The following is a 68,252-nucleotide window of genomic DNA, read 5'->3' as shown; positions in this document are numbered from 1 at the left end:
GAGGACAGTATTCGACATCGAACTGACTAAGCTCAATTGCCCACTGCACCATTCGTCCCGCTGCTTCGGGTTTGTTCATGGCTTTCTTGATGGGTTGGTCCGTCATTACTTTGATTGGATTGGCCTGGAAGTAGGGACGAAGTTTTCTCAAGGCCACTGTTAGGGCGAAGGTGATCTTCTCAATTCGTGGATAACGAGCCTCGGCTCCCTGGAAGGCCTGACTGACATAATACACAGGGAGTTGTCTCTTATCTTCTTCCCTGATTAGAGCTGCACTTACGGCCGTAGCGGATACTGCCAGGTATAGGAAGAAATCTTTACCTTCTTTGGATGGACTTAATAGTGGGGGATTACTCAAGTATTGCTTCAAGTCTTAGAACGCTGCCTCGCATTCCTCCGTCCAGGCAAACGCCTTCTTCAGGGTTTTGAAGAAAGGGAGGCACTTATCCGTTGCCCTAGAGATGAACCTGTTGAGGGCTGCTACTCGGCCCGTGAGTGATTGCACTTCTTTAATCGTCCTTGGTGAAGACATTTCGAGAATGGCTTTTACTTTTTCCAGATTTGCTTCAATTCATCTTCGCGAAACCATAAACCCAAGGAACTTCCCTGATGAAACTCCGAAAGCACATTTGGAGGGATTCAACTTCATGCAGTATTGTCTGAGCGTGTTGAATGTTTCCCTGAGGTCGTCTAGGTGACCGTCCTCCTCTTTGCTCTTGACGAGCATATCGTCAACGTATACTTATACATTTCTCCCGATCTGTTCTCTGAACATCTGATTTACCAACCTCTGGTACGTGGCACCTGCATTCTTCAAGCCAAAAGGCATAACTTTGTAGCAATAAAGCCCTTGGCTGGTGACAAAGGCAGTTTTTTCTTGATCTTCCTTGGCCATCTGTATCTGGTTGTATCCTGAAAATGCGTCCATGAACGTCGGGAGCTTGTGCCCAGCAGTAAAGTCAACTAACTGATCAATTCTGGGTAGGAGGAAGCTATCCTTTGGACTGGCTTGGTTTAGATCGGTGAAATCAACGCACATCCTCCATTTTCCGTTTACCTTCTTGACCATGACGACATTGGCTAACCGTTCCGGATAATAAACTTCTCGAATGAAGTTAGCAGCGAGTAACTTGTTTACTTCGTCCGTCACTGCCTTGTTTCTTTCGGGAGCAAAAACCCTCCGCTTCTGTTGGACGGGCTTCTTTTCTAGGTTTATGTTTAGGCGGTGCTGGATGATATTTGCAGGAATCCCTGGCATATCTTCATGGCTCCATGCGAATACATCGAGGTTGTTTTTCAAGAAACGAATGATTAATTCCTTAATTTTTGGGCTTAGATTCGTCCCTACTTGAGTCGTCTTCGATGGATCTTCTTCGACCAATTTTACTGTTTCTAACTTCTCCATGATCTCAGGTGATTTATCCTCAATCACCCACGTATGATTTTCTCTGAATGCCAGGACCGCTTGATAACACTCCTTTGCCCGGACTTGATCCCCTCTTATTTCTCCAACCCCCTGTTCTGTCGGAAACTTTACCTTCAGGCAATATGTGGAAGTAGCAGCTTTCCACTGGTTAAGCGTAGGTCGTCCAATGATTACATTGTAAGACGAAGGGGAATCCACGACCAAAAAATTGTGCCTGTTGGTTACCTATAAGGGATACGAACCAGTGGTTACAGTCAATGTCACAATACCCCGGGAGTACACCTTATCCCTGTTGAAGCTGACGAGGGGTGATTCGAAGGGTCGAAGTCTGTTTGGGTCTACCTTCAATTGCTGAAAGGCAGATAGGTAAATGATATCTGCTGAACTCCCATTGTCTACCAAAACTCTCCTTGTGTTGAAACCTTCGATCATGATCATGATAACCAGTGGATCGTCATGAGGCTGCTTGATTCCCCTGGCATCTTCCTTCGAAAAACACATATCTTGATTCGTTCGTCGCTGCTTAGAGGGGGGTGAGCTGTGAACGCTGTTTACCTGCCTTTGATATGATTTTCTGAGGGACCTGGACGACCCTCCTATGGACGGTCCCCCCGCAATGGTCTTTATTTCTCCCCTTGCAGTCTGGGGATGAGGTGGTTGACCTTCGCTTCGTCAGAAATCCCCTTGTTGTTCTTTCTTACCATATCTGCTGGCTTCCCCCCTTTTTGCATATTTTTGAAGTTTCCCTTTCTGGATAAGTTCTTCTATCTGCTCTTTCAGATCTCGACAATCTTCCGTGTAATGCCCGTGATCTTTGTGAAAACGAAAATACTTTCTCTTATTGCGCACACTAGGTGGCGATTGGAGTGGCCTAGGCCATCTAAGGCTCTGCTCGTCCCTTATCAGTGGTGTGAACTTCATTTGTCGAGAATTTTTATCGTCCCTTCGCCTATTCCCGTCGTCATTACGTCGATCTGTTCGATCCCTTTTCTGCCCCCTTCTATCGTCTTCTTTCTCTTTCTTCTTCTCATTTGTTTTTTCTGTCCCATCTATGGCTGCTAGCGCATCCTCGGCGTTCATGTATTTTTGTGCTTTCAATAGCGCTTTTGACATCGATTTGGGAGGGTTTTTCGCCAGAGAAGCCACAAAGTCTCTGGATTTTAACCCGGCTTTGAAGGTCGTGAGTTGCACCTTATCGTCTGATTCGTCCACTTCTAGCATTCCTCGTGTAAAGCGCGTCACATAGGACCTTAAAGTTTCTTTTTCCCCTTATTTGATTGTGAGCAAGTGATCGGCTGTCCTTTTTGGTCGTTGTCCACCCACGAAGTGACGAATAAAAGAACTGCTTAGTTGCTCGAAGTTGTCAATGGTTGACGTAGGCAGTTTGGCGAACCACTCCCGGGCTGCCCCTTTAAGGGTAGTGGGGAATGATCGACATAGGATTTCATCAGGGGGCTGTTGAAGACCCAAAGTTGGCTTGAAGGTATTGAGATGATCCAACGGATCCTTCAGCCCGTTAAAGGGTTCGAGCTGGGGTAGGCGAAACTTGGAGGGCACTGGGCACTTTTGGACAGTGGCAGTGAAGGGCGAGTCAGACTGCCTGACGATTTTGTCTAGTCCTAGATCCGTCTTTCCCTTAATTGCGTTTCGTAACTCGTCCATCTTTTTCCTCATCTCCTTGAGGAAACTTGAATTTGGTTCGTCAGGAGTGCTGGCGTGTCTCCTATGACTGTCTTTGTCTTCATCTTTGTTGACCTCCGTGTGGCTATCTCTCTATTACAATCGCTGTCTCATTTCTTGATTTTGCTTGGTGAGTTCTTCCACCGTGGCTGCAAGTGCTTGGATCTGTTGGGCCAATGCAGCAGGATCTGGATTAGAGCTGGACTCCATCTCGTTGTAAGAGAACAACGTCCCTGAACTGATCGTTCAAAAATGTTCCCACAGACGGCGCCAAACTGATGATGTTGAAATCGTCAGTCAAGATGTTCATCCAGATAAAGATCGTCCACTGCTGGTATCAGCCCTGGGATACAACAAAAGAGAAAGAATCGTCGGTGGGGTGCTACCCACAACGCCTCCGATGATAAAGTTAGAGAAGCTTAGCAAGCGGAGTAAAGTAGAAAAAACTAAAATGAGAGTAGAGTTGTGTGATTTTTCTTACCCCCTCTGGATCTTGTTTATGGGTATATATAGGTTATTTCAGTGTCCTTCTAGCCGTTGGCTCCGTCATTATGGGAGCATTATTGCTTGAGTCTGTAACGCTTGTGTCAGGTGTTAAGTTGACCGGCGCACCTGCAACGGTATTGGTGTTTATTGTAGCTAGTCGTAACGGCCGTCCTTGGTTGGGTTGATCAGGCGGCCCCCTTCGTATTGTGATGGTAATGAGATCGTCCTTATACATCGTTCTTCTTGGATGGACGATTTTACTCATTTCTTGGACCTATCAATTGACATTTTGCTGGACAAACCTCTACGGCGGTGGGCTTCAGTGGTTAGTCCTGAGGGTGATAGGACATGGGTTGCTTTCAAGTATGAGCAGATAGTAGGGTTACGCTTCTCATGTGGAAGACTCGAGCATGAGTTGAAGGGCTGTCCTTATCGATGTTCGTCATAAAACCTAACAGATAGTAAGGATACTTCATACGTCGACTGGATGAAGGCTGGTGGTTGACGAGGCATGGAGGGACCACGAGCCCATGAACATAACACATCGCAACAGCAGCACGAGGGTGGCGGCAGCGCATGTAGTAGGGATTTGTCTCCCTTTGCACACACTGAGTTGTTGACTAGGACTGAGACCACGGGTTGGGCACGTGCAGCGGAATCCTTGGAGGGGAATAATTGCATGAACTCACAAATAGGTGGGCCCAAGATGCAATTAATGGGCGCTAATTTGACCCATTTTAATGATCCAGAGAGTATTGCCAAGGAAATAAACAATACTTATGGGATCAAACCCGTGACTTAAGACCAATGCCATATGGGATAGTTGACAAACATGAACTCATGGGTGGAGAGCATGATATTGGTGACGACAGCGAGACATGCATAGTAAGCCATGTGAGCAAGAAAACTCACTCCCAACACATGCAACCTAGGTGGAAGCGAATAGAACGAATACAAGAAAAGGATGAGATGTTTGATAAAGTGGGAGACAAGAGATTGCATTAAAGTTATTCGGTGGAGCTTGAACCCAATGTTACTAAGGGACCTTACTTATATGGATGCATCAACGGTGGAGGCTGCGGTGTAGCCCCGCCAAGCACAATGATCATTATAAGCTGGAACTGTCAGGGGCTTGGGAACCAACGTGTAGTGGACGTTCTCACTGTGTTAGTGAGAAAAAAGGGACCTACCGTTCTGTTTCTTATGGAGACAAAGCGGTCTATAGCAGTGATATGAAGACTATGTTTTGACTTGAACTTCCAATCAGTGCTGGCTGTTCCAAGTGACGGATGTAGTGGAGGGTTGGGTATGTTTTGGAAGTCAGATTGTAACCTGCATTTTAGACCTTCTCGTTAAACCATATTGATGCACATATATTACCTGCTAACCAACAACCATGGAGGATTACTAGTTTCTATGGCAGACCAGAAGGACACCGTAAGCATGAGTCGTTGCAACTCCTTAGACGCTTACATGCAAGATCCTCACTGCCATGGGTCTGCATGGGTGACTTTAATGAAGTACTTCACTCTTCAAAGAAGCACGATGGTCTTCCTAAACAGCTGACACCAATGCTAGCATTCAAGGAGATGCTTTTTCATTGTGAGTTGATGGACCTCGGATTCCCTGGTTATCTATTTACTTGGTGGAATGGTCGATCGAGTACAGCATTTGTGGAACTACGTTTGGATAGTGCCAACACGGTTTTGGCAAGCTTTGTTCCCTACAACTAAGGTGTTCCACCAGCAGGTAACATACCTTGATCATGATCCTATACTAATAAACACCCAATATTCGGTCCAGCAGGTTCAGCCATGGCATAAGCAACTTCCAAATTTGAGGAAAGATAGGCGACTCATGAAGGATGTGAGGAAAAAATCAGGGAAGTATGGTCCCAACACATGCCTAATGGCAGCCCTATGTTTAGGCTGTTTGAGAAGATTAAGTTTTGTTGAATGTAGCTGGTTGCTTGAAGCCGAGAGGTCTTTGGAAACACAAGACATTAGTTGGACGAAAAATAGAAGGTACTAGAGGAGTTGATCAACATAGGCTATGGCGACAACCTAGACCGGATCAGCCAAGTGTGAGATGACATTAATGACTTGTTACACCATGAGGAGGTGTTTTGGATGCAAAGATCAAGAGCCATATGGCTCCCAACAGGGACAAAAATACCAAGTTTTTCACAGGCGAGCAAGCCAAAGAGGATGGAAAAATCAGATTGAGAGCTTAATGGATGAAAATGGGAGTTGATTGTCACAAATATTTGGATTGTTACCACAAATAACTAGATTGTTCCCAAACCTTGGAGCTGGGGGACTTTTAGGGGCAAATGGGCAGTGTTTGTTATCTCTTGTAGACATAGCAGGGTGTCTTACTCAAGTTTTTGGTTCACTTGTCAACGGCCAATTTAGCATTATTGGCTCCTCTTGTTGTAAAGCCATCTCGAAGATTGAGGGAAATTGCTTGTCTAATTTGTTCCCCTCCAATCCCATCTTTGCTCCTTTGCTCAATAACTCTTGTAGTCAACCATCTAAAAGGAAATGAAGAGGTTTCCGGAATCACCGCAAGTAAGGCCGCTTTACTAGGGATTTAACTGGGGAATCAAGACATACAAGAATGCTAGTCATCTCTTTTAGGCGTACCAGGGTGTCTTACAGATGTTATGAATTTACTTTTTAATGGCAGAGTTAACTTCTTTGGCCCTACTTGTTGTAAAGCCATCACTTTGGTCAGTGACCATTGCTTGCCTAAATTGTTCCCTTTTAACCTAGCTTTTCATTCAACACTTAAAACGTTTGTTTAACTGGCTCTGGAGCTAGAGGACCTACACCTTCACTACGAGGAGTAGATTAGATCACTGTGAGCAAGCTATATTTGCCAGTGAAATTACCTTTCCTAGGACTATTAGACAGGAATTGGGAAAAAGACATTGCAAAATGCTGGTCATCACTTTCAAGCATTAATCGGTATGCTAAAGAGATTTATGGAACATTTTCTAGAGGCGAATTTAGTGTTGTCAGTCTTGCTTGTTGCAAATCCATCACTGTTATTAATCACAAGTGTTGGCCTAAGATGTTCCCACTCAACCCATTGTTCCCTCCGTTGCTGAAGAGTAAATGTGCACGTAGTGCTTCTAGTTTGCATTTAGGCCATTGCATGTCGTTCTTGGCATGAAGTTAGTTCAAGTTGCATTTATTTAAGTGATTTACTCTCTTTTAGAATGTGTTACGCAAAAAGAATTGTGGCTAAAAATATTAGGATAAGTTCATTTTTTGGAATTTTTAATTTCATCTAATTTATGCTACAATGTTGCGATCATCTAGTCACAAAAAATATAAACGGTGATCCAAAAGTTTATACTGAAATTAAGACGGTACCACAATATTTGATTTCAATAAAAAAATTTGAAATGATCATGAGAAAAGAATTGGTAACTTTGGTTTTCTCTTGATTTTCAACTGTTGAATTTTTGAAAGTTAAATACAATAAAAGAAAAGTCAACAAACAAATAATGTACAATTGGATGTGAGTTGGTAACCTAGTACTTATCAAGACCCAGTTATGAGTCTTTTGACTATACAAATAAAATTTTGAAATCAAGAAAATGTGTTTAAGCTATTTGAAAACTTTTCACATGGTTTCAGTTTATTGGATATTTCTCAAAATGATGCAGCTGTGCAAAATCAAAATAAAAAATAAATATAACAATACGTTTTGTTTATTTTCATTAATAAAGTCTTATATTGTTAAATAAGGGACTCGAGTTCAAATTATGCCTACACAAAAAAGAAATAAAGTAGTGTCTTGGCTTGACATTAAAAAACAGTCATTATGGATCATACACCACAAATTTTCAAATACTCTTATAACTATAAATATAACTATATATATATATAAAATAAATGTAAGATTAAAAAAATAAGAACGTGGAATATTGTGTCCAATGAATTGTGAGTTGAAATTATCTTGTAATACAATAGGCATACGAGCCACAAATTTTTAGCCAGGGCAAAACACCTGCCCTAAGCCATCACTTTGGTCAGTGACCATTGCTTGCCTAAATTGTTCCCTTTTAATCCAGCTTTTCATTAAACACTTAAAAATGTTTGTTTAACTAGCTCCGGAGTTGGAGGACCTGCACCTTCACCTCGAGGAGCAGATTAGATCACTGTGAGCAAGCTTTATTTGCTAGTGTAATTACCTTTCCTAGGACTATCATATGGGAATTGGGAAAAAGACGTTGCAAAATGCTGGTCATCACTTTCAAGCATTAATCGGTGTGTTGATGAGATTTATGGAACACTTTCCTAGGGTGAATTTGGTGTGGTCAGTCTTGCTTGCTGCAAATCCATCACTGTTATTAGTCACAAGTGTTGGCCAAGAAGTTCCCACTCAACCCATTGTTCCCTTCGTTGCTCAAGAGTAAATTTGAACGCAATTCTAGGGCAGCACCAAAACCTAGGAGAATTTGATCATGTCTATGAATTCAGATAGGCTCATCATTGGCTATTGCAATATTAATAATGTATTGGCTGGTGATTGTAGGCAAATGTGGTCATTTGTTTTGGAGTTTAATTGTGACCAGTGTTTCCTAGTGTGTTGTTTTTCTAATTTTCAATTCATCAATAAAATTCTTCTTGGCATTTAAGCCATTGCATGCATGTCATTCTTGGAATGAATTTAGTTCAAGTTGCATTTATTTAAGTGATTTACTCTCTTTTAGAATGAGTTATGCAAAAAGGAATTGTGGCTTAATATATATGCTTAAAATATCGTGATAAGTTCATTTTTTGGAATTTACATTTGCGTTCTAATTTATGCTACAATGTTGGGATCATCTAGTTATAGAAAAAAAAAAATTTGATGGTGATACGAAAATAGTATATTGAAATTAAAATGACAACACAATATTTCATTTAAAAAAAATTTAAAATTATCTTGAGAAAAGAATTGGTAACTTTGGTTTCCTCTTGATTTTCAATAGTGGAATTACTAAATGTTAAATACAACGAAAGAAAAGTGAACAAACAAATAATGTATAGTTGGATGTGAGTTGGGTTACCTTGTAATTTATCAAGACCTAGTTATGAGTCTTTTGACTATATAAATAAAATTTTCAAATCAAGAAAATGTGTTTATGCAATTTGGATACTTTTTTCATGGTATTAGTCTATTGGATATTTCACAAAATGTGGCTATATAGTATCAAAATAAAAAATAAATATAACATGTTTTGGTTATTTTCATTGATAATGTCTTGTGTTTTAAAATTATGGACTTGAGTTCGAATTATGCCTACCCATAAGTAGTGTCTTGGCTTGACATTAAAAAACAGTCATTATGGATTGTACATCACAAATTTTCAAATATTATTGTAATTATATATGTAAAAAAGAAATGTAGGATAAAAAAAAAAGATGAATATTGTGTCCCTTGAATTGTGAGTTGAAATTTTCTGGTAATACAATATGCATATGTAGTGACGAGCCACAAATTTTCTGCCAATGACCAAACACCCTCCTTTCCCTTAAAAAACAATAAGTATGTGTAATTTTTCTATAAAAACAAAACATAAGTATTAATAATTAAAAACAAAACTTTTGTGTATATATATAAATGTATGTTTTTATTGCAACATCAAATAAATTTATATTTCTATATATAAAGCTATATTTTTAAAGTATTTTATTTTTATTATAAATCTTAATGTTATTTTGATTCATTTAAAGAGGGTCACAATCCCTTCAGTAATAAGTAGTATATATATATTTTTTTGGGTGCTTCTGAAGTGCCCAAATGCTACTAATTAAAGATAAATTTAAAATATCAGTTATTACCATTATTATTGGCATAATTTGTCAAGTTACACCAAGTGTAGCTTTAAGTAATGATACAACAGTTGAAATGTTTTTTTTTTTTTTTTTGAATATGAATTTTACTAAATCTATTGATGAATTACATGTTCTCTATATAACCTTCATGCATAAAAAATTTCAAAATGATCAGAGATCAATAGCTCGTTAATCTATTAACTATTCAAAATTTAAGTCTAAATTTGTATATTAAAATTATACATTAAAAATGAGCTTTTGGACCAAATAGTAAATAACAATTGATCAGCATGAAATTTGACACTCGTATAAGAATATAGAAAAAATGTAATTCAATAGTGTGTACGATAGGTTAAAAAATGTAATTCATCAGTCAAAATTTTTTACACAAATTTGATTAATATATTTTGGGTAGTACGCATACAGTTTGGGTGAAAAGATTTATATATGATAATAATAGAAAAGGATCAAAACACTTATAATATATTTATTAAAATGTTTCTATTTTTCTCTTTTTGAGGATTATTTCTCAGATGAGTTTTATTTTAATTGATAAAATTCTCCGGTGAGTTATATATAGTATATACACAAAATCGTGGATATTGTAAATTAGAAGTTGATGACTCTTTTACGTTTGGTTAATGGGAAAAGTAGCAACAACCAAAGTAGTTTTATTTGAAATCCTTGATCTTTATACAGAAAAACCCCTTCAGTTTTATCATTATTAAGATTAAACTCATTATTTTCAAGAACATCTTTGGGACCCTTCAGTTTATCATTATTAAGATTAAATTCATTATTTTCAAGTGCATCTTTGGGAAAAATGACTAGCATCAATGAAGCATAACTTACCATGATCTTAACGAAACTTTTCTAGCATTGATGGTATTAATAGAACTGATTTTGAAGTATTAAACTAATGCATCAATGACACTTAAAAAAGTTTCAATTTTTATGTCATTGATAGGTACTATAAGTTCCCATTCTCTCGATTCCATTAACCTCAAGCATCCTCCAATACCATTGATAAACTAGTGCTCACACACACTACGAGTTTATCCAGTCTGATAAGTACCATGGCATATAAATCACAAAGGACTGCTCTCATATTGATATATGCATGTTTGGCAGTGTTGGTTCCTATAGGGCTAGCTCAGTTGCAACAAACACCTGGATTGCCTCAAATACCGGGATTGTCACAAATACCCGGATTCACAGAAATATCTGGATTGTTGCCACAAATAACTAGATTTTTCGCAAGCCTTGGAGTTGGGGGACTTTCAAGGGCAAATGGGAAGTGTTTGTCATCCCTTGTAGACATACCACGGTGTCTTACTCTAGTTTTTGGTTCACTTGTCAATGGCCAATTTAGCATTATAGGTTCTTCTTGTTGTAAAGCTATCTTAGAGATTGAGGGAAATTGATTGTCTAATTTGTTCCCCTCCAATCCCATCTTTGCTCCTTTGCTCAATGACTTTTGTGGTCAACCATCTAAAGGAAACAAACAGGTCTCCAAAATCACCGCCAATAAGGCCGCTTTACCAGTGATTTTATCGGGGAATCAAGACATACAGGAATACTGGTCATCTCTTTTAGGTGTACCAGGGTGTCTTACAGATGTTATGAATTCACTCTTTAATGGCAAAGTTAACTTCTTCGACCCTACTTTTTGTAAAGCCATCACTTTGGTCAGTGACCATTACTTGCCTAAATTGTTCCTTTTTAACCCCGCTTTTCATTCAACACTTAAAAATGTTTGTTTAATCGGCTTTGGAGTTGGAGGACCTGCACCTTCACCTTTAGGAGTAGATCAGATCATTGTGCAAGATCTATTTGCCAGTGAAATTACCTTTCCTAGGATTATCAAACGGGAATTGGGAAAAAGACGTTGCAAAATCCTGGTAATCACTTTCAAGCATTAATTGGTGTGTTGATGAGATTTATGGATCACTCTCCCGGGGTGTATTTAGTGTGGTTGGTCCTGCTTGCTGCAAATCCATCATTGTTATTAGTCACAAGTGTTGGTCCAAGATGTTCCCACTCAACCCATTGTTCTTTTTGTTCCTCAGGAGTAAATGTGAATGCAATTTTAGGGCTGCACCAAATCCTAGGAGAATTTGATCATGCCTATGAATTCACACAGGCTCATCATGGGCTACTACAATTTTTATAATGCATTGGGATTGGTGATTGTAGGAAAATGTGGTCATTTTTTTTTTTTGGAGTTTAATTGAGACTAGTGTTTCCTAGTGTTTTGTTTTTAGAACTTTCAATTCATCGATAATTTTATTTTTATTTTTATTTTTATTTATTTATTTATTTTTTTTGCATTTAAGCCATTGCATGCATGTCGTTCTTGGAATGAATTTAGTTCAAGTTGCATTTACTTAAGTGATTTGCTCTCTTTTAGAATGAGTTATGCAAAAAGGCATTGTGGCTAAATATATATGCTTAAAATATCGTGATAAGTTCATTTTTTGGAATTTACATTTGCATTCAAATTCATGCTACAATGTTGGGATCATCTAGTCCTAGAAAAAAAATTAATGGGGATATGAAAATAGTATATTGAAATTATAACGACAACACAATATTTCATTTTGAAAAAAATTGAAATTATCTTGAGAAAAGAATTGGTACCTTTGGTTTCTTCTTGATTTTTGACAGTTGAATTACTGAATGTTAAATACAACGAAAGAAAAGTGAACAAGCAAATAACAAATAGTTGGATGTGAGTTGGGTAAACTTGTAATTTATCAAGACCGAGTTATGAGCCTTTTGACTATATAAATAAAATTTTGAAATCAAGAAAATGTGTTTATGCAATTTGAATAATTTTTTCATGGTATCAGTCTATTGGATATTCCATAAAATGTGGTTGTACAGTGTCAAAATAAAAATAAATATAACAACATGTTTTGGTTATTTTCAATGAGATAGCTTCACCAGCCTTAGCCAGGGAGAATCCTACCACAGATGGTCCTGTAACTCCATTGGTACCTACTACAGATAGTCCTATGACTCCATTGGTGAGTAGTGGTTCTACTTTGTTGGAGGCTAGAAGGAGAAAGAGGAATCGATCAGCATTGAAGAAACCAATTGGACCTAAAAATGATTCTACCCCAATAGATGTAGAAAAAACTGTTAGCTCAAATAAACGAAGAAGAAAATCTTGGACTAGTTTGAAGGAAATCGCTGAGAGCACTGAGTATGTTGGCAGTCGAAACATCACTAATTTGGCAATCCCTTTGTTTATATAATTGGGACAATTTTTTTATTTTTAATTCAATTTTGTTATACTTAAGTAGATCAATACTTTTGGATGGAAATCACTGGTTCTTGGGTAAGAGTGAGGGAGAATTGTTTATGTTGTACTGAAACAAAAGGCAATGTTATCAAAGCAGCTACTACCTGACCAGTTAACCTAAATCGATCCCCATTGACCTCCTTAACAGTAATTTCTAAATTCACTTCCAAAGTTCCAATAATTCTTACTAGCCTTGAAAACCTGCATAGAGAATAACGAGTTTCAACGTATTTTGTTCTTTGCTCTTCTTTTGGAATTAGATGCACATTAGGTGGGAAGACGAAAAGAGAAGTGTTTCCCTCTCTCTCTCTCTCTTACAAAAAAAGAAAAGAAATGCAGAGTTCAAAATTAGAAGACACATGAAAGCTCTTATTCAATCTAGCAAAAATCAACAAATTTTCGGAACAATATGTACCGTACAGGCATGAAGTGATCAACAGGTGAAGTAGTCTAATCTCCTATATGTTGCATTCCACAGGGAATACCAAACAATTGTACATCCTCGTCATGTCATGACAATATATGTTTTATGAGAAAATTCAAAACATGGCTTTATATCACCTAGAGATTCCAGTTCTGCAAAGGAAAATTTAGATAACCAGCAAAAAGAAAAATAAAATTACACTGATGGTTATAGAATTAGTTTCTTCATCAATCGTTATGTTACTATATTGAAAATCACTATGGCAATAAATTATACGTTGATGAGCTACTGGGAGCTTCTTTTCCAATATAGAGATCTCTTCAATGGTATTCAAGCAGAAGGATTTAGCTTCTTCAGGTGAAGAAAAACTCTTGGTTGCACCTAGCCATTTCTGAAACATTGAAGGGTTACTCATTTATCTTATTCTCTCTCCCCTCACCCGCAATACTAAAGACTGCCTCACCTCTTCCTCGCCAGCTCCGTTGGCAAGACCTACACCAGCAGGCCTCCCATCACTAGCACACCTGCAGTCACCACCCATCACCGGTAATACTTCCCATTTACCCTTTTCCCTCACGTCACCATCAGTCAACCTCAGTCTCATGTCATCCTTATAACCCCAGTTCTTACCATTTCTTCTTAAACAGGGCGAAAATGATCTTGAAATTTCTAAGGAACTCTCAAATTATATAAGACAAATCCCAGTGCATTGTCACAAGTTGTGTGGTCTTCCCACAAATCAATTAAATTACAGAACTCCAGGTCCTGCTGAATGAGCTGCTGGACTTTGTGTCCTACTCTTTTGTATCTGTTCCTGAATAATTCTGAATTTCCATCGTCGCCAAATAATTGAAAAAACTCATGTTTGTCCTGTGGTTGTAAAACTACATAACATACACGCAAGATCTAAGCTCTTCTTGTTCTTCGAGTTCTTCAGTTCCCTCATCAAGCACGAAATCAATATCTGGAACATACCCATCCCGCTTCATCTCATTAATTAGCACACCAAGCTTCTCATATATATCTTTGCATCTAGGATGAGCCTTGTCACACACAAGAAAGGTGTGAACCTCATCTTTTACCTCAATCCAACTGCAACCCGGTTCCTTTTTCAACTTATTGTACTTCATTATTTTTCTCATCTCTGAAACTTCACCCCACATACCTGCATAAGCATAGATATTTGATAGAAGGATATAAGCAGAAGAGTCTTGAGGGTCTAATTGCAGGAGAGAATTGGCTGCTTTTTCTGCCACCTCTACATTCCCATGCATCATGCAAATACTAAGAAGATTTCTCCATATAATATCATCAGCTTCAAAAGGCATCTCTTGAATAAGCTTCAAAGCCTCATTAACTTTACCGGACCTGCCTAATATATCCACCATTCATGAATAATGCTCCAAATGAGGATCTAAACCATAGTCGCTTAGCATAGAATGGAAGTATCGCAACCCCTTCTCAACATGCCCAATGTGCCCACAGGCGCGGAGAACTGAAACAAAATTGGTATGGTTTGGTTTCACATTTTCAAGCTGCATATTCTCAAAAGTTGTTAGGGCCTCTTCTCCAAGACCATAGTAAGCATAGCCACAGATCATGGCATTCCATGTCACGGGATCTCGCCCAAGTGCTTTCATAAACATTAGTTGGGAGTCTTGCATGACTCCACATTTTGAGTACATATCAACAAGAGTGCTGGTTATATACACGTCTGATTGCAATTGCAGCTTAATAATTTGAGCATGGATTTGCTTCCCATGTCCAATGGTAGCCAAATTAGCACAAGTATCAATAACTGTTGCATAAGTGAAGTTATCAGGGTTTATACCCCTCTCTAACATCTGAGAGAAAAATCTCTGAGCATTCTCACTTTGATTTTGTAGAGAGAATCCAGAAATTATGGCATTCCATGAAACCATATTTGGCTCTTCTGTTCTGTCATGGATCTTTTCTGCCTCGTCAATCATACCACACTTGCAGTACATATCCACAAGGGCACTTGCAACAAACACATCCAACCCCATTCCAGATTTGATAATTCTGTTATGGATCTCCATGCCACAGTTTAAAGCTTGCTGACTGGCACAAGCTTTTAAAACACTGCCATAGGTGAAATCATCAGGTTCCATTCTTGATCGAAGCATCAAAAGAAATAGTGAAAGTGTTTCCTCTCTGTTTTCATTTTGCTCATGAGCTGCAATAATTGCATTCCAAGATACAGCATCTCTTCTTCCCATCTCATCAAACACAAAACAAGCTTCAAACAGAGATCTGCATTTACCATACATGTCCAACATGGCATTTGCCACACAAATATTTGACCTCAAACTACTCTTGACTGCTAATCCATGTAGTTGAAGTCCCTCCAAATGGCTTTTGATCACTGCACATGCCTTAAATGCACCAGATAGACTTATTTCATCAAAACTGAGGCCAGATTTATGTAAAAGCAGAAATAGCTCCAGAGCTCTAAAACCTTGATCACTTCGAGTATACCCAACAATAATGGCATTGTAAGATTGCAAACTACGGTTTGTCAATGTGTTAAATACCTTTTGAGCGTCAGGCATGCTGTCACATTTTGCATACATATCTAGAGTGGCAGTTCCCACAATGACATCAGATCCAAAGTTGGCCTTTAAAGCATGTCCATGCAACTGCATGCCTAACCTAAATGCAGATAAGCCTGCACAGGACCTGAAAACACTAGCATAAATAGATTGACTAACAATGGCTCCTGCCATCTGCATCTTCTTGAACAGTTCTAAGCCCTTAATGAACTGATCATTCTGAACACAACTCGCAATAACAGCACTCCAAGAAACCCAATTCTTTTCAGGCATTTCTTGGAAAACCCGAATAGAGTCAGCTAATTTCTTACATTTGGCATACATATCAACAAGAGCACTTCCTGTTACCACATCGTTATTGAAACCTCTCTGCACTGCATTTCCATGAATCTGAATACCCATGTCAACGTCTTCCATTAAAGAACATGCTTTTAAAACAACAGCCAACGTAGTATGATCAAACACTGTTCCCATTTTCTGCATTTTAACAAAAACATCAACAGCTTCACAATAATCATCGTTCTGCAAGTACCCTGAAATCAATGAATTCCATGACACCACATCCCTCTCAGGCATTGAGTCAAAAACTGACTGTGCAAACCCCATCTTCCCACATCCCACATACCCAAAAATCACAGTGTTCCAAGACACTATGTCTCGTTGACACATCCTATCAAACACATGGTGTGCATATTCCAAGTTACCACATTTCACATACATCTGCATTAAACAGTTGGTAACAAAGACAGTGGGCTGAAACCCAGTTACAATCATGCGAGCATGGGCTTGTTTGCCTGGACTCAGAGCTCGTTGGTGTGAGCATTGTTGGAAAATGTGGGAAAAGGTTTTCCACCTTGTGGGTGTTGTTTGGTTTGGAACAGCAGTACTAAATGGAGAAAAAGGTACAGTTTTATATAGAGGCGATGACAAGAAACAGAAGAGCCTCATTAACAGAAAGTGAAGAGGCTGTAACCATTCAAATGAATGATTGTTTTTTTCGGTTTTCTGAATGATTTTTTTTAAGTAAAATGTTTTTCTTTTATTTAAATAAGTCTTTAAGGTAGAACATCAGCACAAGACAACACCAAAAGCTTAAGGAAGATCTTCCAACTAAACCGAGACAACAGCATGAGTTTTAGCAGAAAACTATAAGCCACAGCATTATTGGACTTAAAAACATATATGAGATAATAACTACGAAAAATTGTCTACATAAAAACTTGATATTTTCCATTATGCTCTTTTCTTTTCTTTTATATGTATATATTATAAAAAGGGTATACATAAGTAAACCATTTTAAAAAATGTTTTATGGGAAACAGAAAAAGTTACTAAATTTTTTAATAGCTCTTTCAATTCCTATGTATTTAAAAATAAATGAGGTAGCATACGTGAACGAGACTGTATAAAAAATAAAGTGTATATAGTATCAATCGGGCAAACATTGAGTCTAATGCTTCAATGCATTGGATTTGTTAACATGATTGACATGTGTCCATTTTAGGTTATATTTTGCCATTTTTGGTCATAGTGCACTGAACTGAAGCAAAGTCCAATATCAATCAATCAAAGAGATTTAGAGCATACTCTCTCACTGTTCTTGCTGCCTATTTGATACTTTAGTTGAATGATGAAGGTGCATCATGCACTGTTTTTCTTATTTTCTTTATATAATAAATACATTATTGCGATGGTACTAAATTTTTTTATATATAAATAAATTGCAACATCACCAATTTTTAAGATTAATATATATATTTGCCTAATAAAAAAAAAAAAAAAAGAGATTTTAGATTTGAGAATCCAAAGACCTGATTTAAAGAGAGAGAAAGAGAAGACTGGCAACTTGACTCGATTTCTAAGAAAGGGTCCAAGATGGGTAGCCATGCCAGTCTATTGTTGAATTGACCACCGGTCGTCGTGTGTGGCTGCCTACTTGAACCCTTTCTTTAAAATTGGGTTGACCTATTGGTATTCTCTCTCTAATATGCTTTTTTCTCTCTATAAATTGGTTTTTGGGTTCTCAAATCTCTTTTGTTTTGCATTTGAGTAAATACAAATTTTAAGAGGGATTTCTGTATGTGGTGAAAGCATTTTTACGTGTGAAAAATAATGATGTTGCTAGATAGTGAAAAAAGTGGTTTTTACACAATCTCCTTATTAAATTTTTTATATTGTCAAAAATAATAAAATTTTGTTTCTCATATAATAGGAATATGAGTATAATAGTAATTCACGTCAAATTATCACTTCAAAGAAAATGTATACTTATTTTCTATTTTTTCACTTTTTCATTCCTTTAATTAAAGGCATACTGAGGAAAACACTAATATTTTCTTTCCTCTTACTTTTTTATCCTCTCACTTTCCATCATCCCTACCAAACAACCCTCAAAGATACAAATAGCCCAAATTTTGAGATACCAAATTTGCATTTTAATCCTCAAAATTTTTCCCATGGAAGTCTAAAATTATANATATTAGGGCTTGAAAAGGATGGATTCTCTTATATTAAAAAAAAATTGTCAAATTATCCCTCTTTTCTCCTCTCCTTCTCCCCTTCTATCCCTACTTTCCTCTCCCCCCTAAACTTCCAAACCCAATGGTTTCAGATTGTTGTGAAAAATAAATATGATTTCAACATTACACCTTCCCTTCTAGCCACCCATGTTAACATGGCTAGCTATACCTCCTTTCCTTTTCCCCTTCTATCCCTACTCTCCTCTCCCCCTAAACTTCCAAACCCAATGGTTTCAGACTGTTGTGGAAAATAAATATGATTTCAATATTACACCTTCCCTTCTAGCAATCCACGTTAACATGGCTAGCTATACTTATGGTTTTAAGTAAAATTTATCCCCTCTGGTTAATGATTGTAGGCACCTTCTTAGTAGGATTCCCCATCACAAGATTCAACACTGCTTTAGGGAGGCTAATCGTTGTGCGGACACTTTGGCAAGAATGGGTGCTGGGATGCTCTTTGATTTTGTTTCTTTTGATTTACCCCCTGTTTGTATTTTGGAACAAATTAAGCTTGATGCCATAGGAACTCTGTATTCTAAGCGCTGTAATAGCCGCATTGTTGTTTTCTAGCTTTGTGTTTAATACATCCAGTTTACCCCCCAAAAAAGAAAAAGTAAAATTTTATTTTTAAAACATTAATTCTAAAGTTACGTAGAGACCATAATATAAATTAAAAGAAGAAGAAGAAGAAGAAGAAGAGAGAAATAGAAACTATAGACTTTTTCATTATTGTCATAAGTCATAACCAAAGAAACTAGAGAGAGTTAAAAGGGAAATTTTTTTTTTTTTTGATGAAGAAAAAAAAAAATTTATATTTTCTTCGGCACACCAAATTTTTTCTCTAAACATCTCTTATTCTAGTCAAAAAATTTCTTGAGTAAAAAAAAGACATTGATATATGATATATATCTCAATAGTTCTTGAGTTACAAAAAATTTTACAATTGTTGAGGCGACTAGTCATTAGTTGTAAATAAAGAAAAGTGGTTACAATGACGAGTTTAAATAAAAGGCGAAAAATGCACTTTTGGTCCCTACATTTTGGACCTATTCTCAATTTGGTCCCTAAATTGATTTCACTCCTAAGTCTGTCCTTGATTTCAGAAAATCGTTCTCATTTTAGTCCCTGCCATCACCCCAGTAACAGAAAATGCATATGTGGCAAACGGAATGCATTGTTTGCTGACTAGACAGAAAATGCATATGTGGCAAACGGAATGCACTGTTTGCTGACTAGATGCTGATGTGGCTAATAAAATAATAATAATAAAAATTATATTTAACATTTTTTAAATACCACATCATTTAAATTAATAAAAAAAAAAACCAACTCAGAATTTTTTTTAAAAAAAAAGTAAATTAAATTTAAAAAAAACCTTAAATCTAATTTAAACTAAAATCATTTCTTAAAAAATCAGAAATCATTATCTTTTTTATTCTTTTTTATTTTGTTTTTATTTTTCTTTAACCTCATCAACTTAAAAAAAAATCCCTACACTTAAACACTAATCTCAAATTCTCTCACTCTTATCTCAAAAAAAAAAAATTCTCTCACTCTCTTCACGCTCAATGGCCGGAGCTCACTCGCCCTTCATCTTGAGGTAGAAGACCTTGGAGTCGCCGGTGGCGGCGGAGGAGTCTGGTGTCAAGGAGCTTGAGGATTCTGTCGCAAATGTTGGATAGCTCTGACTCGATCTTGGATCTGTAGTCCCAGATCTTGGACGTGTGGTCCTCGTTGCCGCGGCTCCCCTCCTTCTGCTCGATCGAGGAGATGATGCGCCACGATGCTCGCCTCGCGTCGATCTTGTTCTTGTACGCCACGGAGAGAAGGTTTCGCTCCTCGACGGTGAGCTCCTCACTCTCCACCGCCGCCGAGACCTTCTCCATGAACTCCACCATCTCCTCGTACCGCTGGGCTTGCTCGGAAAGCTTTGCCATGTACACGTTCTCTTCACAAGCCAAGGGTGTCACCGCCATTGTTTTTGATTGGTGGTCTGATCTGTTCATGTGGGTTTCGGATTGCAGGATCGGTGGCTTGATCGGTGGGTTTCTGATCTGTTTACTTGTTGCTGGGTTTGTCTTTTTTCATGTGGATTTGATGATTTTTCTGGGTTTATGGGTTTGATTTGTTGGATGTTTCGGTGGAGGATAGGGATTTTGTATGTATTTTAAGCATCGGTTTATTAAATGTGAGTTAATTTAGTGTTTGGTTTGAAAGAAAATCTTGATTTTCTGGGGAAAATGTTGATGATTGTTTAAGGAAAATTTATGAGGTTGGTTGGGTTTGTTGTTATTGTGAGCCGAATTGGCTGGGTTCGCGTGTGATTGTTTCATAAGAAAATTTCTGGTTTTGGGTGGAAAGAAAATGTTGTGATGAAAATCTTAGGCGTCGGCTTTTTAGATGTGAATTTTTTCAATGTTTGGTGAAATTTTCTGGGAAAGATGTTGAATGCCCAGGAATTTTGTGTTCTTGAGTTCTTGTGATCTGGGTTCATGTTCTTGAGTTCATGTGCATTCCCGTTCAAATCTGAAACCATGTATTTTTATGTTTTTAATTTTTTTTAAATTGATAAATTAATTTTTTTAAAATTAGACGATGACATGGCATGCTGAGTTAGTTTTTTATTATTATTTTATTAGCCACGTCAGCATCTAGTCAGTAAACAGTACATTCCGTTTGCCACGTATGCATTTTCTGTTACTGGAGTGACGGCAGGGACTAAAATAAAAACGATTTTCTGAAATCAGGGACTGACTTAGGAGTGAAATCAATTTAGGGACCAAATTGAGAATAGGTCCAAAATGTAGGGACCAAAAGTGCATTTTCGCCAAAAAAAAAAAAAATCAAATGAACCAAACACTTTAATATCATATTAAGGTAATGTGCATCACAATAATTAATAACACTAATCTATATATATAATAATAGGTGAAGCAGAGAGAATGTGAAATTGAATTCCAAATTGGAACTCTAATTATATGCCACATGTACACACCAATTAGAACTCTAATTGTGTGCCACGTGTACACACCAATTTCAATTAATTAACGATGTGCTCTTTTTTTTTATTTTTTTGTTTTTTTATTTTTTTTTGGGTGAATAAAACATACTGTTCTGCACACCTGCATATTTTCAAGTCCACCTCTCCTTCTCAAAACCCAAAATCCTTCCTCTCCTTCAATATACAGCTCCCCTTCTAGAAACCTGCGTTTTACATTTAAATATAAGTGTCAAATGGGGACCACACCATAAATAAATGTTCAGATTTCCTCCAATCAAGAATGAGTCTTTAATGACTCTCTTTGTATTTTGGCTCTTCACGTTTCTGTTTTTTCTTTTTTCACATTAATCTCGATCACTCTAAAACTCATTGTCTCAGTTCTAAAGAGAACGCCTCTTAGTGTCTCTCAAAAATGAACCTCTCACCTTCGCCAAATCTCATATTAGAGTTCTCTCTTTTTTATTTTTTCTAGAAAAAAGCAGAACAAGGAAGATGAAGCCGACTTCAGTATCAAGAATGAAAAAATTCCCCTTCACCCATAAACAACACCTCCAATGGAGTTCTAGAGCTTCTTCTTCTCTTAGGTCTAGGATTTTTTATTCTTCTTCGTATCTTTCTAGAACCTTCCTTGCTTCTTCTTCCATTCCTCCTCTTGTGTTCAGTTACTGTTCTCTCAACTTCTCCTCTGCGGTTCAATCTCTCCACTGCTCCGCCTCCATGGAAGGTACACTCTTTCTCGGCTCTTTTTCTTTTGCTTAAGTTTTGTNATACTTCTAGAATGACACAATTTTGGGTTTTTTATTTTATTTTATTTTATTTCATAAATTAAAAAGTTCCAAAAAAATAATATAAATAAAAAAGAAAAGAAAATATTTAAACAATCAATTGTTTTTCGAATGTCCTTTCTCTTTAATGGCTTGTTTGGAAGTTTAGAGAGGGAGGAGAGTAGAGGGGAGTAGAGAGAAAGGGAGTAGTGGGGAGGAGAGTAGAGGAGAATAATTCACCTCCACCTTATTTGGATGTTTTTAAAATTAGTAAGGGGAAGGGATTAATTAGCCCTTCCCTTGTGTAATTTTGTTAATATAATAAGGATAAATTAGGTAATTTACTTGGTCAATAGTTTATATACTCTACTCTCCCTCCAAATCTCTCCAATTTGGGGGAATTAAAATTGGGGGGCTAGAGGGAGTCCAAACCCCTCCAAACTCCTCCAAACCCCTCCCCCTCATTCTTATAAAAACTTCCAAACAAGGTAATTGCATACTCTCCCTCCCCTACTCTACTCCCCCTCCTTTTTTAAACATCCAAACATGCCATAAGGGTTTGTAAGCAAGTGCTTGGGAAGGATAGTTCCCTATAATTGGGTAGTCCTTGCTTCAGTGAGGTTGTAACTAGTTAAAAGGGAAAAACTTTCAGGCGAGATTATTCCGGATTGTAGTGACTGCAACTGTTTATCATGTTAGGAGGCTTAGAAATCAGATTTTGCAACAAGGCATGTTGGTGTCAGGAGGATAATTTGGTGAAAAACACCTTGGATGATATAAGGTGTAGAGCATGGGGTTTCGTTCCTTCAAAACTGGCTGCTACTGCTGGTGACATAGTTCTTTGTATAAAACTAATAGGGTATGTTTGGTTGAGTGCATTTTAGGAATGATGAAAAAAAAAAAAAACTGGAAAATAGGTGAGAAAATTAGCGGGAAGGGTATTTAGTTGAAACGGGGAGGGGAAGAAAAAAGTGGAGGGCCTGGCTGTTTTCTCTCTGGGCTTACCAAATTTCAATCTCTCCAAAATGAGAAGAAAATAGGAGAGAAAAGGAAGAAGATGTGCGTTGGAAAAATTGCACTTCTTCATCCAACAGCTAACTTTTTGTCTTTCATGTTTTTTTTTTTTTTTGGTGGATAAAATTTTGCATAATACACGTTGGTTCTTTTTGTTTATTTTTATCCTTTTTATATATATATATATATATATATTTTTTTTTATCTTCTTATCTTTTTTTATCCTTTTATCATTTTCTTATTTTATAAATAAATAAAAATTAAAGTGTCCATACAATTTTTTTTTTTAATAATACATGTGTTACTTTTTGTTTATATAGTTAGTAAGGACATAATGGTAAATTTATTTCAACTTTATTTTTCATCTCAACCAAACAAAAATGTTTTTCATCCTTCCATTTTTTCACCCTTCCAACTAAACACAAATGAGAGAAAATTAAATTTTTTCTATCCTCTTACTTTTTCATCTTCTCAACCAAACATGCTCTAAGTGCGCATTTAGGAACAACTTATTTAACTGAAGTTGAAACTGAAACTTTTTACTGAAAGTACTGTAGATAAAGTTAAAAGTTAGGTAAAATAGTATAGTGAGATTTATGAATAGTATCAACAAGTGTAATAAAACTCATAAATAGTATCAAAAATAAATTAAATAGAAAGAAAAAGAAAAGTTAATATCAACTATCACCAACGCAACCTTAGAATTCAAATATAAAGTACCGGGGTTTGCTTGGGTACAGTTAAATATTTGTTGTACTGGTTGTTGATTGTTATTGGGAAGGGGAGTTTGTACTAGATATGTTGTTTTGATCAGGCCTTGGGTTGGCTTGAAGGTGTGGATCGAAATACCAAGTTTTTAAAAAAATAACTATAAATTTCAAACTATATTATTAGTTAAGCAAGGTTGAAACATATTTGGTTTATAGCAATTCGACTTTTCTGAGTCGATTTCGCCTTTGAAAACTAGGAAATCGAGTTTCTAAACTCGATTTCCAAAATCGAGTTTCTAACACTCGATTTCCTAGTGGATTTTCAAAGGGCAAATCGACTCTAAAAAAGTCGAATTGCTATAAACCAATATGTTTCAAACCTTGCCTAACTAATAATATAGTTTAGAAATTTGGTTATTTTTTAATAAAATCCTCAGGATACTTTCATGGGAAAGCAACACAGAGAAACAAGTGAAATTTATTCAGGGACTAAAAGATGATGATAATGGGGTGTGGCATCAGCATGAGAACGTAATTACGGGTCTGCTTTTGGATTTCTATTCGAAGCTCTTTGAAACAGATCCACAGAGTGTGGATAGAGAGTCCTTCAAATGGCAAAGGAGGTAGTCACTGTCACTGAATGGATGAATGAAGTCTATGAACGCCTATGACCTATCTCGAGATTTCTCAAGGATGAGGTTGGGTCAACTATCAATCAAAATTTTCCTGAAGGCCATTAAAAAGGCATATTTCTCACAAAGTTCTTAACAGCACATAGATTGCAATTAAGGTAGTGACTTGAATATTTACGTAAAATGCAAATTACAATTAAATATAAATTCTAAAACAATAAAAGATCTAGTGGCCCAAATTTGAAAAAAAAAAAAAACACAGTAACAATTGTTTTGTATTTGGGTCTAGATCTGTTTCTGTTCTATTATTAATGAGTGAATTGCAAAACCAAAAAGAATACTTGATCTTGAGAACACCCAGATCTTCACTTTAATTCCACAAGGACTTCAGAGAGTGGACTCTTCTTGTCAGTAACCTTGAAGAAAAACTTTTCTACTTCTTTTTTCGAACGTACGGTTGCTTTCAAATACTAGAGAAAACTTTTCTCTTTTCAAAACTTCCATTAAAACTTGTAGCAATTTTTCTTTTAAAATAAATAATTGTTAAACGTTATTAATAAAATAACTAATTCCTTTAATAAATAGATTAGTCTTTTGAGTTTTAGCATGCGGCTTGAGACGAGACTAAAAGATATAATGAAACTCTAGTTCCATTGGGCTTTGGGCATTTTGTCAACTCTTGGTAAGTCCAAAGTTATAATTAATTATATTTAATGCTACTATAAAATATAATTACACTCTAGAATTTATTAATTAAATTTAATCCAAAAACTCTATTATATTATCATTTGACCCATCCATGAAAACGCTCATAGCAATACAATGTTATAAAAACTAGCCTCGGAGCACGCACTCACGCGCCTGTCAGAGGCTCTTCTATTTTTTGGGTAAGGGTTAATTTAGAGCACTTATTATAATTTGGAATTACTACATTCTCCAAAAAAAAAAAAAAAAAAACCTAAGTGTGATGAAAAAATTATTTCACCACTCATAATACTCATCACACCCCTAGGTTTTTTTTTTTTTAAATTTTTTTATTAGAGAATGTAGTAATCCCAAATTATAATAAATGCTCTAAATTAACCTTTATCCAAAAAATAGAAAAGCCTCTGAGCACACGTGTGAGTGCGTGCTCAGAGGCTAGTCTGTATATATTAAGATCTGTATATATTAAGAGGATTCGAAAAGTAAGTTATTATTTTTTTTACTGTCAAAAGTACCCCTAATTTAATTAATCTAAACTAATCAAAATGGGGTTAAAATAGTAAATTCCTATCCTAAATAAATTCCTACCCACATTGAAATACTATCCCACGTTCTTTTAAAAAAAAAAAAAAAAAAAAAAAAACTACCTTGGCCACCCAAAAAAAAGACACTCCCAGTACACCAAAACACTCCCCACGTTCATCAACCAAAAAAAAAAAAAAATCTCCACGTTCAAATAACGCTCTATCAATTATCTACAAAAAGTTCTATAAAAAAATTAAAAAAAAAAAAAAAAAACACTCCCAGTACACCAAAACACTCCTCATGTTCATTAAAAAAAACTTATCAGTAGTTGAACTTCTCATAAACACAAATGCATAATATTCATCACACCCTTAGAAATTTTTTGTAACTGAAAAATGAAGTAATTCTAAATTATAATGGATGTAAATTATTAAAATTTACCAAAAAAATAGAAGATAATATTCATCACGCGCGTGCTCAGAGGCTAGTTAAAGATAATAGGTTTGTTAGAGTTTGTGTTTGATTTAAATTTTGATGAGATCATTTTTTCTGAAAATCCTATTAAAATTGTTCAGAATAAAGATACATATCTAACTCCCTACAAAATGGGATAACTTTCTATTCGTTTTCAAAGCAAACTCACCTCACGTTCTCTCTCTCTCTTCTTTTTTCTTTTTTTCTTTTATCAAGATTTATATTTTTTTTAACTTCACTTTCCTTACTCACTTTTAAAATTATTCAGTCACCACAACGTTTCAAAATTACATTTAAAAAAAAAATAATAATAGAGTTAACGTGATACCAAAAAAGAAAAAAAAAAAGTAGAACTCATGGTTGCTACATACCTAAATAAAAAAATAAAAAAGTTTAACACCAAAAACATATACATTCAGTCACCACCAACATTTCAAAATTACATTTAAAGAGAGAGAGAGAGAGAGACAGAGAGAGTTAATGTGATACATATATTATAAAAAAAAAAAAGTAGAAATCAAGGTTGCTATAATAATTCTTGTAAAGTCCCTCACCCGAACTTATTTAATATTCCATTCCAATGACTCCTTAATGCAATCCAAAAAATTTGTGCGTACATGAACCTGAGAGAGATAAAAGAATTAGGGTTAAACCAAGTATTTAAAAAAAAAAAAAAAAAAAACCTTAATCAACAAACCAAAGTTAGCGTACGTGTTATTAAAGATAATAGCATAAGTTTGTTAGAGTTTTTGTTTGATTTAAATTTTGATGAGATCATTTTTCCTAAAAATCCTATTAAAATTGTTCAAAATAAAGATACATATCTAACTCCCTACAAAATATGACAACTTTCTGTTAGTTTTCAAAGCAAACTCACTTCACCTTCCTTACTCACTTATAAAATTCTTCAGTCACCACAACATTTCAAAATTACATTTAAAAAAAGAAAAAGAAAAAAAAGCGAGAGAGTTAACATGATACATAAATTTAAAAAAAAAAAAAAAAAAAAGAAGAAGAAGAAGTAGAACTCAAGGTTGCTACACACCTAAATAAAAAAATAAAAAAATTTAACACCAAAAACATATACATTCAGCCATCACCAATGTAGGTCCGTTTTGTAAGGTTCCCCCAACAATACATTTTTAAGAGTGGGTCGAAGGTTTAGGCCCTAACCGGCTAGCATCGGACTACAAGCACCTCTCTTTTATTGAAGGATGGTAAGCCCAATTTACAGCTGAGGGTAGCCCCTCGGCCCTCGTCTGAGGAGGTTCTCCCTCTTCAAACTATCATCGCCTAGGAGCAATTCTACGTTCTTCTCCGTCAATGACTTCTCCCAAAAAAACCCCCCCATTCTTAAGTTCTTCTCTCTCCCTTATATCCTTCCCCTTTCTTTTTGCTGATTATCCATTGGCCTCCTCTCTGACCCTCCGTCCCATCAGCGGTCTTGTCCGTACTCAAGTGGCTCACCATGATCGATGTTGCCCTGCCAAGGAGTTACATCTCCATTAATGCGGTCAGGAGAGTTAGGTGAGCGTATTCAATGCCGAGGTGACAGTTCACCCAGGGCTTGCCCCCCCCTCCGCCGTACTTTTGTCGCCGACGTGTGGCACTCGGCCCTTTCCTCCTCGGACACCCAAGGAGTCTTCTTTGGTGGGGTGGTCCTTGCCTTTTCCCGGGGTCTCGGACGCTCGAGGACGGTATGCTCCTCGGGGGCCGATCTTCGCGCTTTCATCCTCGGACCCATCATGCACCCTCTGCGTGAGCCATTTGGGCCTGGCTTGGAGTGGGCCAAGGCTACCCAATTTTCTGGCCCCACAACCAACATTTCAAAATTACATTTAAAAAAAAAAGATAGTTAACGTGATACATAAAAAAAATAAATAAAAAGTAGAACTCAAGGAAAAAAGAAAAATTTATCACATTTAAAATTATTCAGTCACCACCAACATTTCAAAATTACATTAAAAAAAAATAGAGTTAACGTGATACAAAAAAAGAAGAAGAAAAAGAAGAGAGAGAGAGAGAGAGAGAGAGTTAACATGATACATAATAAAATAAAAATAAAAATAAAATAAAAGTAGAACTCAAGGTTGCTACATACCTAAATAAAAATAAAAAAAAAATTTAATGCCAAAAACATATACAATGATGGTAAAAAAAAAAAAAAAAATTTCTTCAGATTTAATACCTATAATAATTCTTGTAAAGTCTCTCACCCGAACTTATCTAATATTCCATTCCAATGACTCCTCAATGCAATCCAAAAAATTTGTGCGTACGTGAACCTGAGAGAGATAAAAGAATTACGGTTAAAACAAGTATTTTTTTTTTAAAAAAGAAAAACTTTAATCAACAAACCAAAGTTAGCGTGCATGTTATTAAAGATAATAACATAAGTTTGTTAGAGTTTGTGTTTGATTTAAATTTTGATGAGATCATTTTTCTTAAAAATCCTATTAAAATTGTTCAAAATAAAGATATATATCTAACTCCCTACAAAATAAGACAACTTTCAGTTAGTTTCAAAGCAAACTCACTTCACTTTCCTTACACACGTTTAAAATTATTCAGTCATCACAACATTTCAAAATTACATTAAAAAAAAAAAGAGTAACGTGATAAAATAATAAAAAATTAAAAATTAAAAAAAAAAATAAAAAAAAAAAGAGAAAGAAGTAGAATTCAAGGTTGCTACAAACCTAAATAAAAAAAAAAAAAAAATTTAACCCAAAAACATATACATTCAATCACTACCAACATTTCAAAATTACATTAAAAAAAAAAAAGGTTAACGTGATACACATAAGGAAATAAAAAAGTAAAACTTAAAGAAAGTCAATCATAAATAAACAAAAGAAAGAAAACAAAGAGAAACTTACAAAAGATAGAATCTGAAAATTTGTTGGAGCCTCTAATAGTAAATATCTTTAATTTGAAGAAAAAGAAAGGAAGATGTAGAGCTAAACAAATGTCTTCAATTTGAAGAAGAATGAGAGATAGAAACTTGCAAAGTATACGTGAGTTTGTAGGTCTTAAATGTAGGAGTTTTAATTACATATCTCCCCATTAGTTGAAAACTTGTAAGTGAGTATGATGAGGGTATTTTAGGCATAAAAAAAAAAAAAAGGAAAGTGAATTTTTACCAGAATGTCCTTTAGTTTTGTCTATACTTAAATATAGAGGTGTAAGAGCATTTTTGAACTAAAAAAAAATGAAGAATCCAAATAGAGGAAGCCCTTAAATAGTAGTATAGATATATCACTGTGTAAATCAATATTTTTATTTCCTTGAGTCCCCAATTTAAATCAATATGAAAATATGTTTATTTTGATGTGTATGTTTAATAATTACTTGTATTTTTTATATTTTCATTTATGTTTATAATTTTTACAAAGACTTAGGTTGAAGAATTTGGAAACAATTGAAGCTTATAGTCATCATTGTTAGATAGCTCTTCACACTAAGTTGTCCAATTTCATAGTTTATAGAAATCACAAATGAAATGTCCAATTTCATCACCAACTATGAACTATGAGGAAGTAATTTTACATTATTGGACTTATTAGCAAGAAAAATTTTAAGGATACAATAAAATCTCTCAAGATTTTCACAACGCCTATATTTTGAGTTGTGGTGGATCCACACCTAACTTATTTTATTTTATTTCATTTTACTTTGACCTATGGTAGCTTGACACTTCAACTCATTGTGAAAATGGGCTAGGGAAGATTGCTCAATAAAGATGGGAGAAGAGATTTTACTTGGAAATTATCTAACATTAGTGCCTGTTTGGCTTGGCTGATTTGCTGAAACGCACGTTTGTGTTTCAACCTCTTTTTTTTTTTCCTTAAAAAGAAAAAAAAAATAAACGAAGAAGGAAAAAAAAAAAAAAAAAAAGAAGTGAGGAAGGAGAAGGAAATAGTAATTGATCATTTATATTTTGATCATTAATCAGGGAGTATTGTGCTGACTATTTTTATTTCAATTCCAATTTTTTAAATAAAATATAAACAAAGGCTACTAAATGAGGTAAGGGAAGTCATATTGTTTAACTATTCATGAATGATTTTGAATGCTTCTTTTATAGCATAAAGCAGCCATGTCTTTGGATCACAATACCTACAATATGAAATGACAATTCACTAAGAAGTACAATGGTATAGTATATGAAGGAACCATTCATTTCAAAATTACATTTAAAAAAAAAAAAAAGCAAAATTCAAAGAAAGTCAATCATAATCAAAAGAAAAGAAAACAAAGAGGAACTTGCAAAAGTTAGAATCTGAAAATTTGTTGGGGCCTCTAACAATAAATGTCTTTAATCTAAAGAAAAAGAAAGGAGGATGTAGAGCTAAACTAAATGCCTTCAATCTAAAGAAGAATGAGAGATAGAAAGTGAAATAGAAACTGCAAAGCGTATATGAGTTTGTGGGTCTTAAAGTGTAAAAGTTTTAATTTACATATTTATTCACGTTAGTTGACAACTTGTAAATGAGTATGATGAGAGTATTTTAGGCATAAAAAATGAGGGATCCAAACAAGAAAAACTCCTTAAATAGTAGTATAGATAAATTATTAACCTTTATCCAAAAAAGTAGAATCTACTAGCCTCTAAACACGCGTATGAAACACTTCTATTTTTTGGGTAAGGGTTAATTTAGAGCATTTATTATAATTTGGGATTACTACATTTTTCAATCACAAAAATATATAGGCGTGTGATGAAAAAATTATTTCACCCACAAACGTATAACACTCATCACACACCTAGGTATTTTTGTGAGTATGATGAAGGTATTTTAAGCATAAAAAATAAGGAATCCAAATAAGAAAAACTCCTTAAATAGTAGTATAGATAAATTATTAACCTTTATCAAAAAAATAGAGTCTATCAGAACGAGCGTACTTAAAAGTTAGCATATATATATATATATATACTATTTTAAAATCATTTTACAAAGTTTCACACCTGCCTATTTTTTAAAGTCACATTATAACGGCGAATTTTTTTTTTTAATTTTTAATCTTATTGCTAATTGAAATAGTCTATAAAAAGTCTGTAATACGATAATAATAAATGTATTATTTTAAAAAACTGTTACAAGGACAACGTTATTTTGATTGTAAAATCCGCAGCGAGTGTTACAAACTTTGTAGTTGATGATTCTCAAAAAATAAAAATAAAAACTTTTTTGTTGATTTGATTGTGAAATCCACAGATAGCGTTACAAACTTGGGAGGACCATTGGCCACGAATCAGTGAATTAGTATAATGACCCTCACACCCGTGACAGAACACGCGGATACAATATGACATCTTCTGTCAGTATTTTGACAATTCAACTTATTAATGCCCTTTCCACCCAAAAAAAAAAAAAACTTATTAATGCTCTTTGTACTTTAATAAAAAAACATATTAATTACTTCGTACTTTTTAATTAAAAATATAAGAATAACAAATGCTCTATGCCTAAAGGACATAAACAACATTTTAGCTTAAATGCAACATATGATTGCATTAACCAATAAAGCATAGAATAATGTTATCTATTTTTAGAAGACAATAATATTCAATCCAATCAAGCATTTGTTTTAATTAAAACCTTGTAGTTTAATTAAAACCTCCTGATGTTTTTGATAGAGATTAATAATTCAAATTTCCTAACCTCCAATTATAAAATTATAATAATAAGAAAAAGCAATTATTTCATACTATTGATTATCCTCTCTAATAGCATAAAATATAATTAAAGTTGAATCCCCAAAATATTACACATAATAAGTACCATACAGGAAACACAACATAATTTTAACAAAATATTTCAACATAACAGCACTTGTATCAATCCTTCCATAATAAAAAAAGTGCATCATTTAACACATTTTTGCTCAAAATCTACCCACATTAGTCCCTCTATAACACTGGATTTTTACACCGTTACTGTAACTTTCTATTTGATTTTTTAATTATTTTTTCTCTCATCCGATTCTCTCTCCTCTCTCATCTGATTCTCTCTCTCCCTCTACTTTCTTTCCCCTCTATCTTCTTGAATCAAACAAAAAATTTATACAAATTATCAAATTCTTCAAATTTATTCTAAATTTAGATCCCAAATTCATCAAACCCTCTCCTAAAAAAAAAAAATCATCATACTCATAATTGATCAAACCCAAAATGCAGAAGTAGCAGAAGAAAAAAATGCCGAAGAGGAAGAAGAAGATGCAGAAGAAGAAGCAGCAGTGGCAGTGGAGAAATCCGCCCAAAATCACCACCCATAGTCAAACCCAAATTGAAAAATAAGATGGAGGAGAAGAAAAAAAAAAGCAAGAAGAACAAGGAGAAGAAGAAAAAGATGAAAGTAGAAAGAAAAGAAATAAGGAAAGGAGAAAAAAGAAGGGAGTGGCCGTGTGTTAAAGGTCGGTGGAGTTGTGGGTAGGTGAGAAATAATAAAAAAATGTGAAAAAAATATTATTTAGATAAAAAAGTGTAGAATAAATAAACTGATGTGGATGTTTTCTAAAAGTAATAATGTAAAATAGAAAAAATAAGTTATTTTTGTAAAATAGACTGAAATTTTTAGAAGCATTAATGCAATTGCTCTAAGCTAGTAATTAATAATCCAGGGAGAAGTGAGGAATATAACTCTTCAGATTTGACATCAATCTTTCTTCTTCAGATTCGCACCATGGTTATCTTTACATTTGGCCAATTCCTCCCATATTCCTCCAAAATACCTAGGCCATAAGAAAATTGGGAAATCATTAAGAATTTTTTACAAGAAAAAAAAATTGAAAGAGTTTTCACTTTCTAGTCCAAAATTTTGCATTTTCAAAATCCATAAAGTGAACCAACACACCTAATCAAAAGGGTATTCCACTTTATCTTTAAGGAAAAATTCTACAGCCCAACAAGTACATTATGTTTGGTTTAAAAGGATCAGGTTTGGGGATTCTTGTGAGCAGATCCTAAAGTTACTATGGTGTCTTTCTACACGTGTAATAGATTTGAATAATTTTAACAAAATATTTCAACATAAGCTAGAAGTTAATAATCCAGTGAGAAGTGAGGAATATAACTTTGCAGATTTCACATCAATCTTTCTTCTTCTGATTCGCACCTTAGTTATCTTTAGATTTGGCCAATTCCTCCAAAATACCTAGGCCAAAAGAAAATTAGGAAATCATTAAGAATTTTTCACGAGAAAAAAAAAATTGAAAGAGTTATCACTTTCTAGTCCAAAATTTTGCATTTTCAAAATCCATAAAGTGAACCAACACACCTAATCAAAAGGGTATTCCACTTTATCTTTAAGGAAAAATTCTACAGCCCAACAAGTACATTATGTTTGGTTTAAAAGGATCAGGTTTGGGGATTCTTGAGAGCTGATCCTAAAGTTACTATGGTGTCTTTCTACATGTGTAATAGATTTGTTTAAATTGTAAGACTTACCTAATCTCCTCAGCCAACTCCCCCACAGTCATAGAATTTGCTGCCTTTCCTTTCTTGCGAATTATGTCATTGATTTCATCTAACCTGTTAAAAAAAATCTTTTCATTAGAATGAAAATATTAATTGAAACAACAATATTTATTCGAATTGATTCTGAATAAATACTAAGATGCCAGAAAGGAACATCATGTCTACGCAAAATCTCCAAAATAAAAGGCATACAATATTAACAACCCAATAGGCATAAACATATGCAAATTCCATAAACCCTGTATCCTTCTTGAGACATAAATAAGCTAAAAAAAGTCTGCAACAGTGTCAAAAAACATAGTTGGCCATGATTGTATTGACTAGCAATTAATTGAATTTATAAACCAATGGGTAGAACTTGAGAGTTTCGACACACATGCGAGTGCGCACAGTTTTTTTATTTTTGTTTTTGTTTTAATTAGCAACAGAATTTTATTAAACAATAAAAGGAAAACACCCATGAATACCGAGGGTGCACTTGGGGAGCAATTCAACCACTCTTTCAAATTACAATGTTCAAGCATTTCTAGCTTTTATTTTTGATACATAATGTTCAAGCATTTCTAGCAAATTAGTGCAGGGAAGAGCTTTAAAACCATGACTCTGTCAGTGTATGTAATTGTTTTTTTTAAAAGTAATTTAGTAGTGCCAAGTGCCAACAAAGGAGAGAAAATTGAATCCTGAATGTTATCGTTGGAAACGCAAGAAAGTGCCAACCTGTTAAGCTACAAGACTCTTCGCTAAAATTAGAATATTCCATTAATGAAAAACCAATTGTTATGCTTATACAAACTTCAAGGGGGAAGAGGGAGTGATATTTCATAAAACTCGATGAATGTTGATGTACTTTACCCTTTTTTTTCCATAGTCGCCAGATGGGTCATTAGCTTATAACCTTAGCCTCTATCTTGCTTTTTCAGGGGGAGCAAGTTCGACTTGAACTATAACTCATTGACATTTTATTATATATATATTTTAACTAAGACGTGGAACCACACCGAGGTGGAATCCTTTGGACCCACTCCTTGGGGAGTAGTGTCTGTATACATGACCGCACCCATCAGAACTATGAATGTAATCCAGAGGAACTTCTAGTGGAATTCAAACACAATAATGGTGTACATGGGTTGGGTTAAGGGTTTTTTTCCAATCCAATCCAACAAGGTTGGGTAGGGAAAAAACCATCCCAACTCATCAAAATGGTGAAACACAACCCCCTTGTGTTGGGTTGGACCCAAGGATTGGTCAGTTCTTTTTTTAAGAAAAATCGATAACAACTCTAAAAGTACTTCCAGCGTCACAGTGTTTGTTGTACCTGTATTACAATTACACAGCAGCAGTATTCCAAAAATCCTGAGAATTACATTTACACAGCAGTAATATTCTAAAAATTCTGAGTATTACATACAGCATCAATGCAGCAGTGTTTTAAAAATTCTGAGCATTACATCAACAGCACTACCAATAGTATTCTGAAATTTTTTAGTATTACATTTACAGAGCAACAAATTTACAGTGTTTGCTCCATCATATAAAAATTCAAAGCAACCAAATCACTTTATACATTCGCAAGAGAGAGACACAGGAAAGAGAAGCAGAGCAATAGAAAGAGACAGACAAATAGACAGACAGTGCAAGAAAGAGAGACAAACCCACGTTTTGGTGGTAACGACTAACGAAAGCCACTTCCAAAGTGGAGACACCAGCTAGGCTTTAGGGTTTCAGATCCCTTGCAGGAGAAAATATAAAAGAATGTTATCGTTGGAAACGCAAGAAAGTGCCAACCTGTTAAGCTACAAGACTCTTCGCTAAAATTAGAATATTCCATTAATGAAAAACCAATTGTTATGCTTATACAAACTTCAAGGGGGAAGAGGGAGTGATATTTCATAAAACTCGATGAATGTTGATGTACTTTACCCTTTTTTTTCCATAGTCGCCAGATGGGTCATTAGCTTATAACCTTAGCCTCTATCTTGCTTTTTCAGGGGGAGCAAGTTCCACTTGAACTATAACTCATTGACATTTTATTATATATATATTTTAACTAAGATGTGGAACCACACCGAGGTGGAATCCTTTGGACCCACTCCTTGGGGAGTAGTGTCTGTATACACGACCGCACCCATCAGAACTATGAATGTAATCCAGAGGAACTTCTAGTGGAATTCAAACACAATAATGGTGTACATGGGTTGGGTTAAGGGTTTTTTTCCAATCCAATCCAACAAGGTTGGGTAGGGAAAAAACCATCCCAACTCATCAAAATGGTGAAACACAACCCCCTTGTGTTGGGTTGGACCCAAGGATTGGTCAGTTCTTTTTTTAAGAAAAATCGATAACAACTCTAAAAGTACTTCCAGCGTCACAGTGTTTGTTGTACCTGTATTACAATTACACAGCAGCAGTATTCCAAAAATCCTGAGAATTACATTTACACAGCAGTAATATTCTAAAAATTCTGAGTATTACATACAGCATCAATGCAGCAGTGTTTTAAAAATTCTGAGCATTACATCAACAGCACTACCAACAGTATTCTGAAATTTTTTAGTATTACATTTACAGAGCAACAAATTTACAGTGTTTGCTCCATCATATAAAAATTCAAAGCAACCAAATCACTTCATACATTCGCAAGAGAGAGACACAGGAAAGAGAAGCAGGGCAATAGAAAGAGACAGACAAATAGACAGACAGTGCAAGAAAGAGAGACAAACCCACGTTTTGGTGGTAACGACTAACGAAAGCCACTTCCAAAGTGGAGACACCAGCTAGGCTTTAGGGTTTCAGATCCCTTGCAGGAGAAAATATAAAAGACTGAAAGGAAAGGAGTGGTGAACCTGTACTAAGCTCCTAAAAGTCCTAAAAGTCACCAATTTAATAGTTGTGAAACTGTACTAAACTCCTAAATGACCACAATTGAATTCATGTCTTACATATTATAAACTGACATAATATACAATCCAAGATAAGCACATGTTCAACCCCAATGCATATGGATTCCTCATACAAAAGGCTCATAGTAAGTGGGAACACATAAGAAAGTACAAAATTTCATTCAATCATGACCAGTGAGTCCTAGAATCGACATGAATGAGCCATGATTTTCAGTGCTTTCAACGTATCATCCCCATCATATCTACAACATTATCATAAATAACTTCCACTCTTTCTCCATTATTTATATGGTAACCAATAAATCCAACTGAAAGGGTATGATAAACAGTATTATTATGTCCTTAAAAAACAATTACTATTAAAGCAGCCTATTTTGAAAACATATATAGTACCAAGAACTCCAAGACCTGCTAAAGGAAAGGCCAACTAAGCTAAATTGATTCATATAAATTTTACCTTAGCAGATTAAGTGAAACTGTCAACGATAATATTATGCACCAACTTGAGTTCAAATCACATATTGAGTAGATAAGTTAGTACGTGCATATTTAAATCGTAAAAGCAGACATACTCGATTTCTGCCTTTTTTTCTTTTTGCTAGGAACTCTTTGTTGGGAAAAATTCTATAAAACTGTGAATAAATTTCAGTAAGCACAGTGGAAATACAACCACATAATAACACAAAGATTTACGTGGAAACCCTTTCTCCTTGAAAGAAAAAACTAGGGACAAACTCCGAATAATTTCACTACATTAAATAAAGATTACAACATTTAAAGATACAACTTGAGCAAAAAAAAAAAAACTCTTTTTTTCTTTTCACTCACTGCTCTTTTCCTCGCTGTGTATTTTCTCTCACTCTCTCTATTTTTCTCTTCTCTTTTTGCTTGCTCTTACTCACGCACCAGTCCTCACACTTCGGGACTTCAGTCTTTTTCCCACATCGTCACTGGCCGAATGGCCTCCCTATTTATTTGTTTCACCTTTTCTTCTTTTCTTCCTTTCACACTAAGACTCTTCAAATCACAGTAAATGCAAGCCACTTTCTTTGACTTTACTTCAATCAAATCTTTTCTTTAGCTCTGCCATAGCCGAATGAGTACTCTTGCCTTTTGCTTCTTTCTTTTCTTTCTTCCTTCAGTGTGTCCAACACGCCTAAGCCAACCAACCCCAATACATGCTGACTTTTGTTCATAATGAAGAAAAGTTAAGAAACATAAAGACATGCTCATTAAAAAAAAAAAAAAAAAAAAAAACTAAATGCCATGGACCATATCAAGTTATCAGCTTTCTTAAGTGTCCAAATTCCTGTTGCATTTAAAAATAATAATAAAGTTAGATAATATAGAAAGATAAACTAAAAAAAAAAAACCTTTAAAAATAAAAACAGCAATTTAAGTAAAGAAGAACAAGTAAATATTTTATAAGAATTATACCTCAATCTTCTCAACGTTGGCAGTAAATTCAGCACTAAAATATTCATACTTGCAAATTTTAGCTCAAGTTGGCCAATTTCATCAATATCTTCATCTACAATACAATATTTTAATATAACTTATGTGTACCATAAAAGCAAATCAAAGTTTATCAATAAACAGTTAAAAGTGTATAATTTCTATGACTCTGTTAATAAATTAGAATAGGTTCAAATTCATATAACCAACTTTTAGTGCACAACGTAGTTTCCACATTCTCAAGCAAAAGATGTGATCAATATGGAATAAGAATTTTTTTTCCTATGCTAAAACTTGATTTAGATGCAACAGTAGTTATCGGAATGCTCATAAGATCTCATGCCATTAAAGAGAGCTCTAGAAATCGATTGTAATGTTCTTTCCACCAAGAGAGAACTTCCAATTTTGGATTTTGCCATTTGCTAAGTCTAGGCTCTTCTAAATACAAGTCAAATTGAGAGTTTTTTTTTTTTTTTTTTGGGTGCCTTTTTTGCCTTTTGAGTCACTATTGAATTCTTTTAATTTTGCTTTGTTTACTGTTTTGTCACTTTGTGGCAGGGTTTGTGCTAGAAATTACTATATTAGTTAGACAAACTTAGAGGTGTTGTTAGTAATAGTTAGTAGTCTTTGAAGTAGAACTTAGTTACTTAGTATTTAGCAGTCTTATTTAATGAATAATACAACTAAAGGTAGAGCTTAGTAGTTAGTAGTGAAGCCTATGTGAATGCTAGATAGTAGATGCTTTAAGCTTTAGCTTTCTTTTTGTATTTTTTTTTCCTTCCATTTAACTCTTTATTTTTTTTAGGCGAAAAGCACATTTTCGTCCCTACATTTTCACACGATTTCCATTTTGGTCCCTAAATTTTTTTTTTACCGCTTTTAGTCCCTATCCTGGAAAACGCCTATTTTTTTAGTCCCTGCCGTTACATCAGAGACGGAAAATGCTGACGTGGCAAACGGATGGCACTGTTGGCTGACGTGGCCATTAAAATAATAATAAAAAATATTATTTGGTATTAAAAAAATTTAAAAATTAATTTATTAATTTTAACTAAGTAAAAAAAATTAAAAACAGAATTAAAAACAAAAAATTACATGGATTAAGATCTTCAAACCCACCAAAATCATCAATCCAAACAAAAAAAAAATCTCAAACTCAGAAAAACCCATCTCAAGCAAGCAAACCCAGCAAACCCACCTCAAGCTTGTGCTCGAAGTGGTCAAGGCAGTACCCATATCTCTTTCTGTGAAGATCTATATAATCTCCTTGAGGCTAAAACAACAACAACAAAATTAATAAAACCAGTACACACAAAATCATCTATGAAATTAACAAAAGGAAACTGTGAAGAGAAAGAGAAGGTTGAGAAAAGTGAACCATGGAGCAAGATGAGGAAAGACGGCTGGGTTCAGATCGGCGGCGGTGGCGGAGGTGCTTAGATCGGTTCGAGGGAGAGATTTTGGGAGCTGATGAGTCGGGATGGGTTTGGGAGGGGAAGGAAGGCGAAGAGACGGGATAGGTTTGGGAGGGAAAGGGAGGTGAAGAGTCGACTGGGTTTGGGAGGCAAAGGGTCTTGTGGCGTGCTCAGATCGACGGCGAGATGCGGGAAGAGACGGCTGGGTTCAGATCAGCGGCGGTGGCGGAATGCTTAGATCGGTTCGAGGGAGAGATTTTGGGAGTTGATGAGTCGGATGGGTTTGGGAGGGAAGGGAGGCAAAGAACGGGATGGTTTGGGAGGGAAAGGGAGGTGAAGAGTCGACTGGGTTTGGGAGTTGTGGCGTGCTCAGATCGGCGGCGAGATGAGGGAAGAGGCGGCGCGTGCTCACATCTATTTACGATGGGAGGGAGGAGAATCGGCATCCGACAGTGGGAAGAGATTTTTGGGAGCTGAAATAAGATCGACCAAGACTCATGTTTGAGGTGGTTTGCTGGGTTTNAAAAAATGGTGATTTTGAGATTTTAGTTTTTGGATTTTAATTTCTAAGTTTGTGTTTTTAGATTTGAGTTTGTATTCTTATATCTGAAATTGTGATCTTGGATTTGAATTTGTGGTTTTGTTGTTCTTGTTCGTGACCCTCTTAGATCTTAATCCATGTAATTTTTTGTTTTTAATTCTGTTTTTAATTTTTTTTTTTATTTAGTTAAAATTAATAAATTAATTTTTAAATTTTTTTAATACCAAATAATATTTTTTATTATTATTTTAATGGCCACGTCAGCCAACAGTGTCATCCGTTTGCCACGTCAGCATTTTCCGTCTCTGATGTAACGGCAGGGACTAAAAAAATAGGCGTTTTCCAGGATAGGGACTAAAAGCGGTAAAAAAAAAATTTAGGGACCAAAATGGAAATCGTGTGAAAATGTAGGGACGAAAATGTGCTTTTCGCCTTTTTTTTAATAAATAGAGGGCACAACACACAAGTTCACTATGCCTTTTATGATAATGTTATGCACTTAGGAGCAGTCAAGCACACCTTACCATGTAGTTTTAAAATATTTTTTAGGGAAAAAAAAAATTAAAAAATGGGCGGGACATGGGTTGGCCCATGTCTAATTCGGGCCAAAAAAATGGGGTTTGGGTTGGGCCAAGACGGGTGGGTTTGGATCAGGTCAGCAAATTTCAGCCTGTTTTGTCATGTCTAGTTTTACTTTTACACCATATTCTTATAGAATTTAATCTCAACACTTTAACACCCTAAACTATACTCCTGAGTATACTTTGTACCTTAAAATTTTCAAATGTATGTTTTGCACCAAAAACTATGATCATTGTCACACTTTGCACCCCCAACATCGTTTGTTGCTAACCTAATTGCCCATCTTCTCAATGTTTCAAAAACAAAAGATAAATTACATTTTACCATCCTAAACTATACTCCTAATTATATTTTACACCTTAAACTTTGATTTTTCATCCAAGTTAACAGCAAACTTAATGTTAGGGTGCAAAATGTAATAAAGTCATAGTTTTATGGTGCAAAATGTGATTTGAAAAGTTTAAGATACAAAGTGTAGTATGGGTATAGTTTAAGGTGGTGTGAGCGTGCCTTTTTTCTTAGCACAGTGGCCCAAAGATCCTAGGCCAAATAATTATTCTTGGTGGACTAGGCCTGGTTCATTGCAGCTAAAAGGCTATTTGAGAACCAGGTGGTGCACAAAACAAGCTTCCTACAACACAAATAAACTAACAAACGGAAATAGTTGTATTGAATGACAGTTTAACAGCAAAGAAATGCACAACAAAATAAATATAGTACAAGAAAAAAGTTAGGGGTCCCCGAATTAGTGAGAGGCATTTTATTAGTTTTTCCTTAGTTATGATTACAGTGCTCACTAAGACGTAATACAAAATTCAACTAAGCTCAAAAATTGCAGACTTTGATACCTATTCAAGCTTCCAAGACTTGCAAAGTTTGAAGTTTTGAATCCGAGCATGTGCTGTAGTGGCTGTTTTTGGGATATCAGGAGCGATTCCTCTGTTTTTTTTTCTTGAGTTTTACAGTGCTCTTTCTACGGCTTTATATCTTTCTTAGAAACCTAGAAAAAAAAATGGCGATGAGTGTCTGAATAAAGAAATTAGTCTATCCCCATCTGAATCCTTCAGCATGGATTCCCTTCTCCTTTTATAGCGCAGCTCTAGGGTTCCGGGGTACCAGTGATTTCCCTCTTTTGCTCCTCAGAGTTCGTGCTGTGCCAATCTTGCTCAGGGGCTGGTCGTTTCCCCGTTTCTCATAACTTCTTGCTTTTGGTGCGACCGAGCGGAAAGCCCCTAGCTGGTTTTCTATTTCAAGGTCCCCTCCGTCTGCTGATCTTCAGCTATTTGGCCTTTTCTTCCAGCTTTTGGTTGCACTTCATTCGTGTCATTTTCCCTAAATAGTTGGAATCTTCATTGTTGAGTTGAAAGCTCCTCCCAGTTACCCCTTTTTTTTTTATGGTTTTCTCATCGTTGGTTCATTGAGACACAGCTCCTACGTATGCTTCGTACTTTATGATCCCACTATATGTCTGGAGCATGAGACCTGCATGCTCTTTGTCTTTTATCCCTCTTTTGAATCTGTTTCATTCTTACTTCGTGCATCCTAGGGATCCCGGGACTCTAGTGACTTCGGGGATCCCGGCCCAGCTCTTCTTGTTGGACTCCATTTGGTTTATTAATCCTAGTCGGCTGGGCTTCTCTCTTGCTTTTTTTCTTTTTTTTTTTTTTCTTTTTTTTGTATTTCAAGGTTTGTTCTTCCATGGGTTTGTTGGATTCCAATTCTTTAGAACTCTCACCCTTTTCTTCATTTATGTGAGCTCGGCCCCTTGTTTTCTTATCTAGCTTCATTTTTTTTATGAAATTAGTCCAACATGCTATTTCTTTGGGCCTTGGGCTGTGGTCAACTTTTGAACCTCAACAGGTGGTAAAGTAGTTTTTTTTTTTGCAAGGATTTGCTACGTACAAAGTTGCAGCACTTGCTACATACTGGTATAGGTGTCAAAAAATAGAGTGGCACATGTTCAAGGGTCATATGCCTTGCACATGATCAAATTTGAGAGAAACTTCTGTTAACATTAACGTTTCTCACTCACCACATAGCAAAATCAAATAAAATACAAACAACTCTCTCTCTCTCTCTCTCTCTCTCTCTCTCTCTCTCTCTCCTTTGTTCTTTTCTAAAACTCAGCCCCTTGACCTCACCATTAAATTAACCCATAAAAAAAAGCCACCACCACTACATGCTCAAGCTGTCGATTACACCTGACTATGTCTATGTCTCCGTCGACCCCACCATTTCACCCCTTTCCCTCTCCATTGGTTCTGCCCCTTCCCTATCTCACTCTGTTGATGCCACCCACAAACCTCCTTCTCTTTCGCTGCCATTCTCATCCCCCAACCACCTCTTTGTTGCCAAGGACCACTGCTCCTACTACCCCTTCTTTTCACGACATTCTCCCTAACAGTGACAAAGACAACAACTCCCAATTTTTCTAGGTTTGTTTCACAATAAACTTATTTTAATTGAAAAAAACATTTTTTTAAAGCTATTTATTTCCTTAAATTTCTTTTTCAAATTTATTTTTGAAGTTTGAATATTTCCCTTGATGATTATTTCCTTTGTTGAGTTCTATAGCTTATAGTGTTTGTGAAATTGTGTTTAAAAGCCGATGGTTAAACAGAATTGGTAGTGATTACTGGTGGAAGGATTTTACTTACTACTAATTTTGGGAGTTGAATTCTATTTAGTTTTTTTTTTTTAATAAAAATTTTAGGTATTTGAGTTCTATATATTGTTGTTGTTGATGATGTTTATGACTGGTTTTTAGGACTATAAGCAATTGTGGTTTTTTTTTTTTTTTTTTTTTTAATGGGTTTATTAAAATTATTGAACATTGTTTTTCATAATGAATATTCTTAAAACTTTTTCTTTTATTGGTTTTGGGATTCAAGAAGAGGCTCAAGTAGAACCTACTCATAGAAGCCCAAACACTTCGAGTAGACAAAATAAGGAAATTGAAGCACCAACAATTGACATAAAATTTGATTGTGATGATAGTGCATATGAATTTACAAACAATATGCTCGCCGAATTGGCTTAGTGTAAGGAAATGATTTATAAATCAATGAAATGCAGGACATGTCACAAGGTGAACGACTATGTTAAATATTGCATGCTGGTAACCCATTCTCCCTGCCTCTTGGATAGAAAAAAAAATTGAATATTGTCTTTTGAAAATATTTTGATTAAGAAAGCTGGAAGTTCTGTATACTTGTATTTCTTGTTTGTTGCAATAAAACTGAAGCCAAGACTTAAATTTTTTATTTATAGTTGTATTAGGAGCAGTGGTCATCCCTAGCAATCGTGCTCCAGCTGGATTTTAGATTGACTTATAGAAGTATATAATTTTTCAATTATAACACCTGTCCTATTCTGTTTTAGTGCCTAGTGACTTCCGCAATAAAATTGTGAAAACTTGATGATGCTGATATATAACTTTCGTATATTCATATCAAGTTATCTATACATATTTGTATTTTTATCTTAGCATCAGTGACAATTGAGTTATGATATATATATATATATATATATAGATACACACACACTATTGATGTAATTAATTAATCATGATATTTTACTACTGTGCAATAATNAACCTTTGACTCATTACAGTCATCAATTCCTTATAACAACTTCGATTCTAGACGAATTCCATGCTGCATGAGAGATGATTTAGTGTGCTAAATGTTTATGTGCTATTATTATATTTTGGGTATAGAAAAATAGAAATTTTTTTTAATAAAAATGAATTCATTTGTAGTTTTGTACAATGGGGAAAAGTAAAGGAGGACATCCCTTTAACAATACTTGATGACCCTGCTTTTCTTGTGCAACCTGATGCAAGGGCCATAGCAACTTTGTTATATTATTTGTCAATCAACCTAATAAAAATCTAGTTGAAGCACAACGACAAACTCACCTCCGAAGGAATCGGAGTCATCTTCGGAATTAAGTTGGGAAAAAGCTGACGTTTCTCTCTCGACTAGGATTAGGGTTTTTCCTCTTTGCCATTTGTGGAATTCTGTCCCTAACAGCGTTTAGGTCCTTTGTCCCCTTCAGCCTTCTGGCCTGGTAGGACGGTGGTCTATTCAATGGCAGGTATCAGAGTCTCCTTTCTAGTCGATTTCACCTTGTCTGTCTCTCCTCTCATGGCAGCCTTGGATGAGATGTGGGCTCGCTTCTCACTTACAGAGGAAGAGGAAGGTGGCGCTAATGTCCCTAGACAGGAAGATGAGTTGGTGTATCGCCTAGCAGGCAAGTTCCTTACCAAGCGAGTGCTGAATGTTGATGCAGTAGCACGGACCTTCAAGCCGCTCTGGAAAATCAATGGTGAACTGAAAATTCGAGACATTGGAGACAACATCCTATTATTTGAGTTCAACGATAGCATGGATCTTGAATGGATACTGGAATTCGAACCATGGTCGTATGATAAAAATTTGGTGGTTTTTCAACAAGTTTAGGAGGTTGAATTGGTTCCCTACTTGGAGTATTCCCAGGCTACTTTCTGGGTGCAATTCCATAATGTCCCGTAAAAAGTCTTACTTATGAAACCGACGAATGAATAGGGAAAGCGATTGGGGAGGTTGTGCAGGTGGCAGATCCTGAGGATGATAGGGCAAGTGGGGAATTCTTGTGGGTGAGAATCACTATGGATATCTCTAAGCCCCTCCTACAGTGTATAAAATTGAGGTTTGAGGGTAAGCAGTTGGGTTTGATTGGCATCAAATATGAAAGGCTACCCAAATTTTGTTATTGGTGTGGCCGAGTAACCCATGGGGAAAGGGAGTGCGTGGTTTGGCTTAAAGGAAAAGGGAAGCTTCGTAGAGATGACCAACAGTATGGTGAGTGGCTTCAAGTGGAACTGTTCTGGCCTAGCCGCAAAACAGTGGTTATTATATCAAGAAGCTTTAGAACTCAAGCCTCGTGGTGGAGAAAGAATACCCTAAGTGATCACTCTAGTTCCAAGTCTAGTCATGGGAAGACGTTTAGGGAGAAGGGTGATGATGGAAACAATAATTTTTTAGATATGGAGGCAGAAAATTCAGTTTGTAACCATGAGGTATCCAAGCCATGCTCTCCTTAAGGTGAACCAACAAAGCAGATGGAGAATGCAGATACTGTGTTGGGATTTCAGTGTGTCAGAAGGTTTTCAGAATTGAACTCAATGCAGCTGGAGGATGCAGTTGTGGGCTTGTCACTTAAGGAAAACAACATAGCTCCTTCTACTCCCACTAATCTGGAATACCAGGTGCCAAGGCTGGTCCAAGAGGCCTCTCTGCCACTCACGAAGTGTACAAACTTGACCAATATTCCCACACCAACAAACTCGTCCAAAAAATGGAAGAAAAAGGCACGCGCATTAAGTACTGTTAGTTCAAGTTTTATTGATTTATCTAATAATAGACATGTTGATATTGAAATGACTAATCCGAATTGTGGTAAAAAGCATTGCATGGGTTTTCGTAATGGTTTTGATAAGGAAAATGTTAAGGTGGTTGTTGGGTCCCAGCACCACCGAGCCCAATGAGTTGCCTTAGCTGGAACTGTTGTGGGCTTGGGAACCCACAGACAGAAGATGAATTAGTTGTGTTGGTTCACAACAAAGATCCCAAGTCGGTGTTTTTGATGGAAACGAAAGTTGATAAAGCTATTTTGGAAAGAATTGGCAGGAAGATTCAATTTGCTAATTTGCTTATAATTCCTCGTCATAATACAGGCGGTGGCCTAGCCTTGTTTTGGCCCAATGATATGAATGTGGATGTGAAATCTTTTTCTCCTTGTCATATTGATGCTATTATTGACCATGGAGTTGACGACGCCTGGCTGCTCACAGGTTTTTACAAAGACCTTAAAACTGCCAACCAGGAAAACTCCTGGTCTTTGCTTCAGGCTTTAAGTATTCGGTTTAATTTTCCTTAGGTTTGTATTGGTGATTTTAACTAGATATTGTTTGCAAATGAGAAATAGGGATGGTTGGATAGACTTGAGAGACAAATGCAAGCTTTTCTTGATGCTCTAGATTTTTGCAGGTTAAAGGATATGGGTTTCAGTGGTTTCCCATTTACTTGGTGCAATAGATGCCCTAGTGATCAGAATACCTAGATTCGATTGGACAGGGCTGTAGCTTCAGTGGAGTGGATCTTGCGATTCCCATCCTCTCGCATCCACCATTTGGATGCATTCCATTTGAATCATAAACCCCTCCTACTTTGTTCGGATTTTGAGTTCAATAGGTTTTATAAAAAAGGCCAGCCTTTTCGCTTCAAAGCCATATGGTTAAAAGATACTTCTTGTGACCAGGTTTTTCGAGATGCCTAGGGGGAAGCTCATCAGTCGGCTACAGTGAGGGTATTCAACCAAAAAATATCTACTTGCCAGGACCAACTCCAAGTATGGAATAGGAATTCCTTTGGTCATGTCCGAAACACCCTAAGGAAAAAGATGACACTGTTGAAGGAAGCTGAGGAAGGCAGATCATACATAAGTGATCCCAACCAAATCCACACTCTAAGGGCTGAAATTCAAAAACTACAAGCCAAGGAGGAGTGCATGGGGAAGCCAAGATCTCACAACGATTGGCTTAAAGAAGGTGACAGAAACACTAAATATTTTCATTGCAGGGCAAATCAGAGGAACCAGCAGAACTTAATCTTGGTTTTGGAGGATGAAAGTGGAACTTGGGTGGAAGATGAGGTCGGTTTAGGTAGGGTAGTTGAAAAAAATTTTGATTCAATCTTTACTAGCTTTAATCCTTCGGGGTTTGACCACATTTTACATGGTATTTACCAGGTTATTGATGAGGGTGAAAATGACACTATGGGTAGAGAGTTCCTTGCTAGTGAGATCCAGCAAGCTCTTAGCCAACTGGCCCTACTAACTGCACCGAGCCCTGATGGTATGTCTCCTATTTTCTATAAATCTTTTTGGCACATTGTGGGTGAAGATGCCATTGATGTGGTCCTCAAGGCTTTGAATACAAGTTGTGTCCTTGAATCAATCAATACTACCTTCATTTCTGTCATTCCAAAAATAACAAACCCTAAAAATGTTTCAGATTTTAGACCCATTAGTTTATGTAATGTCATTTATAAATTAATTGCAAAAGTGGTGGCTAATCGGTTGAAAAAGTTTTTGGTAGTTTCAGTTCTAGATTCTCAGAGTGCTTTTCTCTTAAGAAGGCTTATCACAAACAACATCCTGGTGGCATTTGAAACACTCCACTATTTGAAGAGGAAAACCTTAGGGAAGATGGGGTACATGGCTCTTAAATTGGATATGGGTAAAACTTATGGCTAGGTGGAATGAAGTTTTTTGAAGAAATTAATGCAACACTTAGGTCTTGAAGTGAGAATGGTCAAAATAATCATGTCATGTTTGCAAACTATGCTTATGCGGTGCTGCTTAACGGTTAACCAATGGGCAATATCAAGCCATCTAGAAGCCTCAGGCAAGGAGACCCTTTATCCCTGTATTTATTTCTCCTCTGCGCTATGGGTTTACAAAGCTTAATTCATCAGGCTGAGGTTGATGAGAGTATTAGAGGAGTAGCTATTTGTAGGAATGGACCCCGGGTTTCTCACCTATTTTTTGCAGATGATAGTGTTTTATTTTGCCAGGCTACAAAGAATGAGTGTCAAAAAGTGCTGGATATCCTTGAGGTGTATGAGAGAGGGTCTGGCCAAAAAATTAACGGGGAGAAAACAAATAACTTCTTTAGCTCAAACACTACTCATCTACTTCAATCTCGAATCCAACATTTGTTGGGAGTTCCGGCAATTAGGCAATATGAAAAATACTTAGGTTTGCCGGCATTGGTGGGGTGAGCAAAGAAAAGAAGTTTCATGTATCTTAAAGAGAGAGTGTGAAAGAAATTACAGGGTTGGAAGGAAAAAATGCCATCACAAGCGGTCAGAGAGGTACTTATCAAGTCTGTTATTCAAGCTATTCCAACTTATACTATGAGTTGTTTTAAAATATCCAAAGGGCTGATTCAAGAACTTGAAGTGCTTATCCAGAAATCTTGGTGGGACTATGTCAGTGATTCGAGGAAGGCGCATTGGGTTAGTTGGGAGAGGCTTTGTGAGGCAAAGGAGTTGGGAGGTCTTGGTTTTAAGGAGATTGAGAAGTTTAATGATGCTCTCTTGGCCAAACAAGTGTGGTGAATGATACACAACCTGGACTCACTTTGCTTTGGAGTATTCAAAGCCCGGTTTTTTCCAAATTGCTCTATCCTTGAAGCCACAGATTCGGCTGCTGGCTCATATGCATGGAGGTGCATATTAAGCGCTCAAGATGTCATTGGAAAGGTATGGTTTGGAGAATCGGGAATGGCCAATCTGTTTGGATTAAAGAGGATAAATGGCTTCCGGTGAAGTTGAGTTGTTTAATCCTCTCCCTTCTTCCTTCGTTTCCAGCTGCTGCAAACGTGGAGATGCTTATTAACAGGGACCTGGGTGTTTGAAAAACCAATGTAGTGCAACAAAGCTTCCTACCACATGAAGCTCAGTTTATTTTGGGCATCCCTCTCAGCCTAAGGAGTCCAACAGATAGGATGGTGTGGTCCCTCACGCCTAATGGGAGTTTCTCCACTAGCAGTGCCTATAAACTCCTCATCGATCCAGCCACTTCGGGTAGTGCAGGGAGTTCTGCTCTAGAACCCCAAAAAAGATTTTGGAAGGGTGTCTGGCAACTGAGAGTACCCAACAAGATCAAGCATTTTATATGGAGAGCTTGCAACAATGCCCTCCCTACGAAATGCAATTTGGCTCGTCCCCAGATCGTAAACTCAGACCTCTGTGATCTATGTAATAGAGAGTCGGAAAGTTCATTGCATGCTCTTTGGCAATGTAACGAAGTGGCAGCGATGTGGGCCTCTTGCCACTGGTTCCAAGCTGCGATTCATCCCCCTCCCCTGAGTTTTTGTGACTCGATCGATTTTTGCAGGTTAGCGAGGATTATCGAAAAGAACTATTTGCAGTGATCTCTTGGTGTTTGTGGAATAGAAGGAATTCCATTCACTTTGGTCGGCAAGCACATCCCCTGTCTCACATTTGCACCGTCGCAAGTTCTTTGCTTCAGGAGTTCTTGGCGACTCAGATGGAGGATCAGACCAGACTTCGGTCAGTTTTGCTGCAACAATGGCGTCCACCTGACCGAGGTACTCATAAAATCAACTTCGATGCAGCAGTCTTTGGAGCGACAAATTCAGCTGGGATAGGTGTCATCGTTCGTGACTGGCGTGGCGAGATAGTCGGAGCCCTATCCATGGCTGTCCCAATGGCGAATTCGGTCTCAGACTTGGAGGCAGTGGCGTGTCGGCGAGTTGTCAACTTTGCAGCTGAACTTGGTCTTCACAGAGAACCTTTGAAGGAGATTCAACTATTGTTATAAACGCGGTTTCACAAGGAAATGCAGTGTTAGCAACTTACGAAAACATCATAGAGGATATCCGTTTTTTAACTGCATCTTTTTTGTCTTGTTCTTTTACTCATGTTCACTGTAGTGATATTGAAGTGGCCGATTTTTTAGCCAAAAAAGCTAGAAACTCAGATGGCTATCAGGTTTGGACTTCTCCAATGCCTGAGGATATTATGGCTGTGGCTAGTTTTGATGTTCATTAGACTTGGTTTCAATAAATTCCCAGGTTCATTGTCTGGTTTCTCCAAAAAAATAAAATAAAATAAAATAAAACTCACCTCTGAGTGAAGCTGACAATCTTCACCTGGTCCTCTATACAACCTTCCACCAACAAAATCCACAATAAGGGCCGGCCCAAGATAGTTTATTGCCTAAAGCGATTTTTTTTTTTTTTAATATTTAAATATCACTTAAATAATATTTAGTTTATTTTTTATTATATATATATATTTTTTTAAAATCTATTATTAATTCATACTTATTAATATAACTAATTCAACCAAAGTGAGCAATGATATTTACTATATAGGTTTTACAAACTAGCATATTATTAATAAATAAATAAATAAATAAATAAATAAGTTATTCAAACATTTATTTATTATATTGTTTAAGTGACACCAATCATATTCCTATTATATCAGTTTGTAAGCTTTTTTTCGTAAAATTTGTATTAATTTTAGCATTTTTCATTCATTTAATGGACACTGGATTGCATTTCTATTGATTCATATTATTTTTTTATAGAGAAAATGTTAAACTTATTACAAATTTATTTACAAAAAGCTTACAAATTGATATGACAATAAGGTGACATTTCAACAAATGAATAAATGAGTATTAAATTATTTCATGTGATTGGCAACATGTCAATTTATAAAACCTATATAATAAAACTTGTAATATACTATCATTTTTCTAATATTTTAGGTCTTCTTAAGAGTGGGAAAATAATGTACACTTAACTCACATTTTTTCGTTCCTCAAAAAAAAAAAAACTCACATTTTTTCTTTAATTAAAAAAAAAAGAAAAATACCTTACTGCCCCTATATTTGGGGGCCTTTCTATGTTAGTGGACCTTAGGCCTTGGGCCGGGCTTGTCCACAATCAACTGGAAAGAAGAAAAAGAAAAAAAAGAACTCGTCTCTATTGCAAAAAATGAAAGTTTTACACATGCTAGCAACATTGAGTAACTCCCATGATAGAGACAAGCTGCAGAAAATAGGTTGCTACCCCTCCATATCTAGAAAAAATTGCTCCAAGACACCCTCCATCACCTGATATAAAAGGTACACTTGAGAGGTTTGGTTACAATTGTTGATATGTGCCCAAACTCCTCTGTAGACAATGACCGTATTGTAAGTCACCCTCCTCTGTAGAAAGATGACCTGTTCTTCTTAGATGACACTCCCGATCATTGTGACCAAGAATACCACACCTATAACAAAAAATTGGGAGACTTTCATACTGAAAATAGATTCATCCCACATCCAAGCCTTCTATTCTCATCATTTTAGCCCGCATTAATGGCTTTGTAATATCTATATTTACTCTGATGTGTAGAAAAGGTCCCCAAGCCAAGCCATTTTGAGAAACATCCACTGTAATTAATTCCCCAATTTCATTTGCCACTCGACCTCCTACATCTTTGTTCATGCTCTTAATAGGGATATTAAAAACACGAATCCAAAACTGTGCATGCTAAAACTTCACGCCACTCGGACTGATATCACCATGAAAACGTTTAAAGAGTATAAGCCTCTTGTCAAAAGACCATGGGCCTTTAGCAATAATCTCCTTCATGTCGCATTCCTCTGTGAAAATAGCTAGATAAAGGTTGACCATCACTTCTTTAATAGATACCGCATGTTGACAACGCCATAGTTGACGCAGAGTAGCTTTGAAAGCTTCTCTGTTGTAATCCTTATTAATTCGGAGCTTTACTAATAGGCTGAATTTTGCCTTATGCAGAGAATAGGCCACTTCATTCGATTTTATCACCAATTCACCTTCCTCTTCTTTTGACAAACGAAGCTTTTTCCACATCTCCTCCAAATCCGAATCCACAGATATTCAATTATATGTATTTGGCAAATAACCTAAGCTTAGCACTCACCAACGAAAATCTTAGATCGATGAAGCCAATTAGAAGAAAACATAAGAAAGGGTAGATACCTCCCCTACAGCAATCTGTATACACAGATCTGAGAGGTTAAAGAGCTTGTAGAAAAACAGGTTTTAAGCTCCTACATACTCTAGTCTACAGACTACAGAGAGACCTAGAGGGGACGAGGAGCATTTCTATCTTTAATATAACAGACTTTGAGTAGCAAAGAAAAAAAATTCTTCTCAATAATTTCACTTTAATTTGCTTAGATTAGTTCTTATCAACAAATTTAGGCGTCACAAGTGATCCTTTATTTTAAATTGATATGTAAAATTAAAAATATATATGAATTTTAATTTAATAATATATATATAGACAATTTACAAAAAAAACTGTCCTAACCCAAAGCAAATAATTATAGGTGTCTATTACACTTTTATACAATATCATATAAAAGTATATCTTCTCAAAAAAAAAAAAAAAAAAAGTATATAATAAAAATAAGATTGGTCTTAGAAAACATGGTTGTGCGAAGCGATTTTTTTTTTTTTTTTTTTTTGTGTGAAAAATTGTTAAACTCTAATTATTTACAAGATAGTTTATCTTAGATTAAATTCTAACTATTAGGTGACTTTTAATCATCAGGATAGGATAGTTTACTCCATGTAAAACTTGATTGCATATCTAAGTTTCAAGAAATTTAGAAATGCTACTTCAATTAATATTTTGTTACCAAAAGTTACAAGTAATTAAAAATTTATATTTATTTTAATTATATATGTGTTCTAAACTTCTAATATGGTTAGACTCACATAGTACATGTTCTGCTTATTAATAATTAAAATAGTTAATTATTTGAGGTAAATTTCGTCGCCCACTAATTATTTAAACATTTGTATGATATAAGTAAAATATTTTCTATGTAATTTATATATAACTAATTTTTTTATTTACATATATTTTTAATAGGAGCAATATATTTGATGGGCTAATAAATTTCAAAAACATATTTGCATTGACCGATCAAGCAGTGAGATCAAGAGTTTTCTCTCCAATAACATGAAATAAAGTTGATTCCCCAATAGTACCTACCCACAGTAAGTATTTTACATTGAACATTATATAATTTTTTCAGCATAATATATCAAAAAGCAGTGCGTATCAATCATGAATATCCTAGTCTCACATCAACCTGTCTTCAAACTTCTTCCTTTAGATTCAGTTTATTCACAACTCCAGATTCAAACCACTCTTCCTTTAGATTCAGCCATGTTGTTTCCTTTAGATTCAGCCAAGTGGCTCCACATACCTCCAAAGTCCCTAGGCCAAAAGCAAATTTGAAAATCATTAAGAATTGTTTTTAAGGAGACACAAATTTCACTTTCTAGTCCAAAAGTTTGACAATTCTATCGCCAAAGCGAGAAATCCATAAAGAACTAGATACGAGTTACAATTGTGTTTTTAAGCCTTTTCTGTGCAACAAAATGAAAACCAAAAAAGCAATAAAAGCTTCAACTGTAGCACATCTTCCCCAAAAAAAAAAAAAAAAAATCATGAACCACCGCACCAAATTCAAAGTATTAGAATTACCTTTTGTTTTTAAGGAAAAAATTTTGCCCAACAAGTATATTACGTTTGGTTTAAATGGATCAAGTTTGTAGATTCTTGTGTGCAGATTGTAAAGTTCCGATAGTGTCTTTCAATATACATGTGTAACCAAATTGTTTAAATTGTAAGACTTACTTAAGATCCTCAGCCAACTCCCCCAAAGTCATAGAATTTGCTGCCCCTCCTTTCTTGCGAATTATGTGATAGATTCTATCCATCCTGTTCAGAATTTTTTTTAATTAGAATGAGAATAATAATAGAAACAATCATACTTGTTCAACCAACAAACCCAAAAGGCATAAAAATATGCAAATTCCATAGACATGTATCCTTCCTGAGGCATCAACAAGCTTAATTGTGTAATAGTGTTAGGATAACATGGTTGGGCATGATTGAATTGATTAGCAATTGGTTGAACTTCATAAATCTAAATGTAGAACATGAGAGTTTCAACATACATGCACGTGCGCAGACATAAAACCACCACATAAATAAGAAAGACTTTAAATACAAATTAGTTCCCCAAAGTTTTCATGGGCTGTATTTTTTATTGATCTTTTTTTAATGTAAAGTACACTGTCCTGCCTTGAGGTTTTTTGCAATTACACTCTGCCCAAACATTTAATGAAGTAATACTCTCCCCGAGGTTTGTGTAAATACAACAATTAAGTCCTTCTCAAACTGTTATTTTATTAACTAAACATTCCTCTTTTTAAAAAAAAAAATATTGTGACCTAAACTATGGACAAAAAGACACTAGCCTCCTTTGAGGTTTGTTGATAAACGGTCCCTCCATACTCATCATTTAGTTAATGTCACTTACAATTATCCCGTGGATAATAAAGAAGATAAATGAGAGAGAGAGAGAGAGAGAGAGAGAGAGAGTATGGGTGATGCAGACAAGAAAGAGCTCAAGGAAAAAGAAGATTAAATATACAAAGATTCAAGAGTTGTGGTCTAGTTTTGATGTTGAACCTTCTTAGCACCTTTAATAGGTTATTTTAGTTATTATTGTCCTAGTATTGACTATTGAGTCTTTTAGGTTGGGAAGCGGTTAGATCAGTTATAATTAAGTTAAAAAAGAGTAAGGGAAATTTGGTAATTTCCAGCTGGAAAAGGGCTGTCCTAGAGGTCCCGGAGTCTTATTTTATGTTTTGAGTCCTCCTATTTGGTTTAGGAGTTATTAAGTCCTTTTGTTTGTATTATTATTCCTATTCATTCTAGGAATATGTTATTTAGAGTCCAAGTCCTTCTAGGAAAGAGATTAACAAGAGCCTCTATAAAAAGGCTCTATTGTAGTCAATGTTATTTAATTAGTGATTGATTAATAAAATTCCAGCAGCTTATTTAAAGCCTTGAGGGTGTGATTGCCTAGTGTTCTATCTTTCTAATTTACTGTTTACAGCCCCAAAACAGCCATCAATATTCATTCTTTTCTAACCTAAAACTCTTAGACATCAATCCTTACTCAAAACTCATCAAGAAACCTAGTATAGTGCTGAATTCTAAAAGATCCTACATCAGTGGGTGTAGAACACATGTCCTTATTATGGTAGGTTAAGAAAGGAACATAGTTTCCTCCAACAATTTGAAGGAATCTTCTTCAGCTTATTACGTGGTGATTTATAAAATTTCCTGCATGTATTATTTAAACAAACCATATGATTCATCAAAAAGGTCATGTGGCTAAAAACATGTGGATAATCATTTATCTGGCCGTTTGGAGGCAAACATTTTCCGTGTGGGAAATTCATACCAAGTCAGTGCCTATGTGTTGGGCACGATAAACTGCCCTTATGTCAAGAAATATGCTAGTTCTAAACATTAAAGAGGTTCAAATGTTGTTCATTGCAGGTGCTACACTCTAAAAAATTATCGAAGGAATTAAACAAAGACAATGTATTCAGGTTCTTATCATTCTTAACAATGATTTTTTTTTTTTTTTTTTTTTTAAGTAAGTAGTAAGATTTATTGATATAAAAAAGGGGCACCCTAGTACATGGAGTGTACAAGGATCACATACAAAAATTACAAGAATCAAGAAAATCAATGATAGAAGAGAATGATTGGTTTCGCAAGACAAACGACCAATCCAAAAAAGTTTTAAAGAAAAATAACTTGAGGTCTAGCATGGATCTCACAGTATCTTCAAAACACCTACGGTTTCTTTCCCTCCAAAAGACACCACATTAAACAATGGGGAACAGCTATCTATATATGAACATTTCAATGACGACCAAACTGCCTTGCCAGCAAGCAAGGAGCCCCACAATTGACTTTGGCATAACCCAACTTACTCCATATAAACCCAAAATCATAGACCACAAATCCATAGCAACCGGACATTGAAATTTTATTTAACAGGTTAAGTTTTTCTCATTCCTTAAATTTAGGGAACAGGTCAAGTTTTTATGTCCAAAATATATATATATATAGGCAGGCAAGAAAATTACAGTTTTTTCAAATCATTGCTTGGTTCAAGCATTGCTGGATCTGCAAGCATTTTCTGCATTTGGGGTGGTGGTTTGCACCAATTTAGTTTTGTCCAATACAATTAAATGTTGAAAACATGTTAGAATTTTGCAACAAGTCGAGATCAAATTTCATTCTAATACCAAGTTAGAATCTCAAAAGAAAAAGAATAGATAACACAGTGTAGTCAAAGGCAAAAGGCGGCCTTATGACATAAGGAAGCCATCTGGTCCAGGGGAATTATCTCCATTAAAGCCCCTTATTATCTCAAGAATTTATGCTTCCTCGAAAGGCCTTTCCAACCATACAGCCTTCTCCCTAGAAAGCCGAGGGAACTCTAATACATCCGGGAAGGATCTAGAGACTTGCTGGTCAGAATACAAACTCCTATAAAAACGAGTGAACAAACTCCTATAAAAATGAGTGATACATTCAATAATGCTATCCTGATTAGATGTCAAGGTCCCATCAACCATAATACTTGTAATACTGTTATTTCTGCGATTAGAATTTGCCATGCGGCGGAAGAACTTTGTATTAGAATTCCCTTCCCTCAAATTCAGCACCCTTGACTTCTTTCTCCAACTGATTTCTACTAACAGTGTAGTCTTTTCAATTTCAGATTTTTCCTCACCTGATAAAAGGTATCTTTCTGCTTTTTTTTTTTGATAAATGGTATCTTTCTGCTTTAACATCCAAGGCATTCAACTCATCCACAATATTTGTTTCTTGGCTGACATTACCAAACTCCACTTCATTCCACTGTTTTAAATCCAATTTTCAGTGCTTTTAACTTCATGGCCAAAATATAACTAGGAGTCCCCTGAAAAAAATAAGTTTCCCACCAAGATTTCACCATTTCCATGAACCCCTTTGCTTTCAACCACATGTTTTCAAAACAAAAAGGTCAACGCATTTTTGTTGATTCCCTCCATCTAAAAGAACAGGGAAGATCAGATAAAACTCTAGGTAACCTTCTTTGAGAGATGTAAGCGAACTAAACATCCCAGTGTTGAGAAAAAGGAACTGATCTAATCTAGAGACTGAAGAATAAGTAGACCAAGTGTAAAGGCCACCCTCCAAAGGAGTGTCTAATAGACCATGAGAAGAAATGAAATCAGAGAAATTATGCATAGCTTGGGTGAAATTTTCAGCTCCTAATCTCTCTGAAGGAAAACAGACTACGTTAAAATCTCCACCCACCAACTAAAAATGCCTGCCAATTCCTCTCAAATTAAATACCACATACTGTTTAAGTTTGGACCATAAACACTGGTAAGAGCCCATTCAAGTTGATCACCTACATTTTTAAATCTACAAGACACCTAATACTGACCCACAGCTTCCTCCACTTTTTCTACCACCCTACGATCCCACATAATCAAAAAACCACCCAAGGCACCATCAGAGCCCTAATATAACCAATCTACATAAGGGCAACCCCAAATACTTCTAACCAAACCTGTTGTAATCAATTCCAACTTGGTCTCCTGCAAACAAACAATATCAACTTTCCATGAGCACAACAAATTTCTAATTTGGAGCCTTTTGTCTCCCTCATTCAAGCCTCTCACATTCCAAAATAAAATCTTCAAATTCATTGAGAAACAATAAGATTCTTATCCCCTAGTAGTTCCCTGTCGCTTTGTCTATGATTCACCATAATTAATAGAACTGAATAAACCCCTCAGCTCTCCTTTCCCCACAACTTCAGACCCCTGTTTCTATTTCTTAGCTTCATCTGCCCTCTCCGGCATCACATGTTCAACAGCCAACAAAAATTTTGAAACTTGAACCTCTAGACCCTAAAGAGATGTCCCAAAAAAGTTGTGTTAATTTACAAAAGCTGCCATTTATGCCGCTTTTCTCTTTAGCTTCACTCAAGCATCGCTTTTAGTGCCTCAAACATATTTACAAGCGTTCGACTAAGCGCCAAGGGCATGCACCTCAGTAAAGGTGCCTAGCCTCAGGGCCTTTGAGGTGCCTTAGCAGCGCCTTGCCTCCTGCAGTCACCTGGGTGAGTGCACAGATTGCCTATAACTACATTGAGAGAACATTGTAAAGAGAAGAGAAAGTAAGATATAGACAATACAGGTTGACATGGCTCGACCAAATGGCCTATATCTACAGAAGAAAGTCAAATCGGCTACTTATTGACTATTTAGGATGGTGCATACAAGAAACCCTAATATAGCAATAAGGTTAACCCGAGTTGGGTCTACAACATACTTGGTCCGCTTGAGACATTGCATCTTTAAACACATAAACCATAGTGTCTTTAACACTTCCCCCTCAAACTCAAGGTAAAAGCTTGGTGATGCCTTCAAGTTGGAATAAAAAAGCTAAAGGTGACTGAACAACTAGATTGGATGGAAAATGGATCGAACACAATGTAGAACAAACTGTGCAAATTGTTCACTCCGGCAATGGATGACAACATGTCGACAACAAATGAACGTTAGAATATTGCAACAGGGAGGGGCTAAGGACAACTGGACCAATGCCCAAATAGTTGCTACTATGATCCAAGGACGACTACACTGGTAGCCAAAGGGCATAGGACGAGGTCATAATGAAGCACAAGATCAAGTTGGAGAATTTTGCATAGGTTGAACCCAAAATAAAAAATAAAAAACCTAAGGGGAAGGTGCCCTTTTTTTTTTTTTTTTTTTAAGGTGACTGAACAACTAGATTGGATGGAAAATGGATCGAACACAATGTAGAACAAACTGTGCAAATTGTTCACTCCGGCAATGGATGACAACATGTCGACAACAAATGAACGTTAGAATATTGCAACAGGGAGGGGCTAAGGACAACTGGACCAATGCCCAAATAGTTGCTACTATGATCCAAGGACGACTACACTGGTAGCCAAAGGGCATAGGACGAGGTCATAATGAAGCACAAGATCAAGTTGGAGAATTTTGCATAGGTTGAACCCAAAATAAAAAATAAAAAACCTAAGGGGAAGGTGCCCTTTTTTTTTTTTTTTTTTTGAGCAAATAAGGGGAAGGTGCCTTAAATGGTAAAAAGGATCCCCAAATCAAAATCTACGGAAAAAAAAGAAGTGACAAGTCCTCTGCACCATCTTGGATATAATGTATTCATGTTGAAGTTTTATAGAGTCATGTGAGTCATCATGCTATTAAAACACCATCATGATCTCAATATTATCATATTAGGCATAATGCAATCCTACTCATACCCTTTAATGGGTAATTATAAGAGAAATTTGATAGTAAAAGTGACAAAGTGTAATTGTTTGGGACTTTTATTGTGAATGTAAGTCTTTTAAGGTCCAATCACGTTAATTCATTTTTTCGATAGGTTCAAATCACATTAATTCATTGGATTCTTTCTCTCTCACATTTTGCCTTTTGATTTCTTACCATTTTTTTTTTTTTCCATTTATTTTAACAATAGCCTAGCGTCATATTTATGGGGCCATGGTAAATATGATGATTGTGAAGACCAACTTGACAACAAATTATAAACTTTAGGGTTAGCATTGCTACAACAAGAACTACAAGACGACTTTAATGATGAAAACAAAAAAGGACTACAAGGACCTTATTGATGGTAAGGCTACATTTTGGGGGACCCAAATGTAGTTTAGCCAACACAAAATTAACTGATCTAATCCTCTACTTTCAATTCACAAGAAACTGTCCACATGTAAAACCACCACGTAAACGAATAATTAACCTGTCCAATCATGATTACGCTAAGCAGAACTAAGGAGATACCATGCCAACAACCTGGATTCATTCCTTATACTAAAAAGGCATTACATATTATATATAAGAAGCATGCGCACACAAAGATTCCTGTGAATTAGATTTTTTTTTTTTTTTTTATCAAAAAAAATATATATAATGTACCAAAAGAAATATGTAAATTTATAAGGTTCAAGTGAAAAAAGAATTAGTAATTTAAGGTTTTGGGTGAGATGGAAGAGTTATCATTAAGAAAGAAGGATTTAAGGAAGGTGTAACAAAAATTGTCAAGGTCTTCGGTTGCATGATTCTAAATTTTCTTGTAGAATGAAGTGATAGTAGAAGGAAAATAACTTTGAATAATAAATAATAATAAATAAATAAATAAAAACCCAAGATAAACAAACTATTGGCAACTCAATTACCCCTCCATGAACAAAATAAAAATTCCATTCTCAAAAGTAAAAATAGAATAAAAAATTATAAAATTATCTCCTTACAAAAATCCTAAAAGTCACCAATTTAATAGTTTTGAAACTGTACTAAATAAGACAAACTATTAAACTCCTAAATTACCACAATTGAACTCATGTCTTGCATATTATAAACTGACATAATATAAAATCCAAGATAAGCACATGTTCAACATATTGAGTAGATAAGTTAGTACGTGCATATTTAAATCGTAAAAGCAGACATACTTGATTTTTGCCTCTCTCTTTTTTGCTAGTAACTCTTTTTCTGCCATTGAAGATTCATCTGCTTTAAATCGTTCAATAAGCGAGTCAATATAAGGGAATGGCCCGTGTGGGAAGCGACAATAAAGAAAAGTAGCAATTCCGACACAAACCACTGCAAAACAGGATGAGAAGAGGAATTAGGATTTGGGAAGGGGAAAAAAAAAAAAAAAAGACAAAATCCAATTCCATGCTAAATAAAAACTAATCAATAAACAAAAAATTCATACAGGATCTCAGAGGCCTGTGCACAAAGTAAGCGACCGCCATTATATAGGTCGTGAATCTGAAACGAGACCGAGTGTGAGTTGTGTTATGTTTGGGATGGACTGCGATGCGTACTTTATACTTCCTCTTTTTTTTTTCTTTTTTTTTTGGTTGGGCTGGGCCTTATTAAATAGGCCGACCAAACTCTATATCATAATATAATTACGCATTTTGTAAAGATGAGTATAAAATTAATCCAATAAGAGATCCTGCATATGTCTAATAACATCTCAATAAATTTCTAGTTAGTTTAAATTTTTAGATAAATATTAAAATTAATTGAGTATGATTATGTCTATTTTTTAATATGTGATATGATGCTGCGGCACTTAAAAATAAATGATGATACGACATGTTAAGATTGGAGAGTGTAAAAGTTGGGTTTTGCACCGCGTTCTTATAGGATTTAATCTCAATACTTTACCACCCAAAACTATATTCTTTATTATACTTTATACCTTAAACTTTTCGAATGTATATTTTGTACCCTAAACTATAATCTTTGTCAAACTTTCACCCCAACATCATTTGTTGTTAACTTGGGTTGAAAAATATGGCACCATGTGAAAATATGGCCTGACTGGAAAGTGATACACAAGATAAACACCAATTTCGGCAAAAACCACTATAAAAAAATGATGAGAAGAAGAATTAGGGTTTGGGAAAGGGGGAAAAAAAAAAGGAAAATCAAATTACATGATAAATAAAAACTAATCAATAAACAAAAATCCATTCCATCTCTCACAAATTTAGATGATATTGTGCATTTTGGAGAGATAGATCACGAATCTAAACCAAATGCGATATATAAATGTGAGAGACAGAGTGTGTTTTTTTTTTTTTTTTTTTTTTTTTTAAAATGCGATATATAAATGTGAGAGACAGAGTGTGTTTTTTTTTTTTTTTTTTTTTTTTTTAGGTTGGGCAAGCCTTATTAGATAGTAGTCTAGTTTCAACCTGGTCCACATCTCTGCCATCTCTATTTAATGTTTTAAATTAGGAATACCTTTTTTGTGTTAATAAAGGGTTTTTTATTTCGAAGAAGGTTGTAACTTTATTGAAAAAAAGGAAGCAAACTAAGATTACAGCATTTAGGTGTGGAGAAACATCTTTCATGCACATCAATAAATCACTAACTTGTCTAGCATGTCTAGCAAAATTGGAGAGATGGATTGTAAATCTGAAATGAATGCGATATATGAAACTTAAGATCGAGTGTGTGTGTGCACGCACGCATATGCGTGTGTGTGTGTGTTATTTTATTTTTTATTTTTTCCTTTTAGGTTGGTCCAATCCTTATTAGATAGGAGTTCAGTTTTATCCTAATCCACATCTTTGCCATCTCTATTTCATGTTTTAAATTAAGAATATCTTTTTTTAGATGAAGATGTAACTTTATTGAAAACTAAGAAGCCATTTAAGATTACAACATTTAGGTGTAGAGAAACATCTTTCATCCACATCAATAAATCATTAACTTGTCTAGAATGTCTAACAAGATTGGAGAGATGGATCATGAATATGAAACAAATGCGATATATGAAACTCGAAACCAATTGTGGTTTTTTTTTTTTTTTAGGTTTGGTCGGGCCTTATTAGATATGAGTCTAGTTTCACCCCTGTCTACATCTTTGTCATATCTATTTCATGTTTTAAATTAGGAATAACTTTTTTTAAGGGTTTTTTTTTTAATAGAAGAAGGTTGTAACTTTATTGAAAATTAGGAAGCCAACTAAAATCATAACATTTAGGCATGGAGAAACATCTTTCATCCACATCAATAAATCACTAACTTGTCTAGCAAAATTGGAGAGATAGATCGTGAATCTGAAACAAATGCGATATGTGAAACCCGAGATCGTGTGTGTGTGTGTGTGTGTGTGTTTCTTTTAGGTTGGGTCGTGCCTTATTAGATAGTAGTCCAGTTTCAGCCATGTTTTAAAAGAAGAATGTTGTAACTTTATTGAAAACTAAGAAGCCAGCTAAGATTACAACTTTTAGGTGTGGAGAAACATATTTCGTTAACATCAATAAATCACTAACTTGTCTAGCATGTCTAACAACATTGGAGAGATGGATCGTGAATTTGCAACAAATGTGATATATGAAACTTGAGATCGAGTGTTTTTTTTTTTTTTGTGTCCTTTTTTCTTTCTTTTAGGTTGGGCCATGCCTTTTTAGATAGGAGTCTAGTTTTAGCCTAGTCCACATCTTTACCATCTCTATTTTATGTTTTAAATTAGGAATATATATATATATATATATATTAATAAAGGGTTTAAAAAAAAAATAGAACTTTACCATCTCTATTTTATGTTTTAAATTAGGAATATATATATATATATATATTAATAAAGGGTTTAAAAAAAAAATAGAAGAAGGTTGTAAGTTTATTGAAAACTAGGAAGCCAGCTAAGATAACAACATTTAGGCGTGGAGAAACTTCTTGCTTCCACATCATTAAGTCACCAACTTGTCTAGCATATCTAGCAAGATTGTGAGCTACAAAATTGTCATGTCTCTTAATATGTGATACAATAAAAATATTAAAGGATTCTACTATATACTTCGCATTGTCACTATGGGCTTGCTAAGTCCTTTTCGACTTAGTCAATAATAGTGAATCTCAAATCCTCTCCTTGGTGCATATATGTATAACCATGAAAGATATTTTGTGAAAAATATTATGAGGTTCTTAAGAATAGTCGGGTCCTATCGTTTAATCCCTAGTAAGAGTATTGTTATCAAGTGTGCTAAATGCTAAATTTTTAGCATTTGTTATTTTTTATTCAAAGTTTTCTCTCTCTTCTTGATCATTGGGGACTTGGGGAATAATTAATAATATTAAAACATTCTCTCTCATCAATCTATTCGCTGAAACTTTGGGAACAACAAAAAAGAATTAAAGAATAAATAAATAATATTTAAATAAAATGGTAATAGAATAGAATATGTGATGTATAGTGTATTGTAAAGTGATGTGTTATAATAGACAAAGTAACTTTTTGATTTGAGAAAATAACTTTTTTTTAGAATGCCTGATGCTAATGCTCTAAGGGGACGTTTGGTTTGTTGTGATGTTACATTATACCGTAATATTACATTATTGTAGTCTGATATTAATATAATCTCAATACAATAATACAATATTACATTGTATAGGAAAGTGATGAGATTAAGGTGATGTGATATAAACGAAATGGTAGGTCTAGTTCCATAGCTTTGAAGCTCGACATGAGCAAAGCATATGACCGGGTGAAATGGGTGTTCTTAGAAAAAGTGATGGCTAAAGTGGGTTTTGATCAAAAATTGATAAACATTGTCAGCTCTTGTATTCGGTTTGTATCTTTCTCAGTTATGATCAATGGTGCTCCTCATGGTCCTTTCCATCCTCAATGGGGTCTTCGTCAAGGTGACCTATTATCACTTTACTTCTTTCTTTTATGAGCAAAAGGTCTACACTCTCTCACTCAACAGGCGGAAGAATGCGGCACAATAAAAGGGGTCTCATTATGCCGAGATGGTTCAAAAATTTCACACCACTTCTTCACCGATGATAGCCTACTGTTTTGCCAAGTAAATGTTCATAATTGCACTGTTATACTGGAGTTACTGGACACATATGAACAAGCCTCAGGACAATGTATGAACCGAGAGAAAACACAGTTCTTCTTCAGCTCCAATACTGATCCCCATGCTCAGTCCACAATCAAAGAAATGCTAGTTGTTTCGACCACTTCTCACTTTGAGAAAAACCTAGGCCTCCCCTCATTTATTGGTTGGGCAAAAAGGCAAAGTTTAAACAATATATGTGAGAGAATATGGCATAAAATACAAGGTTGAATAGAAAAACCCCTATCTCAAGCAAGTCGTGAAGTACTGATAAAAGCCGTCTTACAAGCCATGCCCACTTTCACTATGAATTGCTTTAAAATTCCATAGAACTTATGCAAGGGTATTGAAGCTCTTATTCGAAAGTTTTTGTGGGGATGCAACGGGAAAAACAGGAAAATCCACTAGATGGCATGGAACACGCTATGCAAGCCAAAGGTCGAAGGAGGATTAGGATTCCGGGACATTGAAAACTTTAACCTCGCATTGTTGGGGAAGCAAGTCTGGTGGCTCTTTCATCAAACTCCCTGCTATACAAGGTTTTCAAAGCTAGGTATTTTCCCAAGTGCTCAATCATGGATGTCGAGGTAAACTTAAATGGGTCGTATGCATGGCAAAGCATCCTAAAGGCAAGACAATTTCGAAGGATGCTACTTGGAGGATAGGCAACACGGAGAGTTCCTACATTCAAGGTGACAGATGGCTCCTAGACCCACACTCAAACAGAGTTATATCGCCACAAAAAAAATTTCCAGGGAACACACGGGTTTGTGCATTACTAGAGGAGGATGAGTCACGTTGGCTAACGGATAGGGTTATCGAGGAATTTTTACCCCATGAAGCTCAAACTATTCTCAACATCCCCTTAAGCAGTCGTCGAATCAAGGATACTCTAATTTGGTCATGAACTAAGAATGGTGTTTATTCAACCAAAAGTGCATATCTAATGCTTTAAAGAACAGAGCAAACTTCAAAACCGGATCCGTCAAATCTCTTGGGTCAGGACATGTTATGGAAAGACATCTGGGAACTCACTGTACCAAGTGAAATAAAACACTTTATATGGTGGGCTTGCAATGAATCACTGCCAGCAAAAAAGAACCTCTTTTGGAGATAGGTGACAAGAAATGCAACATGCGACAGATGCAGAGAAGAGGTGGAAGATACCGTCCACGCACTATGGGGATGTTGGGCAGTCAAAGAAACATGGTGGGAGGAAAAACAATGCCGAAATAAACTATCGGAATGCTTCCAAACTTTCCGTGACCTTCTGATAGGAATATTCAATATCGGAGCTCCACATCTAGCAAAAAGGTTCGCTTACATAGCATGGAGCCTTTGGACCAAACGTAATGCAACTCGAGTGGACTCTCGTTATTTACCATATTCCACGATCTACTCGAATGCAGTGAAATGCCTAAATGAATATCATTCATGCCTGGATCATCATGCTGACATGGTCCCAACCGATTGAGCTACCTTCGACAGTGGAGGCTGTCGAAGCACTAGCATGCCATCGTGCAATCATCTTCTCACAAGAGATAGGTCTCTGAGATGTTATATTTCAAGGAGATTTGGAAATAGTCATCAGCACCTCAACTCCAAAATCCCAAGCCTGGTTTCTTTCGGTCACATCATCGAGGACTCTCACTCCCTAGCCATGTCCTTTAGATCCTACTCATTCATCCACACTAAATGAATGGGTAACAATATAGTCGATAAACTAGCCAAATTGGCAAAGTGTTGTAATTCCCCTCAAATCTGGTTAGAAGACATCCACTGTGATGCTACCAATTTTGTAATGATGGACAGAAGTCCCTGTTGAATCAATAAAAAAACAAAATTTTTCCATAAAAGAAAAAAAAAGATTATGGTAATGTTAGAAAAAAAAAATAAAAAAAAAATCATAATATCATATCATTATAATGTGCATCACATCAATGGCACATCACATTGAACCAGGGGGCCACTACAAAAAACTGTTCCTATAGTGGCGTTTTCTATAAACCCTGCTATAGGCATATCTATAGTAGTGTTTGGAGAGTCCTATAGAGGCGTTTTAAAAAATGGGTCTATAGCAACGTTTCCAACGACCTATAGTGGCGTTTGTCAAACGCCATTATAGGCACATTTTATTTTATTTTATTTCGGTTGGATAGGGCCTATAGTGGCGTTCAAATGCCACTATAGGCCCTTGTAACAGTAAGACCTAAACGCCACTATAGCCCAGCACCAAAAAAAAAAAAAAAAGTTAAGAAAAAGAATCCAGCACCAAAAAAAAAATGAAAATAAGGGAGCTATAGTGGCGTTTGGAATAGTACCTATAGTGGCGTTTACCAAACGCCACTATAGGTCCAAAAGTGCATGTCTTACATTATTTCCAAAAAAAAAAAAAATTTATGAGTTCAAGCAAAATACTGCGGAATATGCCATAGAATATTCTATGGCATATTCTACAATATTCCTAAAAAAAAAAGTTAAGAAAAAAATCCAGCACAAAAAAAAAAGATTAAAATTAAAATAGATGATCTATAGTGGCGTTTGGAATAGGACCTATAGTGGCGTTTACCAAACGCCGCTATAGGTCCAAAAAGTGCATGTCTTACATTGTTCCCCAAAAAAAAAAAAAAAAAAAAAGGTTTAAGCCAAATACTACGGAATATGCAATAGAATATTCTAGGAATATTCTATGGCATATTTTACAATATTCGTAAAAATAAATAAATAAATAAATGAGTTTTAGCGGTAAAGGATATATATAATATAAATGAATATATATATATATATATTTAAATGTATATATTATTTTATACTTATATTTAAATGAGACATGTTATGTCCACAATATTTTCACAATATTTTCGCAACAAATTATAGGTAGTTAGTTGTTATTGGTTCGAATTTGAACCTAATACTAAGATTACTTTTTTGCCTTAACAATAATAACCAATAGCAACCTGCCACTGAAAATTTGTTGTAAAAATGTTGTGAAAATGTTGTTGACATATCATTTCTATATATATATATATATATATTTTTTTTATGTATGAGAGATGCTACGTCCACAATATTTTCACAACAAATCATAGGTGGTTAGTTGTTATTGATTCAAATTTGAACCTAACATTAAGATTACTTTTTGCCTTAACAATAATAACTAGTAACAATTTGTCACTAAAAATTTGTTATAAAAATATTGTGAATATATTATTTATATGTATATATACACACGCATACGTACTTATAATTTCTCATTATATATATATATATATATAAATTTAAAAAAAATTAAGAAAACCCCCACCTACCCCACTCTCCCATATCTCCCTTTCCTCCACACCAAGTCTCAGAGACTTCCTTAATTTCTCTTTTGGTTTTTTTGGTTTTTTTTTTTTTTTTTTTCCTTTCTTGCTTTTTCTCCCTTATCTCTCCATTCCAAGTCTCAGACTTCCTCTCTTTTTTTTTTTTTTTTTTTTTTTCTCTCTTGTCTCCTCTCCTCCATCTTTCTTGTTTCCTTTTTCTTTCACTCTTCTTTCACTTCACATGCACCTGAATTGATACTTTCCTCTTTCTCTCCATTTTGATTTTATTTCTTTTGTTTTATTTGTGGTGGTGTTTGGTGTTAATGTTTGTGGGTTTTGGATTTGCAGACGATGTTGCAGCTCATTGATTTTGTTCAAATTTGTAGATGGTGTTTGAAGCCATTGGTTGTATAGTTGCAGGTAAGCTTTTTTTTTTTTTTTTAATTTATGATTGTTTTGGTCTATTTATTTTTTGATAATAGTTTTGGTCTATTCTTTGTTTGCTGTCAACTTTGCTTTGTGGGTTTATGAGATTTTTTTATCAATTTGATGATTTC

The 68,252-nt window shown here is 35.4% G+C and overlaps 3 protein-coding genes and 2 long non-coding RNA genes across 5 annotated transcripts in view; 1 reads left to right on the top strand and 4 right to left on the bottom strand.

Moving 5' to 3' along the window:
- Nucleotides 1-13,074: 13,074 nt before the first annotated feature.
- LOC111987332 (pentatricopeptide repeat-containing protein At3g02330, mitochondrial-like) lies at nt 13,075-16,929 on the bottom strand. The gene has a single exon (XM_024019037.2). The coding sequence runs from the start codon at nt 16,676-16,678 to the stop codon at nt 14,546-14,548; it is 2,133 nt and encodes a 710-aa protein (XP_023874805.2). The 5' UTR covers nt 16,679-16,929; the 3' UTR covers nt 13,075-14,545.
- A 2,888-nt stretch (nt 16,930-19,817) lies between these two features.
- Nucleotides 19,818-20,228, bottom strand: LOC111987349 (14-3-3-like protein). The gene has a single exon (XM_065765400.1). The coding sequence runs from the start codon at nt 20,226-20,228 to the stop codon at nt 19,818-19,820; it is 411 nt and encodes a 136-aa protein (XP_065621472.1).
- Nucleotides 20,229-31,844: 11,616 nt separating this feature from the next.
- Nucleotides 31,845-35,301, bottom strand: LOC112023023 (uncharacterized). The gene is made up of 3 exons (XR_010625751.1): nt 35,214-35,301; nt 33,528-33,611; nt 31,845-32,812 (listed from the first exon to the last, which is right to left on the bottom strand). It is a non-coding gene; the product is annotated as an uncharacterized LOC112023023 (long non-coding RNA).
- Nucleotides 35,302-52,974: 17,673 nt separating this feature from the next.
- On the bottom strand, nt 52,975-60,874 carry LOC112030712 (uncharacterized). Its single transcript, XM_024063380.2, has 4 exons — nt 60,745-60,874; nt 60,479-60,629; nt 53,722-53,805; nt 52,975-53,298 (listed from the first exon to the last, which is right to left on the bottom strand). Exons 1-4 carry the CDS (start codon nt 60,782-60,784, stop codon nt 53,220-53,222), a joined length of 354 nt encoding a protein of 117 aa, XP_023919148.1. The 5' UTR covers nt 60,785-60,874; the 3' UTR covers nt 52,975-53,219.
- Nucleotides 60,875-67,858: 6,984 nt separating this feature from the next.
- LOC136064104 (uncharacterized) overlaps nt 67,859-68,252 on the top strand; it is a 710-nt gene continuing 316 nt past the window's right edge. The window contains exon 1 of the long non-coding RNA XR_010625754.1: nt 67,859-68,115. This is a non-coding gene — a long non-coding RNA (uncharacterized LOC136064104). The remainder of the gene's footprint in view (nt 68,116-68,252) is intronic.

Source organism: Quercus suber, unplaced genomic scaffold, assembly GCF_002906115.3.
Source record: "Quercus suber isolate HL8 unplaced genomic scaffold, Cork oak 2.0 scaffold_624, whole genome shotgun sequence".
NCBI classification, from domain to species: domain Eukaryota; kingdom Viridiplantae; phylum Streptophyta; class Magnoliopsida; order Fagales; family Fagaceae; genus Quercus; species Quercus suber.
This window is presented reverse-complemented; position numbering and strand designations above follow the sequence as displayed.

Bases quoted from the DNA above. Each gene is read 5' to 3' on its own strand.
- LOC111987332 (XM_024019037.2), bottom strand. From the start codon at position 16,678: ATGAGGCTCTTCTGTTTCTTGTCATCGCCTCTATATAAAACTGTACCT.
- LOC111987349 (XM_065765400.1), bottom strand. From the start codon at position 20,228: ATGGCGGTGACACCCTTGGCTTGTGAAGAGAACGTGTACATGGCAAAG.
- LOC112030712 (XM_024063380.2), bottom strand. From the start codon at position 60,784: ATGGCGGTCGCTTACTTTGTGCACAGGCCTCTGAGATCCT. The intron at 60,630-60,744 runs GTATGAATTTTT...CCTGTTTTGCAG, and splicing joins GCACAGGCCTCTGAGATCCT to TGGTTTGTGTCGGAATTGCT. The intron at 53,299-53,721 runs GTAAGTCTTACA...CTTTTGGCCTAG, and splicing joins GAGTTGGCTGAGGATCTTAA to GGACTTTGGAGGTATGTGGA.